The sequence below is a fragment of the Phragmites australis genome, chromosome 4 (genome assembly GCF_958298935.1).
Source record: "Phragmites australis chromosome 4, lpPhrAust1.1, whole genome shotgun sequence".
NCBI classification, from domain to species: domain Eukaryota; kingdom Viridiplantae; phylum Streptophyta; class Magnoliopsida; order Poales; family Poaceae; genus Phragmites; species Phragmites australis.
This window is the reverse complement of record NC_084924.1, coordinates 35863440-35934563: the sequence shown is the minus strand read 5'-3', so window position 1 is coordinate 35934563 and position 71124 is coordinate 35863440. Positions and strand designations below refer to the sequence as shown.

At 44.8% G+C, this 71124-nt stretch overlaps 4 protein-coding genes and 3 pseudogenes across 9 annotated transcripts; 4 read left to right on the top strand and 3 right to left on the bottom strand.

Annotated features, from left to right (window-relative positions):
- Positions 1 to 5806: 5806 nt before the first annotated feature.
- LOC133914754 (uncharacterized) lies at positions 5807 to 7550 on the bottom strand (annotated as a pseudogene).
- A 5767-nt stretch (positions 7551 to 13317) lies between these two features.
- On the top strand, positions 13318 to 17662 carry LOC133916260 (argininosuccinate lyase, chloroplastic). Its single transcript, XM_062359868.1, has 7 exons — positions 13318 to 13759; positions 14141 to 14404; positions 14884 to 15000; positions 15771 to 15919; positions 16449 to 16740; positions 16811 to 16975; positions 17246 to 17662. The coding sequence occupies exons 1-7, from the start codon at positions 13433 to 13435 to the stop codon at positions 17495 to 17497; spliced, it is 1566 nt and encodes a 521-aa protein (XP_062215852.1). The 5' UTR covers positions 13318 to 13432; the 3' UTR covers positions 17498 to 17662.
- Positions 17663 to 28892: 11230 nt separating this feature from the next.
- On the top strand, positions 28893 to 30368 carry LOC133916259 (outer envelope pore protein 16-2, chloroplastic). The gene is made up of 6 exons (XM_062359867.1): positions 28893 to 29155; positions 29302 to 29353; positions 29439 to 29501; positions 29600 to 29631; positions 29742 to 29775; positions 29899 to 30368. The coding sequence occupies exons 1-6, from the start codon at positions 29024 to 29026 to the stop codon at positions 30108 to 30110; spliced, it is 525 nt and encodes a 174-aa protein (XP_062215851.1). The 5' UTR covers positions 28893 to 29023; the 3' UTR covers positions 30111 to 30368.
- A 2142-nt stretch (positions 30369 to 32510) lies between these two features.
- Positions 32511 to 35770, top strand: LOC133916258 (peptide chain release factor PrfB2, chloroplastic-like; annotated as a pseudogene).
- Positions 35771 to 36129: 359 nt separating this feature from the next.
- LOC133914355 (probable glycosyltransferase 4) lies at positions 36130 to 37574 on the bottom strand. Its single transcript, XM_062357472.1, has one exon. The coding sequence runs from the start codon at positions 37444 to 37446 to the stop codon at positions 36130 to 36132; it is 1317 nt and encodes a 438-aa protein (XP_062213456.1). The 5' UTR covers positions 37447 to 37574.
- Positions 37575 to 41952: 4378 nt separating this feature from the next.
- LOC133916257 (probable glycosyltransferase 5) lies at positions 41953 to 43275 on the top strand (annotated as a pseudogene).
- Positions 43276 to 43617: 342 nt separating this feature from the next.
- LOC133916256 (uncharacterized) lies at positions 43618 to 59803 on the bottom strand. Of its 6 annotated transcripts, none has more exons than XM_062359861.1 (24): positions 59644 to 59799; positions 58283 to 58440; positions 57773 to 58151; positions 57097 to 57248; positions 56689 to 56925; positions 56127 to 56236; positions 55966 to 56043; positions 55772 to 55878; positions 54835 to 54929; positions 54631 to 54755; positions 54348 to 54538; positions 54110 to 54185; positions 53524 to 53692; positions 52716 to 52786; positions 51726 to 51806; positions 51578 to 51648; positions 49304 to 49400; positions 48870 to 48929; positions 47795 to 47849; positions 47311 to 47711; positions 45492 to 47225; positions 44671 to 45246; positions 44519 to 44577; positions 43618 to 44094 (listed from the first exon to the last, which is right to left on the bottom strand). In XM_062359861.1, the coding sequence occupies exons 2-24, from the start codon at positions 58299 to 58301 to the stop codon at positions 43899 to 43901; spliced, it is 5139 nt and encodes a 1712-aa protein (XP_062215845.1). In that variant the 5' UTR covers positions 58302 to 58440; positions 59644 to 59799; the 3' UTR covers positions 43618 to 43898. The 6 variants fall into 6 exon arrangements, with proteins under 6 accessions (XP_062215845.1, XP_062215844.1, XP_062215846.1 ...); XM_062359860.1 differs by lacking the exon at positions 59644 to 59799 and adding an exon at positions 59136 to 59541; XM_062359862.1 differs by lacking the exon at positions 58283 to 58440 and having other exon boundaries at positions 59644 to 59803.
- Positions 59804 to 71124: the final 11321 nt, after the last annotated feature.

Here is a 71124-nt window from a genome sequence, read left to right as displayed (position 1 = left end):
GCTTCAGGGCCCGCACAGTCTTGTCGAAAACCCGATTGACAAACCCCGCTACATCCGCCGCACTTAGCTACACCCCTTGCTTGAGGCGGTCCATGATTCCAGCCGCGTCCCTATGGATACCATAAATGATATCGGCCTATTGAAACAAACAAGAAATAAGATTTTTAGTTTATAGTCGTTCTTATGGGATTATATGATAAATTAATGAGATGTTAATTACACATACCGCTAATGCAGCGTATTCGTCCTAATGGCCCGGGTAGACCTCCGTAGTCAACACGATGTGTTGCTGGATAGTCTCTGGGGTATAGGTGATCCGTGTACGTGTACACGGGATGTACCACCGTAGGTACTCCTCGAAGCTCGGCTCATCGAAAGGATGAGCCTCCTCCACGACATCCTCAAGGGCATGGGACCATGCTGAGATGTACGACGCCAAGCGACCTGCCCAGAGGTTGCCATCCGGATGTCCCTTTCGAGTATACCTACAAGTCAACCACGTTAAACAGACTGTTAATGAGACAAATGCTATGGATTATTTACTTCATTTTAGTTACCGATGGACGTGGCCTAGAACCGTGCAAACGTTGATGAGGGGGAAAGCCTGGAAGCGTCCGAACTGCCTCATGACGTGGTGGGGTGAGTACTCCTCGACGTAGATGTCGAAGACGAGCGGCTTCTTTGTAAGCCAATACTCCTTGTCGCGGCTACACAACAGAGACAGACTGAAAGGCGCACAGGCTTGGATGAACAAGTAGCTATAGGGGGTCCAAACCATGTCGTCTGGACGAAGACAGTCGAACTGCGACCTAAAAAACTCATACACGCTATGGGCCTGCTCATGCGTCCAGTGCGGCTGTGGAGAAACATAATAAGAATTCAAAACTAAAACATGTGACAAGTAAAGCATTAATATATTGTGTATTTACCTGGTATCGACACCAGAGTGAGGCCATGGTGGGCCCGTCCTCCTCGGGCTCGCCGTACCATTCCTCAGGGTACGGGGACTGGTCCACAAGAGGCCGGCCTATCATGAACCGCTCGTAAGACCACAATTGCAGCAGTAGTGGGCACCCAACAAATGTAGCTAGTGGCTCATTCTTCATGCACGCATCGCACAAGGCCCGATACGTCGCAGCAAGGATAGCAGAGGCCCAGATCAACTGTGGGACATCATCAGGCTCCGTATCTACTATCCACCTCGCGTACGGAACAAGGATCCTCGACACCAGGTGGCCTTGGCTGCTGGTGAACATAACCCAACCAAACAACCAAAGCAGCTAGGTCTCCAAGTGCCTCGAGACCGAGTACAAACCAGCCTCCGAGTACATATATGCAGGCTACAAGTAATGCAAATGATGATGAGTAAAATATCTTAAAAATCGTAAAGTAATTGAGAAGATAAATTGGAAGATACCTGAAACTGTAGGATCCACTTCTTCATGGGCCCTCGCAGATCCGACAGGAACTCGGGCACGTAGGCGGGTGCGTCATCAGTCCGCTGAATAGGGGTGAACTGCTGATGCATGACGTTCATCTAGTCTGCATCCATCTCGATGACTCCAACAGCAGCTCTGGTTCAAGGTAAGTGAATGTGGGTCATGCAATAAATAAATAAATTGGCACATACATAGCTAATTACCGACATACCGATGCTTCCAACGATCGTCGATCGTAAGTAGCTCCTTAGGGCCACGTGGTTAGAAAACCCCTAACTCCGTCTGGTGAACGGCAGACAAGAAGCTGCAGTGCTTCTTGTCCACTGCAGGGTCAAAAAGCTCGAGGTTGGTGGGTGCGCTATATCTACATTGAAACCAAATATACATAAATATATTACAACATGTAGACAAGAATAATATATATTGAAACCAAATGTACATTGCAACTAAATACATGAATAATATAAACAGTCTGTTACATGACAATATAGACATAGTTACGTGAACATCATATAACATACACATGCACAAAGTTACATGAATATATTACAATATGTAGGTACACAATCAGGTACAAATGTAAGGTCTAAATGCAACATAGCTAACTAAGGCAAATACCTTACAAATATAACATCGAGACACGCTAAATACATTCACACTTAACTATCGTCATGCCCCCACCTACACAACAGGTACATTTTTCGGACAGTACTTATATGTGTGACCTGTTTCATTGCACTTGCTGCATCGCTTCACCCTTGGACCCGTCTTGGATTCATCCATATCGTTTCGAATCCGCCGAGTTTGTCCACATCCCGGTGTGTTCTTCATCCTTTCGAAGTCTGGCACATAGATTTGTGAGGGACCTGGATTATTTGTAAATGTATCAAAAATGTTGTAGCAATATAGCTCATGGTTCCATATGTTTAGTATCTGATCCTTCATAAAGTACTTAGAAACATATTGCCCGGGAACTATATTGTGCTCCCCACATGTAGCTATGACGTGTGTATACGGTCTATGTAGCAATTGTGGCTTCTGACACGTACAGATGCATGTTCCAATCCCAAGCACGCACTCTTGCACATGTCGCTCACGTTTGCCACCCTACGACTCTTATCACGGCACAGGACACTAAACATGTGCTCCGCAGTTCCCTCCTGATTGGCACGGTGCATATGTGCTTTCTTTGTGGCCTTCTCCATGTACTCACATAGCAGTTGCGTAGTGATCAATAAAATATCTGCATGTCCCATGCATAATATCTTTTACAATCCCAACAAATGGGAGGGACCACATATCCAGCATGGCCCAGTTGTAGACCTCAGCAAGATTAGTTGTCATTATCCCATACCTTGTCCCACCACTATCGTACATCAAAGCTCATTTTTCTTTTGGTTTATTTTGTATCCACTGCGAAAAGTTCCTGATAGCTGACCCTGACCTCTTTACTATCTGAGGAGTATCTATTGGGAGAAGTCCAAGAGCAATCGGTTCATCACATGTGGCTTCTAGCTCAGCTGTCTGCTTCATGGTTAGTTCTTCTAGTCTTGCCCATATGGCATTGAACTTTCTCTGCTGGTTTTGGCTGCACAATTTCTTGAAAAACTTCAACAAATCCTTGTTCTTAAATTGTCTGTAAAAGTTTGCACCCATATGCCTCATGCACCACCTGCTCTTCAAGTCGGGCCACTTTGCTGTAACACATCGTCGAACACTCCCATATTACATATCCAGCAATACCTGCAACAACCCCGCATGTCTATCATGAATCAAAAAATATTAGGCCGGTCCAGAACAATAGCATGCTTCACCCACTCAAGGAACCAATACCAGCTATCCCCGTTCTCACTCTACACAAAGGCAAACCCCAGTGGTAGGACTTGATTGTTCCTGTCGACCCCAATTGCAGACAATATCTGTCCTTTTATACTTCCCAGTGAGGAACGTCTCGTTCAAGCAAATGATGGGTCGACAATGCCTAAATGTTTTGATGGTTGCCGCAAATGCAAAAAAAGCATGCTGCAATACTCGCTTCCCGCTATACTTCACATCACTCGAAGGGTAATGCTTGATGTCATAGTAACTTCCAGAGTTTCTTACACATATTGTGGCTAATTGACGTGGTAGATTGTGATATGGATCTTCATATCTCCCAAACCTCATCTCAATAGCCTTCTGTTTCGCCCTCCATGCCTTGGCGTAATTTATTGTATACTGGAACATTTTCTCAATAGCACAAATTATTGATCGTGGCTCATACTTCAGGTTGTCCATAATCTCCCCGTACATAACATTGGCAACAAAAGCAGATGGCAGGTTCCAGTGGGAGAACTCTATTTTCTCAATGTGACAATTATGCTCCCTAACTATTGAGCAGTCCTAGTAGTCAACCTACTTCGCCCTGAATACGTGCACCCGCCAAGGACAATCAGGCACAAAACACTTGATGTCGTACTCCCTTTTACTCGACTTCACAACCTTGAACTACCTCCGAAGAGACAGCGACCAGAATTTAACTGCATCAATAATAGTCTCCTTACTATGGTACATAGTACCCTAGGACACCTCGTTCTCATGATATTCCCACGGTGTCCGATGAGTCTCACTGACCACTAGCTTCAACAATTCCTGATTCCTCCACTCTACAGGAACATGAGCATTTCCCTCCTCGTCAGATGAATCCTCATCGGCAATGGCTTCCTCTAGCTCTTGATCATCTATCTCCATCTCTTCAATTATGATAGGGATGTGCTCCCCCTCATCGGTTACACCCCTCGGTTGCATCTCACGCACATCCCCAACATCTTGCTTGTCCTCGACATTTGCCGGGTTTGATTCATCTACCACTATCTAACTTGTTCCCGCTACTGCTTCCGCAAACTTTATCTCTGTTGGATCCTTCTGTTACGCCTCAACTAACAAAACTAGAGGGAGACCACGGTCACATGATATATCAACATACTACCTCCAAGTAGATGTCGCATTGATCAGGATGAGCTCCACAAAGTACCCTTGATTAGCACGGCTTAGCACAGCTCTCAGCTTAAGATCATATTATTGGGGATCCAGTTGAAAATGGTGCATCAGCCACTTGCACATGACCACTATGGTCCTCTCATTGGTTCTACTAAGCCCCTTAACGACATGCTGAAACCCAGAGAGATCTACACTGCTAGGACCATAACTAATTTGACATTCACCATAATATATCTGAAAATATAATTTATCTGACATCCCTGGAAACATCCGAAAATATAACCAATGTTAATACCGGAAAACTATATTTCTGATTATCGAAACTCTAACAAAATTACCAACACCGATGATCACCTAACAATAAGTTTATTTAATATTGCCCCTAAGCAAACTAACCAAATTAAACTAATTAACCCTCTGTCTATTTAATAAAGTTTCCAATTAGCTATAATTATTACTTACATCATTATTCTGTAAAATCTAGATATTCGAAACTACCATACTCTAAATACTACTATGCATCTGATAGCTATCCTACCATGTCGTAATTAATATTTACAAAATACTACAAAATACATCATATTCTACATTTCTAAACCCTAGGTCGTATCTAATATCGCTATTGTTATACCGCTAAACCCTAGATCTAGTAGTACTTTAATTACTAATAAAAACATAAATATAAAAAAATTACTGAAAAACACGATCCAAAATCATAGATCGACAACAGTAGGACTTCGCTGCGCTGCATCTCTTTCCTCTCCTCTCCTCTTCCTCCTCTCCTCTCCTCTTCCTTTCTTTTTTTCCAGATTAAAATTAGTATTTTCATCAATTTTACAGTTTATACAGAGGAGAAGGGGACGGGATCGGTCCCTAACCGCTCCTTGAGAGGGCGGCAAGGGGGCTAAGAGGGCGGTAAGGGTGGCGGGTGCGGGGAGATCCCTACCTGCCCTTTGAGAGAGCGGTTAGGGCGACGAGGGCCCTACCCGCCCTCTAAGAAAACGGTAAGGGGTGGTAGTACCACTGTGACATCCTTACCGTTTATTTCTGCAAATCTTACCATTAAAAGTCTATTTATTTAAATATTTAATAGAAAAAATAAAAAAATAAAAAAACTCCTTAAGTAAAGGCTAGTATGAGCCTGCAAGCCCAAGAAGGATAGAACATTGAGCCCATTTATGCAGCTACACAACCAGCTTAAGTAGCACCAAGCTCTTGTACACTAGTAGTAGTAATATTTACACGTTGCTGGATACGAAGATAAGATACACGTCCTCCTTTGGCAGAATACATGTGAAATAAACAAGAGTAACTAACAAAAGATAGACAATAGGGAAGGCGAAATAGCGAGCAAGTTTGGCATCATCGCTGACCAGTCATGAAAAACTTCATTCGTGTTGTGATCTCACGATGAGAACGGGACAATTCGCGTTCCTGAGGCAGTAATCGCTGACACTTCCGAGCAGAGCCCTGCAAAACCAACGACCCGTCCCCACGTACGTAAGCGCCATTACGAAGTGCAAGCAAGCTATGCAAGTAATCAAGCAGGTGATCGATCTCACGGCGCGCGTATGTGTCCACGTGACAGGAATAGATCAATACGGAACGCTGAAGATTACCTCTTGAAGAAACCATAACCATGGCTCCTCATCACAAGAAGGTCGGCTCCGAGCTTCTCCGCCGTCTGGCAGATGACGCTCCTGGCGTCCCCGACCGCCACCTTCACCTCGACCTTCATCTCATGGTCACCCTCACCCATCTCCTGCAGCAAAACCACACTTCTCTCGATGGCCGGATCTAAACTTGGCTACTTGGCAGCTAGCTAGCTTTTGTCTATCCAGTCAAACACCTTGCTGAGCTGCTGTCTAGCGTGCAGAGCTTCTGCGCCTTCTCCACCACCGCGTCCGCCACCTCCGGCTGTAGCTGTGGATCGCGGCGGTCACCTCCCACGCGAACAGGTAGCCTACAGCGGCTTACAGCACGGAACGGAACTGTCAGCTCTCGTTGACAGAAACGGAGAAGGAGCAGAGAGAGTGTGCATGCACGTACCGGTGGCGTCGAGCACGGAGTAGGTGGGCGGGGCGGGGCGGGGTTTTCCTGACCGCGCCTGGGTTTGTGTCCTCGACTCCTCGCCGCACCGACGGATCCAAATCCTCTGCATTAAATCAGATTTAAGCAGAGAGTACTGTTTTGCACAGTAAAATGTGTCAGGTGCTACAGTACTCTACATTAATTAATTAGTTTTACTGTAACTACATTTCATCTCTATACTGTAAGAACTTTTGTACTGTAGCAGTCAATCCGAAGAGTTCACTTAGATCGGACGGCTGAGATTTCTCATCACTGTAGATTCTCTATAATAACTCCTTCACTGCAGAGGATCCCGATCGCGCGCCGACAGGATCTAGATTCTGGATTCTGTGTGTGCCTGTGTGCGTTTGGCTTGTTTAATCCGAGCCATGTTGTGCGGTCGAGGCCGGTGACCATTCGTTTCGACGCATATGTACAGCTCTCACGTCAGCCCAGATACGCTATGCTTGTCCTGCAGGTTGTACGAAACTATCGGACTTGCACAGCAAATGGCATCTCTTTAAGCTGCAGGCTGCAACGGTAAGGAATCATGCACTGAGCTGCATGCATCAACTACTTCTCACATCTTAGACATAGTAATAGGAGTTGACTGCTATTTTTTATTTAATTACATCTGTCAGGATTTAAACTTAAGACTTCTGAAGCTGCATGTATCAAACTGTTCATCTAAAAATCTAAACTAATAGAAAAATATAGATAACTTATTTATATTACAATAAATCCGACAACATGCGTGATGGTTGACGGCACTTGAGACGAGACGATCATGCAGCGATGATGCCACGCTGCAGCAATGTGGAAGTACCATCCGTGGAAGCTGTTCACAGTTCATGCTCATTTGGTCACCACAGCGTGGGCACAGCATCAACATTTTAATATGCAGTTTACAGCAATACAATAGTTAACACGGCATCTCTCTAATCTCAATTGAACGGCCCCAGCAGCAATGAACGTAATTAATCACCATCGTGGTGCCCAATCAAGCGCCACATTCCCAAACGAGCTCACCACACAGGAGGCACTTGCACTACAAACCGTCATGGCTGGCTACCTGCAATGGTCAACGATAGTGCCTTGCACGTAAACCATGAACGCGTAACAAAATCCGCCTCAAATTTACAACTCCACGAACACCACCAAGGGACGTACGCGACTCCGAGCTCCTGTTCCGAACGACCTATCCCCACATCCGTCCAGCCAGCAGCCATGTCGACGACCCCTCGCAGCCGATCGTTCCATCGCCGCACCCGGTGTAAGTGCGCCGGAGGCAACGGGGATCGCGCCACGACGTGCTGCTTCAACCCGCTGAGGTCCCTCTTCCGGTGCCCCGGTCACGGCCGAAGCAGCAGCCGGCGTCGGAGCCAGCGGACACCGTCCAGGGTCCGTGACGCGCCCGCGTTGGCTGGCGTCGCCCAGCAGCAAAGTCAGGAGGAGGAGCCGTCCTTCTTCGTGTACGCCATGCCGAACCAGGGTGGCGGTGGCGACGGCGCCAAACACAACAACAACAAGAAGCATAGAAAGCCGCACATCCCGTCCTTCGGCTCGTGCTTCCGCAGGAAGAAGAAGGAGCGGAAGGCCAAAGCCGCGGCGACTGTGAGCTCCCGGCGCCCGGCGCTCACGCCGGCGTCGTCGTTGCTGACGCATCCGCCACGCTCCCCGTCGCCGGAGAAGGCGCAAGCCGTGACCCCGTCCATGACGCAGCCACCTTCTCCTGCGCCTACCGAGAACGGCAGCATTAACTCGCCGGCGCCGCCAGGCCGGCAACCGGCCACACCGAGGCCGGGCAAGCAGTCGGCGGACTCGGAGCGGTCGCCGTTAGCGCCGCAGAGGCAGCTGCCGAAGCAGGTGGAGGGGCTGGAGATCGTCGAGGTCGCGACAGGCGAGAGACTGTCGACGCACGACCTCGAGCTCATCGAGATGGTTGGCAGCTCAACTGAAGGCTCTGCAGAGTCGTCAGTGAAGTCGTCACTGGAGTACGACAACGAGCCACCGGCGCCACCACCACCAACGCAACGGACAGTCATGGGGAGGGAGGCGGCTGTGAAGGCCACGGAGGTGCCGAGGTCGTGGCTTAACGGCAAATCGGTCGAGTCCCGGGCAGGGGAACGGTTCGCCGAGCCTCTTGTGGCGGTTGAGGCCGAGGAGCTGTGGGCGCACGACGTCGCGTGCAGCCGCGTCCACGCGGCCATGCTTGCCGAGACGGTAAGCACTTTGAGCTTAATTTGCAGAGTCTCAGACCCAATAGCTGCCAATAGTTTCGTGAATGGTGAATTGAGAAACACTTGGGCATGTGTGGAGGTGGATAATCACTCTAGAACTTGTAGGATTTAAGTCTTTTATAGGAGCTCCGATCCACGGTGATTCTTGGATTAGACGTGCTAAGAAAAAAGAAAAAATTTAGAAAATTTCATAATGAAGCAAAATATCAACTTTTAATTTTGTATATCCCGGCCAGTCATACCTATACTATGTACGACTTGGATTAATCACCAATGTTGCACACCGTTGCAATACACAGAGTCAAACTCGTGCAAATAAGGAGTACTCGGGCCGAGGCTACACCGTACTCTCCGACTGGGAAACCAAAAATTACAGCCATGCATGCATGAATGCACTTCAATGCTGAGTCAGGTAGTTTGTTCCCCAAAAAAAATCAATGCAAAGTCCGGCTAACTATCACATGCAAAAAAAGAAAAGGAAAGGAAAGGTAATTTGCAATATGGAAGAGAGACAAAATATCGTTAAGATGCTTACTATACAAAATATCATGTCGATAATAATAAGATGCTTGACGTTGTGAAATATTTGCTCTAGAGTATTACAATAGATGAAACATGCACAATGGAGCTACATTTTCTTGCCACGCAGAACGACAAACTAGGTGCTTATTCTGCTTTAATCCTAGATGAAAAGAAAAGGTATAAATCTCCACGTTGATAAAAAACAAAAAACAACAAGAACTATCCAAGCTAACCAGAAAGAAAAATATATGCACGTACCATACTGTTGAGCTTTCGTTTAACTAATGTTACGGCTCAAATGAATTTATAAACATAAAATAAATTGGATATGTAATTCTTGCAAATTCTAGAAACAGACCCCATGTCAAAAATGCAATAAATTGCATAACTATAAATCTTATTGGGGCACATCTTGCGAAATACTATTCCATGTCAACGATAGAAGACAAATCACGAAACAAAGACATGGATGCCAAGTCCAATAGAGTTGCGTTGGACATCAAAGCTGACGAGCATATTATAGGATCTGTTTGTTTCAGTTTTTGTTTCTGGATTATGTGCTCAAAAGCCAAAGCTATTAAACAGTATGATTCTGTAAGGCAATTCTTGGAATCCAAAGCTACATCTACCATTAAGTCACTTCTAATGTTTTGTTTCTTATGTAAGAAATTGAGGTTAAGAAATAAGCTTCCAATGCATGTTTTGTTTCTTATTTCTTAAGGTCTTCTAAAATAATTTATTGTCTTACAATCATCTAGGATTGCTCAAAGAACTATTTTCTTCCATAAAAAACAATTTTCATCTTTATTCTCTTTAAATAGCTTGCCACATCAACTTTTTACTTACATGGACATATAATTAATATCTAAGAAATCAACTATGTTAGAGCATTGAGAGAGGCCTTAGAGTCTATAATCTGGCCTAGAGATGCTTCCATGGACCGGGGATCAAAATCTCCATAAATTGTGAATTAGGAGAACTCTAAATAATATTTTCTAAATAATCTCAAATCCTCTTATTAATATTTAGAAAGAGAAACTTCACTAGAGCAAAGCTATAATAGATATAATTGAAATAGACACTCAATGTTAGATATTTCCTCTGTCTCAAAATAGATGACATTTTAGAATTAAGCATAAGTATTAAAGTAAAAGATAAAATGATCATCATACCCTCTTTTAATACCATTAATTGCATGAGAAATGAGAATTATATTGTGAAGTAAGTTACTTAACGTAGAGTTAAGACTAGAAAATTTGGGCTAAAGTTACCTCAAAATTGTAGAGTGTCATATATTTTGAACATTATGGAAGAGGCTAAACGCCATCTATTTTGAGACAAAGTGAGTACTATACTCAAATATCCAATGAACTTATAGCGATAAGTGCGATAGCTTCTCCATTGATTGTATCATATTTTCAATTAGAACAATACAATATGTTAGCTCAAATATTACAATTATAAGTTAAACAAAAAGTATGTATGTCTGGCTCATGCGAATGCATGGGTTGATGGACTAGTTTGTGCTAAATCCCAGGAATTTAGTTCTCAAAACACCCTACCCAAATAGGCCCTCAGTTGTCTCAGACTCCTAGATACCTAGGACATTAAAGCGCAAGGGGAGGAAAAGGAGACGAAGAAGTAGTTTATTTGTTCGCGCCTCCTATTTTGTAGTCATATGAAAATGACAGTTTTTAGTAGACGGCAAAATGGAGCATGCCTGCGTGGTTAGGGTTGAGGAAGGGGTTAGGGTTCGGGGTTCAGAGGTCTTCAGGCTTACAGGGATAGTCCGGTGGTGGTCAGACCGATAGTGGGTGGTGAGTTGGAGGGGAAGCAAAGACGCTGGCACCGATGCAGCAGGCTGTAGGTGGGCGATGGGTGGTAATAACGTCAGAGACAAAGGATGTGACGAAGGATGTAGGCAGGGTGAGGGAGTGAGATCCTCTATAACGCTGGAGAAGAAGAACCGACGTGGACGTCAAAGAAAGAAGAAATAAGAACATGATAAGATCAAGATACAATGGCCCATACTTACCACATAAAGTATAACACCTCCCATATTTGCCACCCTTGCAACCTCCAATCTGAAAACGGCCACATGAAAAAGCTGAACCAATTTTTTTACTGAAAAAGTCAAGTCAATCTGCCATTTAATTTCCCTAACATGAATGCCCGTAATCCTTGTGCCCGAAAAAAGAAACAACAGATGTGAAAACATAATCAAATGAACTGACCGAACTGCATACTGATATGTTGGTTGGTTGGATTGGGTTGGTTGATAACGTACGAGAGACCTAACGACGGTGGTAGTAGCAAGCTCCAGACGTGAGAACATGTCGATAATGGTCTCTAGTGGTGTGGCCAATTTGGCCACGACTGTGGGGCGGGTATCATATTTGTATCGACATTATTGAGCTTCTCCAACTTTTCTTCAATTAAAATAGAAATCTAAAGTCAAGTCACAATTATATTGTCTCTACGCGCTAACCGATAATAGGTCAAACTAGTATGATTCTCGGTCTCGTGTATAACAGCCATTTGTACTATCCTTATTTGGTACTTCAAACCATTGATACTATTTATATTTGGATACATATTAAGTCTTCACTGTATAAAACACGAATTTATTTTTACATCACACCTTCTTCTTACTCTTGTCCTAGCTAATAAAACCCCTAAAATTCAAATATTTTAACCATTTTTGTCATCTATTCTTGTTCTCCAGTCTCAATGCTTTGTTATCGGCTACGGATATGAGTCTATTTTACTAATAAAAATAAATAAATAAATTATGAGAGAAATTTTTGCCATCATTCTCTTTTCTCGAATCTCTTCTGAAATCAAACTGCGACATCGCTTCCGACGTATTCGTTCGAAAACACTGCTATGACACATCCACATCTCTATACCTTGAGTTTGTACTTGATTGCTGCGTCCAATATTTGTATTTTTATTGCAACACACATGCACTTAGATAGTACAAAAGTACTTAGGTGATTTGAAGTATCTCTATATCTAATTTTTCCTCAACCTTCTCTTCTCCGTCTCTAATGAGACTTCAAGCGGTTAGGGTTCAGAGATGGGCTTCTTTGGTGAACTCTGATGGGTTAGGAATTTGGGGATTCAAGGGTTGGGATTTCAAAATATCCTTGGGGGTTGGGATTTCAAAATATCCTTGGGCTTTAGAGGGTGTTGCAGGGGGAGGAGGCTAGACCAATGATGAAGACTATTTATTGACAGGGTGGCGAGATGGTGAGGGCACATTTAGCCGGGGTGGTGGAGGACAGCCGACGAGAAGGGTTGGGGTGGGGGTGTTAAAACGTGAGGGGTTAGTATGGAGGCTGCGACCGTGGATTCAATAATGGGAGACGTCAGGGATGTACACAGGAGGATAGGGCTGGGGCAAGCTCGCTGGCAGCGAGAGAGATCAATGAGAGGAAGGAGATTGGGGGGGGGGGGTGGAAGAAAAGATCGAGATAAGGAAGAAAGAGGTTGGTCATTGGATTGAGATAAGGTGTAGGATCTGATGGCTCAAAATTCGGGTAGATTGTGCCATAAATGAGTTTGCTATATTTTGCTCAAGGAAACTATTTGTCAGTTCCAGTTGCATCCAAACGGCTAGGGTGCAAATGGGTCGGATATTTTCTGACCAAATGATTGTGCGAAGCGGTTTGGATAGCATTTCAGAGTGAAAAACTAGATATCCAGGATTTTTCTTTTGATATCGGAATCGAAGTTAGATAGTTGAATCAGATATTAAATTCAAACGTAGGGAGACATATATCCGTCGGATATTCGAGAATAAAATTAAATATATCCGAAGAGTATTCGATGACTATACGAGTCTGTATTCCAAAACTTGTAACTTTTTCATAGGAAATCGGACAAAGATGATTCATATATAAAAATTATAACTCTCGAAGATATCTACAACTTTAAAGTTGAGATTTTTTTTATTTGAAGTTGTTAATATATTAAAATAATTAAAAGATAAGCAATATGCGCGTTCCGATTGCATTCCTGCAGGCCGGTATAGGACACACAAAAAAAAAACCCTAAAGCAAAACTCATCCCCACCCCCTCCACAGCACAATCGCCTAAACCCTCCACGGTTCCACTTACCACCCCGCCGCGCCGCCGCGTTAGAAGTCGAAACAGCAGTGCAACGACGCGTCGACGCCTATGGCCGTAACCTCCCAATCCCTAATCTTCCGGGCACCCGTCTCCGCCTCCGCCTCCCTCTCCTGCGGCCGCCTCGTTCCCCCCGCCCGCCGCGTCGCCGTCACCCTCCGGGGCCGTGGCGCCGCCTTCCCGGCCGTAGCGGCAGCCTCCGCCTCGATGGCGTCCTCGGAGAGCGAGGAGAAGGAGACCAAGCTGTGGGGCGGGAGGTTCGAGGAGGGCGTCACCGACGCCGTGGAGCGCTTCACGGAGTCCATCTCCTACGACTGGCAGCTCTACAAGTACGACATCATGGGCAGCAAGGCCCACGCCTCCATGCTCGCCGGTCAGGTATCTTATGCGCGCTCCACTGAATCACCTGCATCCTCGCTGTTAGTGGTAGTGGTTTGGTTGTGTGACCGCGTAGGTGTTCAACCAATTAGCTGCCCTATCTGGACGGAGATCCGGCGAAGCAATTTGGGGGTTTTGGTCTGGTCTGGGCTTAATCCGCTGCTATTACCACGCTCGCTATGTGTTCGAAATTGCTAGCTTTCTGTAGAGTTGCATTGAGGAGGATTAATCTGCCTGCGCTCAGGGGTTTACCAGTAGTGTTGTTCGTCATATTTTGGCGAAATGCTGGATCAAAGTGCACCTTAGGGTTTTTGCAGGATGTTACTTTACAACTAATGTTCACTATATTTGAGTAGGTGTGCTGAATCATTTGCAATGCAGGGTTTGATAACGGCTGGTGATAGGGACATCATTTTAGAGGGGCTCGATCAGATTGAGAGGCTGATTCAAGAAGGTAAGTTTGAGTGGAGAAAAGACCGGGAGGACGTTCATATGAACATTGAAGCTGCTCTGATTGAAAGGGTTGGTGAGCCGGCCAAGAAGCTGCATACCGCTAGGAGCCGCAATGACCAAATCGTGACAGATCTAAGACTATGGTCCCGTGATGCTATTGACAAGATTTTGATTCGTATCAAGCAGCTTCAGGTTTGCTCCTGAATTTACTCTGTGATGGGCATGGTGTGCTGCTATAATCATGTATACATTTCTTGGCTATCTATTACAGCTTTCTGGTTCGATACTCTTCAGCTTTAGGCTCTTTTAACACGACCATTCCAACAATTAAGAAAAGCTCGTTTGATTGAAATTTCGAAGCTTCTTTTCTATTGATCTATCCTGTAATGCGCATTTTGGGGCAGCAACTTTCGTACAGAACTTCTCCTGCTTAACCTTGCCTGATTCTTCATCTGAAAACTGATGCAAACGACTAGCTTGACATCTGCCAAGTCACAACTTCAAGAAAAGCTGATTGAGTACCTGATGGCTGATGTTGTGTATTCTCATAACTGCATGTGCGATTCCACTCTATCATTGCTAACACATGATTTCTTCTATTTTCCTATAACTGTGTTTCAGGGTGGAAGTTGTCCACTTTTCTAATATTAGAATAATTCTTAATGTTTCAGGTGTCTCTGGTTATGTTAGCTTCAAAATATGTTGATTTAATAGTCCCTGGTTATACTCATCTGCAAAGGGCACAGCCTGTTTTGCTGCCACATCTTCTCTTATCATATGTTGAACAGGTGATTTCCATTTCTTGCCTTTCTTGACACCTTGCATTATTAGTAATTTTATATTACTTTCTACCTTGGGAAGGCAAGGATTTCTAGTGTACGAATGTGCGTGATTCCCCAAGTTGCGCTTTGTGGTTATTGTGTAAACAAATCCTTAAATCACTTACCCACTCTGTACAGTGATTAAATTAGTGCACTCTTATCTTATCAAGGTAATTATAAAATGTGTTTAACGTTTAGGATTATTTGCTTGCATGGTATATCAGCTCTGTTTTTTTTTTATACTTTGAAAGTGAAAAATATGAGAAACTGTTGCACAGAAAAGAGAACATATTGTGTAGAAGCTGTCAGTTTGGTACCTTTGACTATTCTGTAGACATATCCCAATGCAGCACCAAAAGTTGAATATTTGCATACAGTGTTTCACATTATTTCAATTCCTTCCTTCACATGATTTAATACATACGCCTGAGACAAAAGTTTTGAACTTTGGAATATTAAGAAAGTGGACCATTTTAGGCGCCTTATCTTCTACAATTTGTCCTACAATCTATGACCTTCTGCACCAATAGCTGTATTCACCATTTTAGCTGGCATGCCAAACCTGCATGACTTCCGATGAAGCATTAATGTTACATAGCTTACAGTTTATACTGAAGCACTTGTGTGTCCCTGTGCAAGGGCGTACTAGTGCTCCAGATGCTTTACTTATAATCTTTTCAGAGAAACCATGGAACTTCTGATGAACTTGACCTTACTCTGATATGTACTATGCACAGTTGGAGCGTGATGCTGGACGGCTGGTCAACTGCAGGGAGCGAATGAATTTCTGCCCTCTTGGTGCTTGTGCTTTGGCCGGAACTGGACTTCCCATTGATAGGTTTAAAACTGCTAAAGATTTGAATTTTACGGCTCCGATGAAGAACAGGTATTGTCTATTGTCTTGATTTATTATTATCATTTCAAGGCTGTAAGCATTGCTTGATTTCTCTGCTATATCACTTGCTTGAACTGTGATCAAGCTAGAGTTATTTTGTCAAAAGGAATACCTAAAACTCTAGATACTCTACATCCGCTGAAATGAGTATCTATCATGACATGCAAGAACGTGTGAAATCCGTCAGGTGCTCAACATTATATGCCAGAGTACTTTGATGATTTGATCACACTGAAGTAAAGCTGAGTGAAAATGTCAGGCCTTATTACCTGGTCATATTTCTTGTCTGTACAAACACCTGAAATATTATACAGAAGCGTGAATTGTTTATTACTGGTTTCTATAGCTGGTATGTTGTTGTGAGCGTCTGTAACCTTCACTGGTACCACCACTAACCTAGAATTGTCGGTCATGCTCTTGTGAGTACTCACCAGTTAAGCTAGAAACACTGCTAAATCGTTCATTTTCACTTTTGATTAGTCCATCCTCACTTAAGCTGTCTTTTTTTTTTTGTCTACAGCATTGATGCAGTATCAGACCGTGACTTTGTATTGGAGTTCCTTGCTGCCAATTCAATTACTGCTGTTCATCTTTCCCGAATTGGTGAAGAATGGGTTTTATGGGCATCAGAGGAGTTTGGGTTCCTGACACCAAGTGACTCAGTTTCTACAGGAAGCAGCATTATGCCACAGAAGAAAAATCCGGATCCAATGGAGCTTGTTCGTGGGAAATCTGCTAGGGTTGTTGGAGATCTCATGACTGTCCTGACCCTCTGTAAAGGCCTTCCACAGGCCTACAACCGCGATCTTCAGGTGAGCCTGATTCTCGTAAGTATATCCATGCTTATATGAGTGCATATTCTCAAATTTTATTTCTGAGCAGGAAGACAAGGAACCGTTGTTTGATAGTGTGAAGGCCATATTAGGGATGCTTGAAGTATGCACGGAGTTTGCACAAAATATCTCTTTTAATTCGAAAAGAATACAAAGTTCCCTGCCTGCCGGTTATCTAGATGCAACAACGCTAGCGGATTATCTTGTGAAGAAGGTAAAATCATCCCTCTCATGACCATATTACTATGAGAAAATTCCTTACATGTCACTGAAAGTTCCTCACATACCATAGCTTTAGTGTTGACGTAACTCTGCACGGAGAGTTTTACATAGGCACATACCAGTTAGATAACAGCATTGGAACACGGTCATAGATCATATATTAGCAAACGGATACACAAACTAACACCATTTTGATTTTTATTAATGCTACATATACTTTAGTTGGATGGAAGGCTTATGTTTCTTTATTTTCGCTTTGCAGGGTGTTCCATTCAGAACTTCTCACGAGATAGTTGGAAGGTCTGTAGTTCTATGTGCCTCGAAGAACTGTCAACTAGCTGAACTTGACCTGGATGACCTAAAAGCTGTTCATCCTGTATTTGAGGGCGACGTCTACGAATATTTGGGAGTGGAAAACGCTGTAAACAAGTTCATATCGTATGGCTCCACTGGTTCAGAACAAGTAAAGAAGCAACTTGAGGATTGGCGTATCCAGCTCAGGATCAGTGCATGAAGATCTGTATGGACCAAGTAATAAGCTCGCAAATTGGTGCTTGCAGTTTTTGATGGTGTATCCAAATGTCGTGAACTTCCTTTTCTATGTATATTTCATTGTTCGAACATAAGAACGGGAATGATCGGTGCAATTATATTGAAATCCTTGAGTTTGTTCCTGACCCATTTTGCGCCTAGTTTTCGATGTCATGGGTCAGGACTCCATTCTGTGCTAAAAAGGATCCATCATCTAGCTAATCTGTGCCTTGGAAAGCTTCGATTATGATCGCAATCTTCCACCTGTATGTCTGTCGAGATTATTGGAGAAAAGGCGTAGCCTCCGCTATCTTAGCGTATCATAAAATCGCTTGGACAGAGCAGAACAAATAGTACAATGGTTTCTATTTGAATGGTAATCGTAAAAGTCAATTTGTATCAAAGCAGAACAAAGAATTTTTACCGTCCGTATGGACCTGATGCATATCCCACATTTTCTTCGAAGTGATAAAAGCAAGTAGTGTTCCCATACAAGAAAGTGAGATGCTATTTAATAGGCGCTTGTTCTTTTTTATGGTTTTCTGTCGACGAATCTTGATACGAAGGCTTAAGTTATTTCTTCAACCTCCTTACACACGGAGAGACGCAGCATTCACCTCGCGCTCTCCCGCCCGCTGATGCCATGCTAATCGATCCGATTTTAATGCCTTGCCACCGACACCGCCCCTCCGGTCTCCGATAGATCCCTTACCGTTGGATCCACCAATAGCACGCTAACTGGTCCGATTTCAACACCCCTACCACTGGCACAGCCCGCTACACCGGCGACATCATCTCCATCTCACCGCACCATTACACCGTCGTCCATCGCCGGTCCGGCTACCACCCCGTGCCTCCTCTAACCCGGTAGCCTCTTAAAGAATCGAAACCCTCCGTTGGAAGTAATAGCACTTTCAAATTTAATTTAATTTCTGATATAAAATGAATAAGAACGGATGTAGATAATTAATAACGACTATGTTTCAACTAGCTCCGACTAAATTCGACTAGCCTCGAATAGGATTCGACAAGTCTCAACATGCTTCTACTAGAGCATATCCTCGACAAGATATTCGACTAGGTACTTGACCAGGAGATGTACTCGACTAGGTACTCGAGTAGGATTTACATACGAACCCGATAGTGACGTGAGATGCAGACGGCCCCCGTGGTATCGATGCTCGATGTAGTAGATAATGATGAAGATGAAGTAGTCGATGTAGAGGCCACTGTGATGTCGATCCAATAGATGATGATAAAGAGTAGTCGAAGTAGATCACGATGATGTAGAGGAAGCAGAAAACCTATCAGAGAATGCTCTGCCCTCTCTTTTTCCTATGATTATGGAACTAAAGTCTGAGCGTTTCCCAAAAATCTTATTCGCCATCTCCTAGTGTAAGATCTCAAGGAAGTTCCGAAGACTTGCTCTCCCACTCGTCAGTGCATGCCAGCGTAGCGGGATGGAGTAGACTACGTGCGACAACGCAACAGAGAGAAATTAGCAAAACCCTATTGCGTGTTGTGTATCGCATCTCTCCTTTGTGTGGCGGCTGACAAATATATATAGATGAAGAGTCGTGCGGTTGAGACGCACCATGATCAGAGACGGTTATTTCGCCACGATCAGGGTCTTGACCAACGTGATTTCCATATATTTATCACTTTACCCATGTAGCAAAAAGAAAGAAACCACAAAAGGAGGTCGGACATGCACAAGCAATTGGACTTGATTTCGATGGACCATTTATGCAGGTGTCGTGCGCCCGCGCCCTCCGCCCACACCCCGGCCCTAGCCACGGTCTGGCGAGGCGAGCGAGCGCGCGCGTGTTCTTCTAGTCCTCTCATCCACACATGCTAAGTGGGTGGAGGAGAGAAACTCTTTTAGCGAGCGCGCACATGTGTTCTTCTAGTCCTCTCATCCACACATGCTAAGTGGGTGGAGGAGAGAAACTCTTTTAAGTTAGTTTTCATCCACTTCTATTAGCAAGGTGGGATTAAAGAATACACATCTTTGTCACATGGTTGAGCCTTTGAGATTTATTTGGAATTATACAAATATAATAGGCTAAGCCCATATATTCTAACAATCCACTACCATATCTCAAAGTCCCATGAATACTTGCCTTTTTTCTCAATACTGTTTGATATACCAATGTTTCAGTGAAGACTGTTAAGTTGAACATCCACCTAGAACATCAAGATATACTCATTCACAACTTGGACAATGGACAAAGTCTTGAATTGCAAGTCTTGTGCAAATAAGTTTTACTTGAAGTCATAACTGATACTAGGCTATCAGTAGGCTACCAAACGGGTGGAGCATATAAGTCATACTCCATGGTCTCTTCATGAGTTTATTAGAGATCACCCAAGTCTCATAGACTGCGACCAACAGTCAGGCTCATATAGGTGTGTTCTTTCAAGAATGCTCTGTAGACTAGCATCTTCGCTAATTAAAGTCAATAAAACATATTAAGGAGATAGCCAAACTGCCTTACAGATTTCAAGAGTCTTGCATCTTTACTCGAGTTTGTGTGGTACTCTCCTTCAGTTAACCAATAACTTGTTCTTTCTAAGTCCTAATTCACGGGATCTACGATCACATAGGCTAGGTTATACTGTATAACTCACATGGGTCTTATCCTATCTCTTTTGATGCATTATCTATCATATTTCGTGATAGTCCATTTGTAAATTGACCTACCAGATTTTTAGCCGTTTGGATATAATCCAATGCTGTCAACTCTAGAGTTTCTCAATTTCTGACAGATTTCAATCTTCTCTTTACATGTCTTAAGGATTTCATGTTATCCTTAGAATTGTTCACTTTGACAATAACCGTTTGATTATCACAGTTCATAAGGATAGCCGGTATCGGTTTTTCGATCACTGGCAAATCCATCAAGAGTTCACGCAGCCATTCTGCCTCAACAATGGTTGTGTCTAATGCTGCGAGTTCTGCTTCCATAGTCGACCTCGTTATGGTCTGTTTGCAAAACCTCCATAAAACAATAGCATCACCAAGAGTGAATACATATCCACTTGCAGTCTTTATCTCATCAATATCAGATATTGAATCACTATAACCCTCCAGTATAGATTGGTACTGTGAAGAACCATCCAAATAGTGTTTGAGCTAATCATTAGAGCAATCATTTTTCATAATCACGCCCACAATAATTAACCAGAATACCATTCCGGTAGTCCCAACATGTGTTTACTTCCAGGATCGGAACACACGCCTTTACAAAAAGCACATCATCACAAGACATAATAAAGAACGAGTAATTAAATTAAGTTATAAGTCTTTAAGTAGATTAAACTTTACAATAAAATACATAACTCGAACATTTGCTAGAGTAGCTACACAACGGAATAAGTTCATGACGACAAAAGATGGCAGTGCCATTTGCCCTAAGGTGCCACCCCAAAATAACAACACACGAGTAGAATGACACTACTGCAGCCTATCACCAGCATCAGCGGGCGTAAAGTAGCCAAAAACTAAATCTTTCTCACCTGAAAAGCAAGCAAAGTACGTGAGTACGAAGGTACTTAAAAAACTTAATCCATAATGGGCACTTATAAATAGATTGACTGCAAGTAGAATGCAATTTGGATAATTAGCAAGGACTTTGCCACAAGGTTAAGTGAATTTCATATGCAAGAGCAATTTTGACTCAAGTGTAAGCATCTACACCTAACCATAAATAACCTTCTATCCTGAGATCATTATCATACCATAATTATAACTTGAACCGTATCAAAACTTCAACGACATCACCATACATTTTCCAACATACCATCACAACCACAACCGAAACTCTACGGTTGATGCAAATGGACAGAAGCGTGCTCATAACCGAGAGTGCGGCAATTCGAATTGTTTTACACCCTGCAGGGGACACTCAATTACCCACATGACTTGAGGACCATACGGCTTGCGTGACCACATAGGTCCACACAAGGGGTACTCATGTCAACCTTTCCTAAATAAGCCATAACCGTTTGAACATGCGCCTCGACATGCGGGGTCATCTAGAATTACTCACAGAGCAAATTAGATACCCCATCCCAAGCCTATTATGCTGACAACACCCGAAACTAGCACGCTAAAAGATCACATCTACATAAGGTATTCGGCTCATCCGTCCCATATACGGATATGTGATAAGTACGGATAAGTGCTAAAGCCAACTGCAGCAACGGACAGTGCTTAATCTATTCAAGCGGGCCTATAACATCTGAGACTTCCTTCTCGAGTCATCTTTATTGCCCACCCAAATCTCGGCTCATCCTCACTAACTTACACCATCCTCCATCATTATTATCTTTGTGATATAAAGTAAGCCATAACCTTGCGAGCGATGACCGAACCACCGCTCGACTTCTATAGAGAACCTATACCATGCTAAACATAACACATTCTTTTTAAGTTAGACCATTATGTGACATGAACAACCCAGGTTACAAAGAATCAAGCGATAAACAATATCAAGAGAGGGTAATACAACAAATAGGATCTAACCCAAAACCCAACATAAGACTCATTGATATACAAATATACATAAATCATAACTTATCAATTGGCATAATATACGATCCAAAGTAATGATATGAAAATGCTTAGATACTTGCCTTATTGATCAGCTTCACAAGTAAGGGAAACAACTTCCGGATCACCCTCGATCATACCCGTGTTACCCTCCGGTCTTTCGTTCACTAAGAAGAACGCATGTAATGATGAGCATGAAAGAGATGCTATGAAAAAGTTATAAAATTTTAATAGGGATGTGGTACTAGGTAATTAACATAATGCAAAAAGAAACACTCGAATAGAAGCACATATGCTCATGGTATAAATGATTTATTTAAATCTGTCTGAAAAGGACCTTAGTTAAGCTAGCTATCAAGACTAAATGAGCTTCAATAATTTAAACAACACTCAAATTCCAAATTACATTTTTTTTCTAGATAGCACTAATCATAACATGAATTTTCCAAGTGGTTTCATACTTTCCGGACATGGTATTAATTAACGATGATTTAATTAAGCTAAAATGCATTTAACAAATTAATTAATTATAATAAAGTAATTAATGAGTTTCAACATTTTTAACGTGTAGCTCATACTCATATGAAGCTAACATAACTAGTTTAATGATTTTTGAAGTTCATATGAATTAACTATGAAATATACAAGCAATCAGCATAAAAAAGTCTAATGAACAGTACAATCCGAATACTCCGGGTAGAACTCGGACTCTTCAGGTTTTGGAGTCTCTGGGTGAACCTCCGGGTGGGGGTCCTTGGGTATTTTGAGCTAGGGTCGCCCGGAATCTCCGGGTTAGGCCGGAACCTCTGTGTTGGGCCGGATTGTCCAGGTTTTACTCCGAGGGAGGTGCTCGGTTAATTTTAAACCGAATTACCTGGAACCTTCGAGTGGTACCCAGATACTCCGGGTTCTGGCATACTTGAACTTCGCGGCGATTTTCCTCAGTCGATTCAACATGCATGTAACTACCTATCCCACCTAAACATGTATAAGCACTAATTTAGGGATTCTAAACTCAAAATGCTCACTAAACAATACTATTTTTAGGTAAACTCAACTGGGCTTACTCGGACTATTCGGGTTCCACCCGGACACTCCGGATTGTTCTAGAAAGCACTTCGCGAAGCAAAGTTTTAGATCGATTTGATTTGCATGTTAAAATCTAAACCGCATAAACATGCAATGGCACTAATACAATGGTTCTAAACCTAATTTACTAGCTCTACACACTCGATTCGCTAGCTATCTCATCCATTCTCCTCCCACCATATCCATTTCATCAAGAACGCAAGGTGTTTCGCACTACTCGATTTGCAGCTCTAAAACTCAAAATCTAACCAAGCAAAAACATGCATTCACAACAATAAAAACCTAGGAGAATCACCCAAAGACTTATGGATGTTGGTGGCCATCGGTTTGAGGAAGAATCGGAGGAAACAAGGCTTGGAGAAAAGATGAACAACTGCTGAAATTTCAGAAAAACAAGTGTGACGAAATTGCTTTGCAAATCCTTCAAATCTTCGTGCATGTGAGTGATTATTGGATGGATGGGAAGCTAGAGAGATGGTGAACACCAAGGCAACACATGCATACCTTGCTTTCAAGTGATTGAGGGAGATTTTGGGTGAAGGAGTGAGAGAGCTTGAGAGAGGGGAAGAGGGCAGCAGCCCTGCTGCTTGCTCGGGTGAGTGAGGGAGAGTGAGAGAGAGAGGGGTGCTGGTGTGCAGCCGAAGGGAAAAAGGAGGGGGTGGGCCAGCACAAGGTGGGCCCCACCTGCAAGTGAAAGAAGTTGTATACAGTTGCAAAGGAAATCCTAAGGGCATATGCACAACGACTAAAAACTAGATAAACCCATTTTAAATGCATTCACCGCCACCCTATGCGAGACTTAAACTAGTGAGAACTCCAATATCGGGTATATTTTTAACTCAAAGAAATTTTAAACAACCATTAGAATTAACAAACACTTATCAACGCTTAACAACTAAACATGATGCTTATGTTTCTTATGATGCATAAATATGCTTAAAGACATGATTAAGAAATTGGTACATGACAGGTACCTAGTATAGTAAAGTCCAAAATTCACAGTATCGAGCAAGTAGCGCATGACTCGACCAAGCACATGCCAATGATCATCACCCAGGTTAGAAGTAAACCGGCTCAATTTACTCACAACAAATGAGATGTCAGGCCTTGTAGCATTAGCTAGGTACATGAGTGATCCGATTATCTGAGAGTATCTCAGTTGATCCCTAATAATTCTTTTATTCTTTCGAAGTATTGAGCTAGGATCATAAGATGTTGGAGCGATCTTGCTCTCCATGTAGCCAAAGCGGCTTAAGATCTTTTCCACATAATGGGATTGTAAAAGTGTAATTCCATTCTCACATCTAATCAACTTAATGTTTCAGATCACATCAGCCTCTCTCAGATCTTTCATATTGAAATTTCTAGATATATATGATTTGAACTTATTAATCATATCAAGATTTGTTCCAAAAATCAAGATGTCATCAACATACATAAACAGAATAACTCTCTCACTCCCACCATGACAATAATACACACATCTATCAGCTTCATTAACAGCAAGGCATGCAGATGTTAATGTTCTATCGAACTTCTCATGCCATTGCTTAGGAGCTTGTTTGAGGCTATACAAAGATTTCAGCAACTTACATACCTTGTCCTCTAGACCTTCTACTACAAACCCATCAGGTTAATCGATATATATTTCCTCATCCAACTCTCTATTAAGGAAAGTTGTTTTAACATCTATATGATGAACGAGAAGACCATGTGAGGAAGCCAAGTATAGTAGTACTCTTATCGTGGTCAATCTAGCGATAGGTGAATAAGTATCAAACAAATATTCGCCTTCTTTTTGGATATAACACTTGGCCACAAGCCGAGCCTTATACTTTTCGATAGTACCATCAGACCTAAGCTTTTTCTTGAACACCCACTTACAACATACAGGTTTACAACCATAAGGTCGATCTGTAACTTCCCATGTCCCGTTGGCGAGAATGGAATTCATCTCGCTACGAACAACCTCCTTCTAGTAGTCTGTATTTGGATATGCATAAGCTTTTGAAATCGACTTGGGAGTGTCATCCATAATGTACACAATGAAATAATCACCAAAGAATTTTATTGTCCTTTGTCTCTTACTCCTTCTCAGAGCCTCGTTGTCATCCTTCTCAGGAACTAGCTCGAGTGGTTGCTCAGAATACTCGAGTGGTGTGATAGGTTCAGGAATTATTTCAGAGATTGGACTAGAAATGTTATGTATATCCTTCATATGAAATATGTTCTCAAAGAAGGTGGCATCTCTAGACTCTATAATTGTATCAATTAGCATGTCAGATACCTCAAATCTAACTACTAAAGACCTATAGGCAATGCTCTGATGAGCATATCCCAGAAAGACACAATTCATTGTCTTTGGCCCCAACTTGCACTATTTTTTATTGGTATATTGACTTTCGCAAAGCATCTCCAAGTGCGCAAACAAGAAAGTGATGATTTTCTCTCTTTCCATTCTTTATAATGGGGTTTTCTCCTTATTCTTAGTAGGAACTCTATTTAGAACAAGACCTCCTCCACCATGCCTTAGATAAACCCGCAATGTCTAACATGACATTAACCAAGTTAGTCAGAGTGTGGTTCTTTCTCTCGGCTAACTCGTATGATTGGGGCGAATAGGAAGGTGTTCTCTCATGAATAATTTCATGCCCTTACAGAATAAGTCAAAATCACTCGAGAAGTACTCTCCACCACGATCCGACCTAAGCCTTTTGATTTTCCTCCAATTAATTTTCAACTTCTGCCTTATAGATCTTAAATTAGTCTAGAGCCTCATCTTTAGATTTCAACAAATACATATAACAAAATCTAGATGCATCATCAATTAAAGTCATAAAATGTCTTTTTCCACTCTTCGTCAACACACCATTTATTTCACAAAGATTTGAATGTATGAGTTTTAGCGGTGCCAAATTTTCTCCTCAGCTATCTTGTGAGGCTTACGAGGTTGCTTAGATTGCACACAACTTTGGCACTTAGAACATTTAACAATGAAAAAAAATTGGAATTAAATTCAAGCTGGAATGCCAAGTCATACAACCAAAGTTTATATGATATAACCGTGAATATCAAACACTAGCCTTATCTCTATTAATATTGCCACAAATATGGTTCACAAAATTGATTGTAGAAATCAGAAAGAGAAAAACAGAACAAACCTTTGCACTCATAGCTTTTACCGATAAAAGTCCGTGCTTCAACAGAACTACTTTATTAGACTTGAGTACTATCTTAAACCCGTCTATATAGAGAAGGGGCCGCTAACTAGTTTTTGTTTATTGAAGGGATATGCTGCACGTTTCTCAGTTGTACGATCTTTCTCGAAGTAAACTTCAGATCTACCATGCCAATACCATGAATAGGAGCATGAGACCTATTTCCCATTAAGACAGAAAAAGAAGAGAACATTGAACTGTTAGCAGACACGTGAACATTAGCCCTGGTATCAATCCATCAATTGATAGACTGATTCACCGAAAGAACAGTAGGTAGATTATCATACTCACTAGTTCTATCCTTTAGTGTTGCCAATGGTCACGTTGACAGACTTGATATTCTTCCCTTGATTAACCTTTCTTCCTTTATGGTCTTAGCAATCTTTAGCCCAATGGCTAACCTCGTCGCACAGGAAACAAGGTTTATCATCTTTGTTTATCATCTTCTTTTTTGAGTTGGTGGTTTGTTTGACCTTGTTATTTTTCCCTTTATACTTATCATTAGAGGACGGTTGTACCACATTTACGCTAGACTATCTATCGCCTCCTTTGTTATGCACATCCTTAGCTCGAGCTTTCTCCTCAACATCAAGAGACGTGATCAGACTCTCAATAGAGATCTTGTGTCTCTTGTGTTTTAGAGCAATGGTAAAATTTCTTCACGAGCGAGGCAATTTGGAAATGATGCCGCCAGCCACAAACTTATCAGGTAAGGTACACTTTAGGAGCTCAAGTTCTTTTACAATGCACTGAATCTCATGATCCTGCTCGACTGCCGATCGATTATCAACCATCTTGTAGTTATGATATTACTTCATGATATACAGTTTACTGTTTGCATTTGACGCACCAAATTTTGCATTCAGTGCGTCCTACAACTCATTTACGTCCTTTATGTGCATGTATACATCGCAGAGACGATCAACAAGAGCGCTAAGAATACATCATATAAAGAGTTGTAAGTTTCCTCGAACTTCTTCTCCTTATTAGAGGAAAGAGTTCCTTCAGACATGCCAGATACAACCCAGTAGCAGTTCATAGCCGAAGCCACATAGTGGCTTTGATCTGCCATCTCTTAAAGTGCACACCAGTAAACTTGTCCGATCTCAGTGCATCAACAAAACCAGCCATTGTTAAATCAAAGTGCCTACAATAAGATTTTTGAATTATTAGAAGCAATATCACTTTTAGATTTAATTTAATTTAATTCTTGATATAAAATGAACAATAACGAATGCAAATAATCAATAACGACCGTGTTCTGACTAACTCCGACTAGCCTCGAGTAGGATTCGACAAGTCTCAACACGCTTTGCCTAGAGCATATCCTTGATAAGATATTCGACTAGGTACTCGACCAACAGATATACTCGACTAGGTACTCGAGTAGGATTTACATACGTACCTGATAGCGATGTGAGATGCAGACGCTCCCGTGGTGTCGATGTTCGATGCAGTAGATGATGATGAAGATGAAGTAGTCAATGCAGAGGCCACCATGATGTCGATCTAGTAGGCAATGACAAATACGAAGTAGTCGAAGTAGATCGCGATAATGTAGAGGAAACAGATAGTGAGCAGTCGCGACGAGAGCTTCTCAAAAACCTTATTCGCCCTCTCCTGGTGTAGGATCCCAAGGTCTACGGGTTCTGGAGACCTGCTCTCTCGTCCGTCGGTGCACGCTGGCTTAGCGGGATGGGGGTAGACTACGTGCGACGACGCAACAGAGAGAAATTGGTAAAACTCTAATTGCATGTGGTGTCCCGCATCTCTTCTTCGTGTGGCGACTGGTAGATATATATAGAGGGAGAGTTACGCAGGTGAGACGCATCACGATCGGGGATGGTTACATCGCCACGATCAAAGTCTTGACCAAAATGATTTTTATATATTTATTCGTTTGCCCACGTAGAAAAAGACAGAAACTGTAAAAAGAAGCCGAACTTGCGCAAGTAACTGGGCCCGATTTTAGCGGATCATTCACGTATTTGTCATGCGCACGCCCTTCACCCTCGCCGCGGCCCCGACCCCACGAGACGAACAAGCGTGCATGTGTTCTTCTAATACTTTCATTCACACACGCTAAATGAAAGAGAGAAATTTTTTAAATTGATCTCTATCCACTTTTATTAACAAAATAAGAGTAAAAAATACAAATCTCTATCACATAATTAGATCTTTAAAATTTATTTAAAAATATAAAAATATAATAGACTAAGTTCATACATTCTAACACCCTCGACTAAAGCAATCCTAGATTTCTAGGAAGTGTGTACAACAAATATTTGTTGTTGGTGTGTTGGAAGTAGCAAAACCGGCCAGCACACAGTTTGCCAGATCTCATGAACCAGGGGGGCGGGGGCCGCGCACGCTCTAGAAGAGTGCCACGATTTACAGCCCGCTACGGCACGTGTCCGTGGAGTGGGCGTACGTGTCACCTCCAGTTCTTCCCCAGAGGCCAGGACCAGTACGGAGGTGACCTGTTCTGTACTGACTGGTGCTGCCTCGGCCCTCCAGAGTTTACCGCCTCGGCCTTCTCTGCAGCGCCTGGCGTTTATCTACACACCTGTAGAGGTGTTAGCGCCTACCATCTTGTTGGGCACTTTGCAACAGCTGAACAGCGGAGGAGAACAGAGGAGCGAGGAAGATGAGCAGCGTGGAGACGCAGGCCCGGGCGTTCGTGGACGAGGTGCGCTGCGGCCTGGAGAAGAACTGGATGCTGGATCTCGGCCACCCCCTCCTCAACCGCATCGCCGAGAGCTTCGTCAAGGCTGCCGGGGTACGCACGCATCACGCTACTCGCTCTGTGCAGACACTTCCACTTCGATCAGTATCTCTTTGCTTCCAAGCCTCCCCGGCGCTGTGCCCGTGTGAGGTGAGCCGTTTTAACCAACTCGATTCCACTGCTTCTCCCGAATCCTGCAGATCGGCGCGGTCCAGGCGGCCGCGAGGGAATCATACTTCATGGCAATCGACGGTAACAAACCCTTCTTGTTGGTGCTGCTGCTTGTAGAACAAGCTCACGAAACGGGTGCTCTGTTTCGTTCTGTGACTGACTGCAGGCGAGGGAGGATCGGTGTCCGGCACCACCGGCTCAAGGAAACGGTCGTTCCCGGAACTTAATGGTAACGACTCTGATTTTTCAGCCGGTTATTAGTTTGCTGCTTAACAATGTAACCCTGTGGAAATGAGAGCATTAATCTTGTGTTGGCAATTTGAGCAGGGACTAACAGTAGCAAGTCAGTTGAGGCTATGGTAAGCCATCTACAAAATTAACAGAGTTCTAGTTCTGTACCGACCGTACCTTGCTGTCATTCTTGTTTGTGATCTTGCTTTTCTCTGCTGCCTCATTTTTCTTTTCTCAGGTGAAAAGCGTGAGCAAAGAGTCGTTGCAGTGGGGTAACAGTTCTACCAATCCGCTCTCCTGCTAGCACATGGAAGTTGAACAGATGAGTGCTTTGTTTGTAACGGCTTGGCTAGTTCTGACGCTGCTTTGCTGCTGCTTGATCCGATCTGATGCAGGGCTCGCGGCAGGGGTGCACTCCGGCCTGACCTACGGCCTCACGGAGGTGCGCGGGGCGCACGACTGGAGGAACAGCGCGGTGGCCGGCGCCATCACGGGCGCCGCGGTCGCACTGACGTCGGACTGCGCGTCGCGCGAGCAGGTCGTGCAGTGCGCCATCGCCGGGGCCGCGCTGTCCACGGCCGCCAACGTGCTCTCCGGCATATTCTGAACCACCGGAAACGTTTGTTCTGTCACGTAGATCGCCACTCTAGTTGTGAGTCTTATTTGGGCGCTCTATGGAAGGGTGGTGTACCGCCATGTTGCCATTGTTACGTTTTAGTGTAAGCAACTTGTACGGCAATTGGATCCTTGTATCCAACTATCCATGCTTTCAGCTTTCCTGTATGCGGACCGGAGGATTTTCTTGTTACATGCATCGTATCTGTTGCTGCAGCTATATATATTGAGCATTCATGACAATCATCAACTGATCGTGTTTAAAAGTCCATAGGCCGCTGTGAACATGAAACGAATCAGGTGCAAGTTAATTCTGTTCTAGTATCACCGTTCCGTAAGCCCGAGCTGAAGTCACGAAATTGTTTTGTGGTATCTTATCACCGGGAGCTTATCATGTAAATGGCCTAACGGGGTAAATTTGTCAATCGCATGTGTAGAAATCGTCTAACGCAAGTAAATTTTTTATTTTTTGTGAAACATTAGTACAATTTATAGGCGTATATATTTACATTATCATATGTACTTATATAAATCATCACATGTATTTATATAACGTCTACTAAAGAAAAAAATTAATGAAGTCACTAGTCAGATATACGGAGTTAGAAGATTAACAAAGTCACTAAAAACAGATACATCATTTATCATTATTGACGGATATATTATCTACCGGAGAGATATAAAAATCTTGATGGATAGAGATATAACTATCTTCATTAACCATCCAAAACAAGAGTTATAATATATGAGGATAAATTCGACCTCACTTGTGGGATAGGAAAAAGAAGACAAACTGAAATTCAACAGTGCGAAGGTTCTACGCACTATTACATGAACTTAGATACTGTTACAGGAGTAATTTGCGTCGTTTGTTTCTTGCAAGTGAGGTGTCTGCAACGACGGAAACCATGCTCTTAGCTACAGGTAAATATTTTCGGGAGAAATTTTTAAAACTGTGACGATTTTCGGGAGAATTCTTTCAAGAACGGATTTTTGTTCCCTTTAATACTATAACGATTTTTCTTTACGGTTTTTATCATTGAGGGATTTTCAAAGCTATTCTCTTCGGAACGAGATTCTCTCATTTCTCTTTACGAATTTTTTTAAATGAAACTATTAAAGATGAGAGAAAAATAAAAAAAAAATGAGAACGAGAAGAAGAATGAGAAAGTAAATGAAATGAACAGAATATGGTTAGGGGTAGTCTAACATGTGATAATTCCACCTCCGTTTCTACACTTTTACTCTTATTACCATCCGTGCAGTCTGACAACTTTCATTCGAAGATTTGAAGTTTCAAAATCTAAATTGGTGTTTCAAACCATTGAAATTTAAATTACAAATAAACTTTTAAACTTTCAACTGAAAACTTCGTCATTCTTTGAAAAAATCAGAATTTTCGAAGTTTCAGTAGGGAAAAAACATTCAACTAAGTATTTTAGGGAGCTCTTTGTTAAGATTTTTAAGCTTTCAACTATGAGGTGAGCTAGCAGTGGTTCTGACTTGGGACATAATTTGATCGATTGGATTACTTAAAGAGGCAGGCCCTCGTTGCGGACACGACATCGCGGAAGACATGGCACCGTGTGAGGACATTCGTAATGCATCTCATAGCGCAAAGGCTCAGAGCCTCATTTGTTGTGATCAGATCACCTAGCAATCTCATGGTCGCAGGTTTAGAGTGGAAGGAGTAGAATGTGGATAAGAGGACTTGCAAATTGGGAATCATTGGTATTGTTGGTGAAATGGTACCACATCCACCATCTTTACTTCGGCCGGTCTCAGCTAACTCTTTAGACAGGAAGCGATTCACAACGTTACTATTTCTATTGTGCTACTTTGGTCGCATGTATGGACTCGAAGAATGGCCAAGTATCAAGGAACCTGAAGGATGAACCCCTGGGAGGTCGAAGCTCATTGAAGGAGCCAACCAGGCTAAAAAATTTGATCGATGCAGAGCGAGGAGGCAGAAGCAACGAAGCCGACAGAAACGTAGCCTAAGAGTAGGAGATTCAACTGGCGAAGGACCGAGGATGGCGGCAACACGGAATTCTAGTTCTACCATAGGCTGTTGTGATCTCAACCAGAGCAAGCACAACAGGTATCCCTTGCCAACTCTTGGGCAGAGATACAAAGCATCTGCAACTGAGGCATACCTCAGTGGCTTGCAGGAAGAGAAAGATGGAATTAAGCACTACAGATTTTCTTGTGATCCACTTTCCCCAGAGGAACTAATGGCGTGGAAGGCAATTGCAATCTGATGGGCCATATGCCCAAGGTTCTGAATCGTGATTTCGATGGCACATTCTTCGTATCACTTCTCTTTCCACGATATATACACCTACGGAAAAGGAGTAACTACAATCCGAAGGCGGAATACCACGGTCCTCCAACAGTGGACGTGCCTTCCAAGCATCAAAACGTATTTGAAGAGACTAACCTTGCCCAGCTTTCCTCTCACCGGCGTCGTCCGGTCGAGGCCGCCGAAAATGGCTTCCCGCCTCCTAACCAATCAGCGGCGGCGCTCCTCTTGTCCCGCCCCTGCCACAGGACGCCAAACCCTACCGAGCGCCTCCTAGCCCATGGCGCCGCCTTGGCGTCCCTCCTGGGGCCCACTGGCGGCCTCCCCGCCACCGCCGACTCAACCCTCCTCCGCGACCCGGGGCGGTGGTTCTCCTCTTCGTCCACGGCGGCGGTGGCGGAGGCGCCGATGACGGCGGGCGGCCTGACGGTGGACTCGATCTCAGGCAAGGGGTGGACGATCCTTCCCGAGGCCGAGAGCGATTGGCCAGCCACGCCGCCGCCGTTGCGCAGTCCATCAAGCTCATCAAGAAGCGCCTCAAGGTCAAATATTCACACGATACCTCATGCTTTGTGTTTTTCCGTAGGACTAATTGGTGGATTGTCTAGTATGGTCGCGCCAGGATGTTCATCTTAGGTGCCTGATGCTCTCAGGCACATGAACGAACCTAGTGCGCATTGTGTGGCACAGGGTCAGGTGTCAGTGTGTGCTCGTGTGCACTTACCTGAAAGTTCCATTTTATCTGATCTTCGCGTGGTTTTGATTTGTGCAGTGGGGATGGATACTTGAGAGAACGAAGCAACTGGCTGTGGTGTTGGAGAGGTCAGACCTCTGGGATGATCCAGTTTTTGCTGGGAGGGTTAGCCGTGAGCACGGTGAGCTCATGGGCAAGCTTAAGTCAGTGAACCAATTTGAGCAGGAGTTGATTGAACACATTGAGATGTTAAGGCTTGCACGTGAAGAAAATGCTAATGAACTTGAGACGGTGAGTATAAAGCTTGAAACACAATTATATAGATCTTTGTTGCGTTCATGGTGCCAACAAGCTATTTCTTTTATCCGTTATTTTAATTGTCTTGTGCAGGAAAGTATGAGGGCTTTAGCTGATATGAGAAGAAGTGCAAAGGAGAAAGAACTCAATGCGTTGCTTTCTGGAGACAATGACTCCTGCTCTTGCTTCATTGAGGTTTATTTTTTTGTACCATCTTAAGAATTTTTAGAGTGAACTGCTCAATCTAGATCTCTTGTACTTGAAGCACTAGTGCTCTTTGTATGCTTTCCTGACAAGGTTTTTAGTGGGTGATTTGTTATGATGATGGTTTCGGGTTCAGGCAGGAGCTGAAGGCACCGAGAACATGGACTTGGCTGCAATGGTCATGAACATGTATAGATCGTGGGCTCAACAACATGGAAATACAGTCACTGTGGTAGAAGAAATGCCTGGTGAAGTAGCAGGAATCAAGGTTTAATTGTTTTCTCACTAGTACCCTCTGCTGAATTAACGACTTCATCACACAGACTATGCCATTTACATATTTTGCTGGAGACATATTCCATGTGGACATAAAGTTCACTCTCTTTCAAAGCAGCCTTTCTAATTTGAGGACTACATAGCAAACATTTGCTCATACTAAATAGCTGTTATTTCCAGAGGGCTACTATCAAAGTTGACGGTGAATATGCGTTTGGATATGCTAAAGCCGAAGTAGGAGTTCATAGATTAGTGCGAATTTCTCCATTTGACAGTGGGAAGCGGCGGCACACTTCCTTTGCTGCTGTTGCTGTAATACCTATGCTTGGGGATGTCTCAACCCAATACCAGATAAAGGACTCGGATCTTCGGATAGAACGTTTCCGTTCTGGTGGTCCTGGTGGCCAGCATGCCAATACTACAGAAAGTGCTGTTAGAATTGTGCACATTCCAACTGGGATAACTGCAACGTGTCAAAACGAAAGGTAAATTTGAGGTCTTTTTATTTTGATTCCAAACGATTAACCATTTCCCATTATGGCATCAAATTGTTAATTTGTGCAGCATAAGTTGCGACTGTTTATTTCCTTCTTAATTGATGGGTGGTTCTTGATCAAACAGAAACAACATTTTTGCTATTTTTATGCCTGCTTGTTTATAAGAATAAATGTTGCTAAGTCCTGCTTGAGATGTGCAGATCACAACACATGAACAAGGTATCAGCAATGGCAGTGCTCCAATGTCGTCTGGACCAGCTTGAGATTGCCCGCCAAGCACAGATGAATGCAGAGCACACACAATCACTCAATGAAATCAGCTGGGGCAACCAAATAAGATCTTCTGTCCTCCATGTAAGTTTTCCATTTGAGAGACTATCAGATTAAACGAGCAATACTGGCAATGATAAAACTGTGACCTCACAATTGTATTTTTTTATGTGGTCTGGGTTGCTACTTGCTAGTCTACGGAGTTCGTCTTCCTATTTCTATTTTGTTTGCATCCTCACCTCATGTTTTTTGAAAATCAAGAAGCAAGCTGCAAACTACTAATTACAGGACTTACATGGTTACATCATTAAGTACACATTTTTATCTACATTTTCAGTCATAAATTTTCTAGTAAAGTTAAAAATAAGAGAGGCAATCTTTTTAGTGTGCTTAGCTATCCAAATTGTGAAATGAGCTAGAGTATGGAATAAAGATGGGTGTTGCTAAGTGGAAACATCATAATTTCATAATTATTTCTGCAATTGGACTTGTATAGTACTTAACAGATATAAATAAATAATTCATTTCTTTGCTTTTAGCAGCCATACTGTATGGTCAAAGATCTTCGAACAAACTATGAAATATCCAACCCGGATTCGGTCCTGGAAGGAGACCTAGATGATTTCACTTTGAACTTTTTGTCTACATCGTTGGACGAAGCTGATGTAAGTTTCTGAACACAAACCATGCCTACCATTTTTCACGAGCATGAACCCATTGAGACGTGTGCCTCAAACACACCTACTTGAGGTGGTGCTTCAATCTGTACTATGACAAATACAACTCCAGATAAAACGGTGAAAAACTAAGGCGCGGAATAATAGAAGGTTGCAAGTGCAAAAATCAGAGCTAGTTGCCCAGGATGAATATTACAGCCTAGCTATGTAGTTAGAGCCTTAGAGAACGCAATGTAATGGAAATTTTGATTCATTATCAGCCTACAGTTTATTTTCTGTACTGTTTTTTCCGTTGGTGATAGATATATAGTCAATTTCTGGTGAACCCAGCACTTCTCTGTTGTGATGACAACCAACTTGATTGAGCTAGTCAATCAATAATTGATCATTTTCTTGAGGTCGTTGTCATAGAATACAGTTCTTTTTCCTGCAAGTTTTGTGGTATAAAATGACAAGGGGTACTATTAGTTATCTAGTCTCACGCTGTCAAATAATTTATTTTTTATTGTGAAGAAAACTGTCAAACAATTTGACACGTCAGGTTCATAAGGTGCACCTATATTTGCTCATGCATGCATGCAGCTTATGTGCTATTAAAAAGAATAGATTTCATAACAAAAGTGGCACAATTGGTGCTTACATCAAGAGATAAATTCTGTGTGTAAAATAAAAAAAAACCACATGTTACAGCTGCGCACATTCACATTGAAACCTGTTACTCCGTACATACATACAGCGGCAATTTTCCCGGTACGGAGGTGTTTAGGTATTTAGGTGAATCAAATCCTACTCAACTACATGGGCTTGGCAGCCCTGAACGTCGGGTGCAAGAGCCGGGCGAGCTCCTCGTCGTCCGCGTCCAGCGGTCCGCCGGTCTCATTCCGGACGCGCCGCACGACGGTGGTGTTGAGCGACTCGTGCTCGAACCCGTACAGCCTCAGTATCTGGTCGTCGGCGAAGCTGAACGCCCGTTCCATGCCGCGCCGGCACCGCGCTTCGTCGTAGCTCGCGTACTGCCCCCCGCACGGCTTGCACCCGACGAAGTGCGTCACCAGAGGCCACCGGCCGTCGCCGAGCCCCGGCGCCCACTTGCGCCGCATCTCCTCGTACCTGTCCACGATCCCCACCCAGTAGCCGTGCAGGCTGTAAGAACTCTCGAGGAATGTCTTCTCGCCCCACCTCCCGCGCTGTGTAACGAGCAGGTAGACGAGCGCCGACTGGTCGTCGGCTTCGTACGGGGGCCGGTCGGAGAGCGTCTCGGCGAGGACCTTCCCGTAGCTGTCCCGCACGGGGCCACGCGGCCCCATGCGCGACCACGCGTCCAGCAGGTCGAGCGACCACTGGCAGTTGCGGATGACGAAGCTGCCGGCGTTGATGCCGAGCCAGCTCTTGGCGGCATACACCTTCTCGTCCCAGCCGTGGAGCAAGAGGTTGTGGCGCGCGTACTTGCCCCACGGCGGCTCGAACAGCATGTCGGTGAACACCACGTCGGAGTCCACCCACCAGAGGAGCTCGGCCTCCGGGTGCGCGAGCATCAGCGTGCGCAACAGCGGCAGCTTGGTCCAGAACCCCGACAGCTCGGCGTCGAGAACCGCGTTGCTGTAGAAGACGTCGAAGCCGTGCACGCGGCAGTAGTCCACCTTGTTCTTGAACGCGCGGAGAAGCAAGTGATCGCCGTACGTGTCCCCGCACCGGCCCGGCGAGGACCCGGTGACCACGAGCACCCGTGGCCTCCCCGGAGCGACGAAGGCCGGGAACTGCGGGTGGTGGCGGAGCCATTTGGCCCGGCGGTCGTCGTAGTTCGACACGGCCAGACCGAGCGAATACGGCCGGTCCGTCAGCTGGCGCAGCGGCGGGAGCCGTTGCTCCTGGTCTCTGTCGACCCCCGCAGCCGGAGAAGGTGACATTGACGGTGGCGGCTCGTTCGTGGGCGCGCTAGAGGGAGCGTCGCCGTCGCGGCGGCCGTACTCGATGCGGATGCGGGGGAGCGCCAAGTTGGGCGACGTGAACAAGAAGAGCGCGCATGGCGCGACAAGGAAGAGGACGACGGGGATGATCGGGACGGGGAGCAGCCGTTGCTGCCGGGCTCGCCGGTCGGCTTGCGCCGACATTGTCGACGGTGCACGTACCTCTCGAAGCACCTCCGCTGGAGATGCCTAGTAATTGAGACACATGGACGCGTTGGGTTTTGGAAGTTTCGTTGTTTTGGTCGTCGATACAATGCGCGCCGGCTGCCATCGGAGTCCTTGCTAATGTCTGCCAAATATACTGATCGGTTGGCTATTTGGCTGCCATATATGTTTAATTGTTCATTCGGAAAAAAATATATGTTTAATTGTTATTTTCAATTGACGGTGCTTTACGTAATATTAATTGCTCTAAGTAATTTCTGCGTGCCTAGCCAGCAAATACCGCTGGCAGCCTGCCTGTCACAATCCAGCATTTTCTTTTTTTGCAACCTCGTCATCAAATTCGTTTCTACGTGTGATCATTGCTAACTGTAGACAAAAGCAAGACACAATTACGGATGCACGCATTCCTTCTTCGAGTAGATTGAAAAATTAAGATGTATGAGTGTATCCTGCTAGCAATTGGTCGACAGCGGGGTCGCATACGATCACCACGTGTCGCCGTAGCACGTGTGCCGGCCGGCAACAGAATTACGTATTATTGGAGCAAGCTCTTGACTTGAGACAAAGTCTAGGGACCAGACATACAACAAGTGGGGTTTTCACACACTCGAATACCATTTATTATGGTGGATCCACTTGTCATGTTTTTTTTTTTATGACTCATCCACTTGTCTCATCCTTTCTTCCTCATGGGGCACATCATGTGCCTGTATATCTCCATTGTCGTATCTAACCTTGCAGTTTGGTGCTTGCGATGAGTAGAGTCCTTTGGGTGGTGCTCTAGCTGGTCCACGCTGTACATGGGGACCTTCATGGCGACGCACACGGCCATCCCAAGCGTGACGCCCGCAACGATGAGGCCAAAGGGAACATGCACAGATGATTGCACGAGGGCCTCCAAATATGAGCTCACCCTACGTTCCCTACCTCCTCATCCGAGGTCGCCCCACCGCCTAGAGCTTATCTGCGTCGACCCTAAGGTGGCCTCCCGCCCCGAGCTCACCCAACAAGGAGAGTGGGTGCACCTCCTCCGACAGACCTTCGGCCCTGCCCATGTCGCATCCCCTTCGAAGGGCTCCGTCATCCCCGCAACCACCTTCCTAGTGCTGTTGCTGTCAAGGCCAGTCCTGAGTCATGACATACGGTGGACCTAGGGTGAAATAGAAATTAGAGGCCCATGATTTAAGAGCATCTCTAGCCAGCTTGCAACCGGCTCCCTATAGCTAAATATATCGATACAAGAGGAAAAACTGGCTCTAGCTGGCTCAGTATCAGGCTCGCCAAAAATTAGGGCTCGCTATCGTCTCCCCAAGCTTGCCACATCCAAGGAGGTGGATAACACTCGCCATTGACAATTGTATGCCCCCCTCCCCTGTGAAATCTCCCTCGCGCCATCTTGAGCTAATCCCCTGCCTCCCGCAAGCTCTGATTTGATAGTCGCTTCACCTTCCGCGAGCTCATCGAGCCACTGTTGTATGTTTGGTGTTGTGGCCTAAGTCTCATTCCCTCCCTTGAGACCGACTGCCGAGTCCAGACGCAATGCCAACGACAGTCCCTCCTCCTTTGGTCCACTCGACTGGAGTGGAGACCCATCACCATCCCATCCGGATTCATTTCCTTGGTGAGTCATCCTAGATTAAATCAACTTGCATGGATTCCCTCTATTCCAAAGGATGATTCTGCCCTCAAATTAGATACAGGTCTTTATTTTTCTCCAATAAATTAGCTGGGGATTTGGTTCAATCTGCCCTCAAATTCATCCATTCATTCATCTGAGGAGCTGACCCTAGGTTGGTTGGTAGAACTCCAAGGGTGGAGCGAACAGGTCAAGAATCAATCCCTGTTCCATGTAGGCCTTCAAAGAAGGCCAGGATGCTTGCCCCTTTTTTAAATCCATCCATTCTTTGTTGGATTTGGTTCTTCATAGCAGGATCAAGCGGAAGGCGCATAGACGAAGGGGTGAGGGCTCGGGCTACAGGCACATTAGGGCACCAATCAAACACCATTATGGTAAATCTCAGGTACGACTCTTCCAGGGGTGGGATGCATCGATCATTGGATTGGATCGACCTTTGCTTTGATTTTGTTGAGCATCAAAACATCCATGTTTTTTTTCAGTGTTCAGTGAGGATGTCGTGGGAGATGTTTGGCTAAGGCTAGTGGTTTTCTGACACACTGTTGCTTAATGCTTAGGTACTCTCTGATGTTCTCATGGTTCGCGATGAATGTTGGCTTAGGCATGCTTCGCGATGTTGGCTTAGGCACTCTCTGATGTTGGTCAGCAGGCACTCTGATGTTGGCTTAGGCATGCTTCGCGATGAATCGTTGTTTGGCCACGTAAATATCTATTCTGCAGTTCCGATGCCTGGATGTACGAGGAGAGACCATCTAGACCAAGTTTCGAGCTTCCGGCCAAACTTCTAGTAAATTTACTGTAATATTACTGTGATTACAAAGACCTAGTAAATTTTCTGCTAAAAAAATCCAGTAAGATTTTCTCTGTCAAAAGTTCACTTAGGCAAAGTTGGACCATACGCTGCCTCGAATCAGATCGGATAGCTACCCTACTCATCAGCCCATTTTCATGAAGGAAGGAAGAAATATACCGTCCATCGCAAATATAGCTGTAGAAAATATAACTGTTATAAAATATAATCGCAGGAAATATTTTTTTAGTTATAAAATATTAATAAAATAGTCTAGCGTCTGGTCTGTGCGTCGGCTTCGCGTCGAGGGCGCCTTACCCCGCGTCTCCTCCGACCTCTTCTCGACTCCTGCGCCTTCGAGCGTTTGGCGCGCGAATCTTCTTATCGCTGTCTGGTCGGCCGCTGGGCTGGATGTGCAGCCGCGTGTGGTTTTGAACACCGTCGGGCTCCCTAGTGTCGATGTTGTTGGCCTTATGTCACACAGTGCTCTAGGCTTTCAGACGTCGACCGCGTGCTTGAGGTGGTGGTAGGGAGTCGGAGGCGGTGGCACAGTGTACCGCTTTGGCCGGGGTCGGTGGGGCCTGGCTACCTAGTCGGGGTTTAGGAAGTGGTCGTGTCTGATGGGCTGTTGTGCGCTACGCTCGATCGCCGCGCTCGTTGCGTGGCGTGCTGTCATGTGCTGCCGCCTTGGCGGCGGTGCTCGTTGTTTGCCATGCTGCTGTGGTGCCTCCACGGCTTCCCGTGTGCTCCCTTGGCTTTTCATCCGTGCTGATCCCGGTCCTAGCATTTGGCGTTGCTCCTCCCCTTGTCCGGTCTCCTCCTCTTCTACAAGTTTCGGCCCGTGGGGAGCTTCGTGGTGCTGGTGGACCATGGGGCAGCGCTGCTGCTTGGGGGTGCTACTGCGCGGGACGCATGTGCCTCTTTTCATGCAGGTTTCCAGGGTAAGGAATTACAAGCGAAAGCTCTGCCTAGCTTGCTGGTGCCAATGTTGTTGACACGCTCAGGCGCCATTCCCTCCCTGGATGCGACATTTTCGTGGCTCCTGCACCCTAGATGCTTCTCTAGGTGAAAACCCTGTTCGGATGTTCAGATGGGTTACAATGGCATCGATGTCATTACCTTCCTGAAGGCGTCGCTTCGAGAATCCCCTGATTTCTTCTGTAGGGTTACCTCTACGTCCTCATCTCATGGTGGCTCTCCATTTTATTTAGCGCTTCTCGTCAGCAATTGGCTCCAATACGTGCTCCTCTGAAGCGACGCGCTGCCGACTTATGGTGTCAGAGAGGTGCGGCGTGGGAGCAAGGCTCCGCTAACTGAGTTGTGTTTGTGGCGACGTGGAGTAGGGCTCCACCAGCCGAGTTGTGGTGGCGTGGGAGCAGGGCTCTGCCATCCGTATCGTGGGAGAGGTAGGCGTTGGGTTGGTTAATGCGCGAGTTGAGTTGGGGTATGAGTTGACTGTTGTCTGGTTGCGTCTTTGGTGTGGGCGTTGTTTTGTTTTTTAGATCTATTGTTGTCTCGGGTAGTCCGTCGGTTCCTTTTTATCGTGCATTTGTGAGATTTTCGGACCCGATTTTCTTTATAAACTGAGTCAATTCTCTTTTTCTTAAAAAAATGGGCAATGCTCTTGTCGTCCTTTAAAAGAAGATGCAACTCCCGCCATCTAACATCTAGCAACAATGACAGAACACAACTTGCCCAAGCTAGCCGCCGACCGGCGAGCCAGCAACCGATGTTACTACCACCACTGTGCCCCCACAAGCCGAAATTTCAGTTCCACGATTACACGCAAGCAGCACAACTCGCGTGTAACCGATCGAGCGGCCCGTCGAGCCCACTAATAACTCGAAATAAACTTTTCTTGATAGTTTTTTCTGATTTTTTTTCTTGCAAATTTTTTTCTCGAAAGTTTTTCCTCAAAAGTTGAGCAAAGAGTTTTAAGAGAGAAAAAATTTAGAAAACTTTTTTAAAAAATGAAAAAGGGGAGGAAAAAAGTTTTCGAAAAAAGAAAGATGGAGATGTGTGGGTGGTTCGTGTGGACGGCTGCTCGCGCGTACTGATTAGTAGTGTCCCCGACAAGCCCCACCACCGCAGCCGTCTTCCTCCTCGCCGTCGGCGTGCTGTTCCTCATCCTCGGCACGACTAAGTCCTACCTCAAAGTCCCGCGCATCCGCGTCGTGTTCAACGAACCCGTCCACAAAGACGTCCCGGCACCGCCGCCTTTGGCGGCAATGATACGAGCGACGAGGACAGCGGCCTCCCGCCGCCTCGGCAGCTGACGGACCCGCCCTACTCGCTGGGCCGCACCGTCCTGGACTACGACGCGCGCCGGTCCGCGTGGCTCGCCGCGCACCCAGAGTTCCCCATGCGCGTGCCGCCAGGCCGGCCGCGGGTGCTGGTCGTGACAGGTTCCGCGCCGGCTCAGTGCCCCGACTCGGACGGCGACCACCTGCTGCTGCGGGCGTTCAACAACAAGGCCGACTACTGCCGCGTGCACGGCCTCGAAGTGTTCTACAACACGGCGTTCCTCGACGCCGAGATGTCCTGGTTCTGGGCGAAGCTGCCGCTGCTGCGGACGCTGATGCTGACGCACCCGGATGCAGAGCTCCTCTGGTGGGTGGACTCCGACGCGGTGTTCACGGACATGCTGTTCGAGCTGCCGTGGGAGAGGTACGAGCCCTACAACCTCGTGGTCCACGGCTGGGCCGCCAAGGCATCAACACCGGCAGCTTCCTCATCCGGAACTGCCAGTGGTCTCTCGACCTCTTCGACGCGTGGGCGCCCATGGGGCCGCGTCCCCGTGCGCGACAGGTACGTCGAGCTCTTCGCCGAGGAGCTCTCCTGGCGCCCGCCGTTCGAGGCCCACGACCAGTCGGCGCTCGTGTACCTGCTCGTGACGCAGCGGGGGAGGTGGGGCGACAAGACGTTCCTGGAGAGCACCTACGAGCTCAACGGGTTCTGGGAGAGGATCGTGGACAGGCACGAAGAGCTGCTGCGGAAGGGGCGGCCCGGCGGGATCGGCGACGACCGGTGGCCGCTTGTGACACACTTCGTCGGGTGCAAGCCGTGCCGGCGGTACGCGGACAGCTACCCGGCGGAGCGGTGACGGCGCGGCATGGAGCGCGCGCTCAACTTCGCCTACGACCAGATACTGAGGCTGTATGGGTTCGAGCACGAGTCGCTCAACGGCACCGCCGTGCGTCGCGCCAGGGACGAAACCGGTGAGCCGCTGGACGCTGACGACGAGGAGCTCGGCCGGCTGATGCACCCCATGTTCCGGGCCGTCAAGCCCGCGTAGGCGACTACTGCCGCGCTCCATGCCGCGGCAGAGATATTTACCGATTAGTACATTCTCGCTTTTTTGTTTTTCTTTTCACTTTTTTGTTCATTCTCGCTTATTCTTCTCAGACGAACCCAGGTCCCACAGACATTTACCGATTCGTACACATTCATTCGCAAAGGCAGTCATAAGACTTTAACTTCAATACTCCAATATAGAAAAGATATCACAGGCCTTGTATAAAATGCGTGCCAGCAGAAACATTTGCTACTTACTAACTTTCGATATGGATACAATGTGTCTTATCAATTTCGACTAAACACTGACGATGATACACTTTGTATCTCATTTTTATTCCTGATGCACTGGAGTCTATACACAAAGAATAACCTGGAAGGTCATGTCCTCTACGATCTCGACACACTAACATCTTCTGTAACAAGGCCCTCAAAAGTATTTTTCTGTCCAATAGAATGAATCATTTTGTCTTGACAACAGAGGATCAAATGGTCAGAGGTGTTAGTTAAGATCGCTTGTATCCGCAAACGAGGGATCAAACAGTTTAAGCGGCTGAGCTACATCTGAAATTCTTTCCAACCTGAGAACTACTTTAGTTAATTCCTCTAACAAAATTATGCCTCAGTAGCACCACGTAGAATCATCTCAATGGCTGAGGCAAAACTTCTGCTAACATAGAAGGATATCAATTAGGCATCGAGCAACATCCCCTACAGTGACGAAAAGGTTTGTTCGATCCACTCAGCGAGCTTGCGAATCTTTTTGGTCATTTCAGTGCTCTTTGAAAAGTAAGACTGGGCATTTGCAGTCACCACAGTGGCATCATGTCGGACAGCCTCCAGAGTTCTGTAGTAATTATTATCTAGTCTTGTCTTGATCACCTCAATCGAAAATTGGACAGGAAACCTAGGGCAAAAATTGTGTAGACAAGATCACAAGAATCATTTAAGATGAGCTTCGAGTTTTTTGTTGCTCAGTACAAAAGTTGCAAATCTCTCCTATAGAGGATCTCCTAATATTCTAGATAATCATTCTATGAGAATATATAAATGAAATAATAAAACAGTTGCATGCAAACATACCACCTGGAGAAAACAAGCATGCAGACGTTGGCTTGGATATTTTTTACAAAACTTTTAGTAAAACAAGTATTGCCTTGCAAGTCATAAAATTCAATGAAACATGCGTCTATCATGGATTATTTATTTATTTATTTTTACCCAAACGGCAGGAGCTCTGCCTGAAATTTATTACACTATAGCCATAACTCACTTTTGTCAAACCGAAAAAAATATGAATACACAATACCAGAAGCGAATACAAGAATTACCTGTTTACGAAATCGGACTTTTCTGCAACCTTATCCAACTTTAAAACACCATAACGATCCTGATAAAACATAAAGAAAGATCATTAAAGATTAAAAAAATAACAGCAAAAGGAGTAGCAAGAGTGTAATAATTGATAATCAATTAACTTCACCTGATTTCTATGAGACATTTCCTGCAAATTTTGCACTTGCGATAGCAATTTATTTCTAATCCTGAGATCAATATGTGGATGTTTCCATGGAGCCCATAAATTGCCAACATCATGAAGTTCCCAGGGGCTATGCGGGTGATCTGAACCATCATTCTTATACTGGATGACATATTTCTCCCATGGACTCTCCGGAAAATCAGGTGATTTAGGTTTCACTGACAACACCCGTCCCTCCCACCAAGTTCCCCCTTCCACTCCCTCATCCCTCCACCAAACTTTGCACTTATCTCTGTGGGTCCAATTCCGCTCAATAGCAGCGTCATACCTTGTTTTTTCCACAAGAAAATCTGGGAAGTTAACTAGCTCAGGCAAGGTGATAACAAATTTTCTACCAAATCCACTAGAAGTGCCATCAACAAATTCAACAGTTAATTTACAGCAGCTTTCACCAGATCCTCTGAAAGTAGTGTAATCAAGACCCTGAATTTTGCAAAGTTCTACAGCTTTAAGGCCTTTGATCCGATTCCATGGGCAGTAATCTGGTGAACGCCCTACTTCAAGATATTCTTCATGACCCTACAAAAATAGCAAGCCCAGAGACGAAAATGATAACAAACACAATATAAATACTATCCGGGTGACTATGGTTCATGTGTTTGTATTTCATTCACTTTATATATGCTTTCTTCTACAATCAACTAGTTATCCTACATCTCTTTACATACACTTTCTTCCACTTTTTTGCAGCCAAAAGTTGATTGTGCTGTAGTCATCCCCATACTTTTTGTACGGAATATAACAAATATGAAAAATAACATTACCTGTCCCAAGTACAGAACCTCGTCGCCAAGTTGAGGAATATAACGGTAGCTATCTTCATGCTCACGCAACATCAACCACGAATACTTTACGGATACCTGGTGCCTTTTCCCCGATAGATATGTATCAGGAAAGTTGCAACTATCTCTTTTGTTCCTAGCAGACCTTAAACCAACAGTTTTTGAGGTTGATCTCCACATTACTTCACGCACATCTGTGACAATTCGTCTTCCACTAGTTGATGCTTCATGGGAACAATAAGAATCTTTCACTTGAGAAGTATCATCCCCTGTCGTACCATCACCGGAGTATGCATATGACCTCCTTGCACTTCTTCGCAATCTACCGCTAGCAGCTGTAACAGGACTATGTTCTGGAGGTTGGTACCCACCACCATCGTTGGAAATAGAAGTGCTATCCTCGTTTGTATATTCATCTGAATCCAATTTTTTCCTGTTATTTGGCTTTGACCTCTTGTACACTGCAGTGTATGACTTTGCAGAATCCAATTTTTTTGAATCATGCAAACCAGTGCTTTTATCTGTACATTCTGGAAAGCTTCTGGACACATTGAGGAAATCAGCACTCCTATGTTGATTGGCAGAATCCTCATCATGCTGCACAGAATCTTTAACATGCTCAGAGTTTGTGATATTTTCTACTGCAGTAGTTCTTGATTTGTCTGATAAATTTGCTCCATCTGCAGAGCCTCTTGACCTGAACTTCAGTTTCAAGGATTTAGACTGAGAAGTATTGCGGACTTGTTCCATGTTATTCTCTCCATCTGCACGAGTATTATTGTTGTTAGTTATCTTTTCTTTATCTGGCAAATTATCTACGCTGTACTCATCAATACTGTGGTTTTCCTGAATTTTATCCAGATTTATTGCGAGTTGGATTTCTTGTACATTCTGCTCAACACGTCCCTGGATGTCATCACTGTATTCATGACGCATCTCCTGACTACCTGACTCATCAACATCCTGTGAAACAGCATTATTTGAAGTGGACCACATGCCTCCTGCTGAATCACTGAACTTGCAACGCTTTGATGATCGCATCTTAACCTCACCCCATTTGATTGAGTTGTTACTGTGAATAGCACAAACATCTTGCAGATCAGAGGTCTCAGTTTGCACTCCATCTGTCGTAAATTCAGCCTTGCAAGCAGAGGAATGTCCAGGCTCGATAGTTAGTTCTGGCTCAACTGATTCATGATTAGCTGGAGCAAGTGACATCACTGCTTTATCCTGAGCGGAGCGTTCTGCTTTTCCACTTCCCGAAGGAAATTCAATTTTTAAATCACGTCGTGGTATCCTGAGGACTAATTTTCTATTAGTTCCAGAATTTCCCTTAGTTTCAGTGAACCAAGAAGGTTGTGTAACATCTTCGGAGTCATAATGGCAGTTAATCTCTCTGCCAATTCTTAGCTGGCCGTTCCATTCTAACTGTTCAGCTTCAGTGCTATCCGTGTTCAATTCACTGTCTGAGAAACTGCCCTCTGAGTCATCTTCATCCTCTTCTGTTGAAGCTCCCATCTTTGACAAAAAATTGCGTGCATTGCGAGCAGCACGTCTTTGCGGTCGCAATCCCCTAGATTTAGGGGATCTTTTCCTTTTGCTAGATCGACCATTCCTAGACTTCCTACATCTATGTGGCCTTGAAACTGTAGCAACATCATGCTCATCCAAATTTATTTTCTTAACTCGCCGACCAGATGAAGTAACAAGGTCAGGCTGTAGATGTAATAAAAGGAAAATAAGTCAAAAGCTTAGAAGGCAACATAAAGGAATATCGGATGATCTTGACTGTGCCACTTACATCAGATTTTTTCTTCTTTCTTCTCGATCTGCGGAGATGAGCAGCACTAGTAGGATCATCAGCATCAATCTCTGCAATCGAGTATGAAGCACCTGAGGAATCAACACTCAAAATCTCCTGTTCTCCTTCACTAGAATACTCATCCATGCCATTGTACTCAGAATCAGTATCATCAGAGATAACTTCGTTTTCTGGTTCAAGCTCAACGAAGTCTGTTATCTCTAGAAGTGGTTCCCACCTATCCGGATCAATAATTGGGATGGTTTGGTATTCTCCAGTGGTTGCATTGTAAGTGGGGCCAACAGCAAAATTCACAGAGGGAGGTCGCCACTCAATACCAAGGGTACCTAACCGGCGTTTCTGGTACATACTCTGAAAGGGCTCTGGATATGGTATCATACCTGCAATTACCAAATAACCATCACCAAATTGCAATTGACTAGTAAAATAACTAGAGTAGAAAGCTTGATAGGAAGTTACATACTAGAATCACACAAAAGGTCTTGCATATTTCTCCTATACGGTATAAGCTGTGTTTCCTGCATACAGAAGCCACATAAGGAAAAGCTGTGTGGCTCATGATGGACTTTGAGAGAGAAAATGAGCTCTACAAAGGAATGTATGAGCAGGGTTCAGTTTCCCCTTTTCGGGAAATACCAGCCCAAGCCGGTTTCCAGTAGTTTGAGGACAACTGTGTCCTTTTTTGTGTTTTATCATGTTTTAACCTTTCCTTAGTCTTGTAGTGCTTACATTGTTTTGAAAGATCATTAAAAACCTTCAAAACCATACATCAACACAAATTGAACCCTTTGTATGACTCCTGAAACAGCTGACACACAAAAGTTCATGACCTTGATATAACGAGAAGCATCGATACATGACAGCTACTCAACATGTGATCATAATGATAAAGTGACTTTCAACAAAGATTATTAAGACTGCAAGGCGCCAGGAAGCCTCCTGGGTGCCTTGGGATGGCATATTAAACCACATGCAGCAGCACTTAAATTGGAAAATGACCGCCATGCAGCAGAATTAGAGGGGAAAAGGCAAAAGAGATAGAGAAAGGAAAAGATAGCCAGGCTGAGCCCACCAGACTGCCCCAGTGACCCCCATCTCATCTCTATGATGTCTTGACCTCTCAATCCTAAAACCCTTAACAACCTCTCAGCCCTCTACCTCTCTTGCTGTGCTATCTTGCCGCTTTCTCTCTCTTCTCCCTCTTCCTCTATCATGCTGGATGAGCTCACGGCGGGGCTGCTGCCGATAATGGTGAGCCGTGAGTGCAGCAGCAATGTTGAAGAAAGCGTGAGGCTAGGAATTTTCTTAAAACCAACATTATATTGACGAAAATATCATTTTTTAATCAGATTTTCTGAGTGTAATGAATAAAACTACCCATTTTAGAAACAAATCGTAGGAACCAGTTACATGATAACTCTGAATTGCAGCAGTTAATCACACAAACTGAATAACATTGCACACTTCAATGAAACAAAATAACTCAAATCAGCTAGTGCAAAATTAAACAAAAAATTATTCATAACTTCCGAACAAACCTGATCAATAACATTTCCAGTTGTATCTCGGATAAGGGGCCGATAGTCTCCAAGGAAGAACTGTTGCAGAACATGGGTAGTGAGCATACCAAATGCATAGAAGTTAGGAACTTCCCCAAATGCAGGGGTTTAGTGCAAGCATATTTGAGTACAGTCATGCAAACTCTCAACATGAGCTGCTGGATGAGCTTTTAAACGAAATTTATGGAGACTAAAAAGCACATGGGTGGATAATTCTGTCCAATACCCCAACGGCTCAACCAGATTATGGGGTTATACATGGTCAAACTAAATGTAAACATCCAATCAATCTGCTCCACATCAAACAGTTCACACCATCACTGAGATGGTGGCAGTTTGCATAGTTGCACCCAGCATTAGCTTGCAGTAGGCAATCCCCTAATAACATGATAGTTCAATAACAACCTGTATACCTGATCATATTTCGCGTCCTTCTGGGACTCTCCTTGCCCCGTACCAATAATGAATATTTGCCCAATTTCGTCGGTTAGAATAAGTGATGTACCATCCCTACATAACCATCCAGCATAACATTAAGAGAACATGGCATAAATAAATTAACTCAGATTCGTTAGCAATACAAAAGTAATTGATCAACGGTGCAAATTTTCAGTTTGACATGATCATGATGTATGAATGTTAATAGTCCAAAATTCCACAGAAATAAGTAATTCAAGTTTTAAAAAAGGGTGACTCGTATCCTAATCCTATTAGAACTTGGAGAGATCTGCATGTGCTACAAGGATATTTATCCTAATCTTACTACGAATAGGATTCCTACTTCACTTTGGAGGAGGATATGTGGAGCCTATATAAATCCAAGGCAGTGAGGCCATTGGAACTCAACCCAAGGCAATCTCATCCAAAGCAAGTAGAAGCAAATAGGAGCGCTCAAGAGGTTTAGAGGCTCGGTTATTCTTCAGCGCTAGATTCTTGTATAGGGGATTACTAAGAGGTCCCTAAAGGTTCTAGAGGTTTGTCAGAGCGATCCATTGCAATCTTGAAGTTATGCTCAAAGAATTTGCGGTTGGACTTGCCATATCTTGAACCTCATGTTGTGATTGCTTCATTATGCTATTTTGGCCCTCTCTACGAGATTCATATACTTCATTCTTGATAGGAAATGTGCAACTCCATGTCAAATCTCACGTTATCAAATCCAAATCCATGGGCTATTGCGCATAAGTGGTATCAAAGCCAAGGCTAGACTGGTATGATTTGGAAAAGATTAGAAAAGCAACAAGTGGCACAAAATAAAGACCGATGCATGTGGAATCAAGTAGAGAGCGTGTGGCAATGTCTGGTAAAGGGTGTTCATGCTCAACAAGGGTTGATTGATGCTTTTGAAGGGGTCAAACTAGAAAAGACATCTCATAAAGAATGGACGGTGATGGAGCAAAAGGCCACAAGTTCCTTCTATGTCTCTGCAACAAGTACTCGGTTATCAAGGAAGTCTCACCGAACAAATGATGGAGTGATTTAGGTATCACAAAGTCGGTGACAGAACTGATGGGTTATGAGGTGGCGGCTGTATAGGTTGTGCATGGAGGTCGGAGAGGAAGGCACACGATTTGTTGACCATCTCAATGTTTTCAACAAACTTGTAGCACAGTTGGTTAGTATGGACAAGAAAATTGAGGAGAATGATAACATCGTCAAATTGGCTCCGTCTTCACCCTCATCCATCATGGGAGCAATTGGTGATGAATATTCTCGTAGGAGGGACCACTCTCAACTTCAATGAAGCATTATTTATTGGAGGCGGAGTTCGTGACGAGGGCACCGAATTCTTCATTGGATCATAGATTCATAGGTGTTGCGAGAAAAAACAAGATTCACAGCCAAAAAAAGAAAAGCAATAAAAGTTGTGGGAGGTTGAGGAAAAATTGCACTGTTGAGGGAAAAATATCAAGATTGTGTTTCCATGTGAACCTACAGCAGATGGTTTCAATGTAATTGTGTAGCTACAAAAGAACTTTTGCAAGTACAAGTGAATATTGACTAATCAAAATCAACTGTTGTGCAAACGAGAGAGAACTCACTCAGAGAGAGAGAGAGAGAGAACTTAATTATTTTAAATGAGACCATCACGGTCATGACCAACAAAATAAATTTTGGTTTGTGAGTATGAAACCACACTATTTAAAGATCCAAAAGTGTGACTAAACTGTGACAAGGTAAAAGATTAGTTTAGGGTCAAATGTTAGTGGAGCAGTTGCATGAAAAGAGAACAAGCAACTACAGTGACATAAAAAAACACCATGGGCCAATTTGGCCATGTTCAGGGTCCTAGTGATGGGTTTGATCCCCATGGATAGTCCAGTTGCATGAAAGTTGCATATAAACATTGGGGAATCAATTATACAAAAAAGGGTTAACCCTTTTAGACAACGCAAGGACACAGGCTTAACTATCAGTATGGGCTGGAATACTTTGTTGACAAGTTAACAATTCATTGGCAGATGATCTGTGTTATAATCATAAAAAAGACATCTACGATGACTAGAGGATCACAGCCTTCAGCAGTTATTTGACTGTTAAGAAACTTGATCAAAACAAGCAATAATCCACTAGGTATTCTTAATATATGTTAAAAGATACCTAGTATACACAAAATTTGTTCAATGGACATAAGAGGATTTGAAAACGAAAAAAAAAATTGTGGGAGAGTCTACATTGACACTTACGGAGAGAACTTCCCATCAACTAGCTTAAAATGCCCAGTTTCATATATCTGTACAGGTTTTCCTTCCCATATCTGGTATAGAAATAATATATTAGATTTTCAGGAATGGAAATTGTGAGAAAAAGAAAGGCATCAGGTTAGGAACATACATCCCAGATGATTGTCATTCCATCATACCCAGCACTCATAGCGATACGAGGGTTGAATGGATGGACATCAAGAACAAATGTCTGTTAAGAGTGAAGTTGATTAAATTTAACAGGACAACATTTCTTCATGCAAGGGTCTCAAATTTTGAGAAAATAGAAGTTGAATAACAAGGTGCCGATGACATATGAAATATAATAGAGATATAGCACAACAGATGTTTGATTCATTAAAGCAGATCCGTACACATAATAACTGAAATGGGACATGGAATTCATGCAACTTGGACAGAACTACACCAGCTAGACCTCAAATGCTCACCAAAAATCAACAATGATACAGGTTAGACAACAAACTTCACGTTATCACGTAGCAAGTGAAAAAAACGCTTATTTATTTGAGATAATGCAACATAGATCATTCTCTACAAACATACTTTGTTGCTAAAACAAACATCAGTGCCATGGATGGACAGTGAAAGGGATGTGAAATGGAGTGAGTAAACATAAATCAGAACACCATTAAGGTCAAGGATGACACAATAGACACTAAGTGTAAGACCTAGCACATGAGAAACAAAATAATGATTTCAGTTATTTAAGGATTAAGAGAAAAACAATTTGTTATCAAATGCAAACAATAAGCAGCTGAACCTTATGCTGTCACAGGTTTTGCAGAAAAAGAAAAAAACACTTATATAAGTTTAACTCTCCGAAGTTGTCATTTGAAAGTTTTTCTGTTCCGTTTATGTCTTATCATCATTAATCCGTACTCTTGGCAGCACACCTAGGACGAAAATATAAGAAGATACTTTATAGTGCTTCAATAGTAACATGATGAACTTCCTTCAAAAAGGAAAAACGAAATAGCATGATGAATAGCACACTAACAGACTAAGTAATGAGTTACCACTTACCAAACTAAATGTCAACACACAATATATCATTAAGAAAATGGAAAAGTGATGCATAGAATACATGAAATATGTTTACCGATTCCTTATGGCCAATCAATGAATGCACCAAGCTACCATCAGAAGCATTCCATACACAAATTCTGCAGTCTGCAGAAAATATAACACATCTAAGGTAAATGAATGCAAATGATAACATTTATAAATTAACTATGTAACAAGTTGAATTTGTGTCGCTTCTAAAATCAAAACTCGAAACCATCTGTAGGTGTATGCTCTGGAAATGGGGAATGGAGTGGAGCCACAGAGACTTCTACTCATTAAGTAATATAGCAATTTCGATCAACTACAGCAATCAAAGAGATTCATGTTATTCGTAACCACGATTCCATGCTTCAACTATAGCAATCACTAAATAATGTCCTTACGGAAAACTATAGTTCAACAGGGTGCTGAAAAAATTTCATTAGTTGCCAATAGCATTACTGTGTCTTGCCCCTAAATGGATACAGAGCAAATCTAGCCATAAAGAGCTCGTGGATTTGGAACGGCTGCAAGCAAGAATATGAATCCACTCCTAATATTGCTGGGCAAATGGTTGATGATCAGACAAACTAGAAAGGCATAAGTTAGGGGCAATCATGCAATCCACTTTTGTTTGGGCACGAAATCAACATGAAAAAAAATCTTCTCATGGATTGGACCTTCCTACTTAATTAAGAAACTATTAAATGGTTAGCTTGAAGATATAGAAAATTTTCTGAATACCAGGATGGCAATTAAACAATTTTAAATGGCAATACATGCAAATATTTCTGAAATAAATATGAGAAAAGGGTATCAATACGATCGCAGTGAAAACGTATTGAACAATAGATCAAAGATACCCATGATAGCAGCAAGCACGAAACGGTTGTCCAGACTCCAAACAATCATATTGACACCACGAGGAGTTGGTTGATATCTTTGACGAGGACCGCCTCGAGGCGGTTGAGGAGCCATTGGAGGCGGAGGAACTTTAAGATGGTAAGCACGTGTCCAGCGTCCAACCTTTCCCTGGATCAATGCAGGAACAAGTTATACATAAAAAATAGTTTGAATGGAAACATAGCATTAAAAAAGACACTGATGGTTAGCTACAGTTGCACAAGTACACATGGAAGTACTGCTGACGAGCCAGTAAACTTGCCTTAATCATTATACTGGGTACATGATTACAGTTGGCTGCAGCAGCAGGTATTTTATATACTGGCCCATGCTACACCCTCTAGTTATTCAACACTTGACACAATGAAGAAATGTAATATGGACACGGACACTGAATCAGAAAATATGATGGGCAACTTTTGAGGAGCAATTCATAATACTGTAGCAGTGGCCAGAATGGGCAGTTTCGAAGGTCACCATATAAATATTTATGCACAATAAGATTCTCAGGAACAAATCATAGAGTTCTAGGCCCCGTCAGCTTACATGTGACCTCCGAGATCGCGGAACCCATATAATTGCACTGCCATCACGAGAGCAGGTAACAATATTATGTGTGAACCTAGCAAAAAAAAGAGACGAACTTAGCTAATGTAGGGTTGTTGAAGACCAAAATGACACCATTTGGACATGGGTTAACAACTACAACTGACTGGAGCTAAAGAAACTACATAAGGACATTTAGAAGGAGTAACCAAACCATAAGTACAAACAAAATACTGACCAGGAATTTCTTAGCTTAAGGCTACTTTCTTCCTTAGTGGTATGACTGGAATCAGACGAAAAAGATCTAGAAGCCACAGCACATCCACTAAACTGCACATAGTTTACATCATTTTCATGCCCAGATAATAGATCCATCTCATGATTCGGTTGGTCATGTTCCTCAGAAGAACTCTTGCAAGCATTCCACACCTGAAATCAACATTTCTGATGAAGGACAATTCACCTATTGATTGTAAAATCAGAAGTTCAAAAGTGAAGGTAGATAACATGAAAAAACATACCCTTGCAAATGTGTCTGAGCTGCCAGTGACAAACACAGTTCCATTAGCATTGAATGCGCAACATAAGATTTGGTGATTTGTTTGCTGAACTTGAGCAGCGCTAGAAGATGCATCACCACTCTTCCCTGGCATCAAACACCACATGGATTGGATTATTCAGTACTAAGCACTACCAATGCAGTAGACATGCTTCAATTAACTAACCAGGGGCAGCATCTGGAGGTTTTGGTATATATATTCGTAGGGGTTCTTGAGAGTATCTAGCATCCCAAATCCTGCATGTCCCATCATCTGATGATCTGCAAAAAAATATTATGTGACAGCTTGAGAGCATAGAACTGAAAATAGCAAGCAAAACCCTACTGAAAAACTCTAAAGGTACATACAGAGCAAACCAATGATGAAGTTATATTGTATCACAAACAATATAGAAGAAACAAACACATTTTCATGCACCTTACATGCATAATAATTAATAAACAATCAACATTTCAAATGATAATGAAAAATCGGTGCAGGGGATCTACAATGTGCAAACAAAAATTGCATTATAAACACATAACACATAAGCAGTGTACCATTTCATTTATTTCAGAAAAAAAAATATAACTATCCATGAAGCAGTTGGCATAATTCACACAAGTTTATAGCCTTAAGAGCATAAAGAATGTAAGATCACATAAACAAAAGCCCACTCGCATACTGTGAAACAAAACAACCAACTTCCCCATACTAGATATTGTTTTATTATATATATCGCCAGTAATATGGGTAAACATGTGACAAATCAGTTTTGGCAAAAGGGCTTATTGGAACATGTTTCACCACTTCCATTCTAGTGTGTTCTTTACTGCACATAGAGAGTTGAGTAAAAATGAGATATTCCCCCTCAAATTGGTTCAGATCCTTTAACTTGAACAAACTAAGCCTTAGCGTTTCTTCAGACAAGTATCAACTTCAGACAGTTAAAGCAGATGGAACACAGTTTCTATACCGTAGGCTGGTACCAAGTTCATGGCTTCATGGCAGGTCATTTTCAGTTCTACAGCAGTTGCCATTCAATTTGCATGTAGCGACAAGAACCGACATAATGGTAAAGATTATATTATCGGGAAAAATAAGAAAAGAAAGGAGCACTCACGACAACAGCTGGAAGGCAGCACCTGGCCTTGGACTAAATGCAATAGCAGTAACTGCACCTGTATGCCCCTTGAGCACTGCGATTGGCATTCCATCAGGCATACGCCACTGCATTGGTAACAACAGTCATTAAGAGTAAAAGAAGAAATAATATTATCATAGTTACTTAGGAAGAATGAAAACCACCAAACTTACCACCCTAATAACAAAATCATTAGATGAAGATGCTACCACAGCATTATTGGAACTCACTGCAAGATCAGTAATATCACCCTTGATTTGGAAAATGAAACAGAACCAATGGGGGTAAGTTATCAATGGAAGGTTACATATATGCCACAGTAAGGAAAACTTACTTCATGACCCCGGCAGCTAGCCAGACAGAATGTTGTTTCCATCGCCCAAATTTTAACAAGGCGATCATCAGAACCAGTAATAACATAACGCCCCACACGATCAAAAGTAGCTGCAGAAACAGGAAGAGTGTGAAAGCAATGCAGCAGATAACCACAAAATATGTCCTGAAGACAAACTAAGATGATTTGGGGAACCAAAGGACAAGGCAGCAGCAAAATTTGTTGAAGATATAGTAGGGAAAAAATAAGGTCCTGGGGAACAGAATAAATGGCATACATTTAGAAATTTGTTAACTGAATGAACCCAAACATATATAAATCATCTACAGGAATTTTTTAAACAAGGACAGGCCTTAACGTTAAATTGGAATATGTGTGATATATCCACAGAAGTACAAACGTTCAATCACCCTGTGTTTGCACAGGGAGTATTTGGACCCAAATCCTTAGGATTTAGTTTTAAAATATCCACAACCAACAGCTCCCCCCCCCCCCTCCCATCAGCACCCCCTTAGTTTCCTTGAGCATATGTAGTTTCAGAGAACAAGAAAGTTCAACAGACCACAATACACAGCATTTTGATGTCCCCTCAATCTCTTTATAATTTGCATCTTTTCAACAAGGGTAGATGGCTTCGCGATGGCATAGCACGATGCACGTACAGACGGAGCTCGACAATGCTTAGTAAAACCACCAATCTCTCTCAAACTTAGGCCATGAACTTGATCAGTCTGTATGTGCGGCCAACGGAGATAACTCGGCAGCCTGGGAGTTTCCTTATCTTGCCTGCCCCTATCAGCTGAAAGATTCAAGATAGCATAAATACATTGCAACATCAACAGAGGGAAAACAAAGAGTATAAGTCGAACTACCAAAACGGAAAACACAAAATCGCACATACAAAAGTATTATAAATAGCTCAAGAGAAGAAAACAAAAAACTTAGGCATAGAAGAGCATGATATACATACATGCAAGAAGTGAAAAGGAGTTGGAGCCAAGAAGTGTTGGGACATCAGCAGCATTTGGAGAACCTCCTCCAACCAAGCTGTGCGGGTGGCAGGAAGTAGCCATCAGTTGTTTTAAAAGCTTTACCAAGTGGTCTTTACCAATGTGGGGGTACCTAGAAAATAATAAGCATAAAACTAGTAAGCAAAATGCTCAATGTCATGCGATCATTTCCCTAAAAAAAATGCCATTCGATCGTTAAGAGAACAAAAGCAGATTGAAAAATAACTGTTCTGCCAAGGTTGGGGGCTCATTTTGTTTATCTGCAAACCGTTATGCCAAATATTATATGGCATCAACTTTCAAAATCATAAAGTTCAATCAGGTCTTAACTAGTCACAAGCTATGCTAAACACTGATACCAATTACAAACTTTGGAAGAAGTTTGGGCTGCAGGCTCCACAAGCGGCAACAAATGGATTTATATAATGAGTTATGCGCTATATACAAGATTTATTTCCCAATTCTATTCTAAACAACTAGGAAGCATCTCCAGTTGTCCATTAAATACAGAATCAACTATGGGGAGATTCTCAACTCCACAAATGCTTAGTAGTTAGTGTCAAAGAAAAAGGTTATGAATGACAATGAATTATAACAGAAGCAAATTGATTAGACAACAGAATAATGTATGTGTACCTCTCGACTAACTTTAGGTAACCTAAAGGGACTGATATGCCATCATCATTTTCTTCACCACTATAGAAACCACCACGTGAATACCAAGCATGGTATCTTCTAGGTAGCAGTTGATGCTCCAGGAGTTCATTGCACATTTCTCCAAAGGTTCGTTTAAATGGACCAAGAGATAAAAAATGCATAATGAGAAAGTAAATTTCTCTCATATCAATATGAACATCAGCCATGGATGCAACATCAGCTGACATCACTGAATTCACAGGATTAACCTTCTCAAGTTCCTGACCCTGACTTGGGAAATCCAAGGGTGCCATACTAATGGAGGCCGCATTACCAGAAGGGTGCTTTCCAAAAGACATGCCGACTACACCGCCTGGATCTGGAAATAATAAAGCATAAGTATACACACTAAATTACTAAACAAGACATTGAAGAAATGAAATGTGGAGAAAATTAGACTATCTCAGAAGTAAATAAGTAATGGAGAAAGGTATATAGTAAAGTACATACATAAAAAGTTAGGAGACATGGTAGCTAGCTGGTGGCCATGTGATCAGTGTTCCCATAGGCGCTAGGCGATAGTCGGGTGGCAGACCAGCTCCTAGCACCTAATCAGTGATTAGGCAGGATGGTGTCACCTAGCGCCTAGGCGGCCACATTGGGCAACACTGCATGCAATGCATGTGGAGAAAATGAATATTTTCTTGGACGCATCTCAATTAACTTCTCTACTGAAGTGATATGTCTGAACAGAATCACGGTGCATTGTATACCAACTACACAAAATTATGGTTTCTCTGGGGGTATAGCTCTTCGGTTCACAAATCCAGTACACAGTTACTTTGAAAATCCAGTGCAGACAACTAGCTAATCAATAAAATTATCAAGAACCTAGATTCTCCCATCAACGAACACACTCCAAACCACTTTGTTGTCCAAAAATATTTAATCTCCCGTCACTAAACCCTAGAATCCACAGCATTCACAAACCAACCAGATTCAATATTCAGACCAGTCAGCCGTGGGCATCCAGCAATGCCCCCACGATTATCACTCCATAGAGTCCATCTCCAAAATTACCACAAGGGCAAAAAACCAAGATAAAAGCACAAGTCCTCAACCCTAGCAACAAACTCCGCGGAATTCGACCCAGTTATCCAAAACCAGGAGCTCTAAGACATTTTCAAGGGATGCCACAACCGTAACCGTCACATTCTCTGCGCGCAATTGGATGCATCAACAGGCTCGAATCAATCTAGTTAAGGAATTCGCAAAACCCATACAACGGAGGCCAAAAGCCGCGTGAGGTGGCCCGTAATTCGAGGGAGGGGGTGAAGGGGGCAAGACAGAGACAGAGAGCCACCTCCTAGTCGGCGAGCCCTCGAGCGACGCGGCTGCGGCGGCGCAGAGGCATGCCCAAGACAGGGGGGGCGCCTTGGCGGCGCGCTTGTAGCCGGAAGAGAGCGCCTCCAGCGCGGCGGGAGGTCGGAGGCCACGGTACGGTCGCCCCCTGCGAGCCTAGGCACAGAGGTGGGGAAGGAGGCTAGAGAGAGAAGAGACGGGGGCTGTTGCTTCGCGGGTGTGATCCGAATAGGCCCATAGGGCCATAGGGGTGTGGCCTCGCGGGCTAATGGGTTTTCACGTAACGGGCTAGTGGGTTAGCGGGGCTCGTCCGTGCGGTTGTATTATAGATCGGCAGCACAGCGGCGAGCGGCGCACCGGAATCCAACCACGGCGACCCGCCTGGAACGAATTCGCACAAGCCAAATCGGAGGGCACGGCACTTCCTGGCGAAGAACAGACCAGCAGGACCATGCGATGATGAGATGAAACCAAGGGAACAGAGAGAGGAGAGGAAAGCAAACGCCTACCGCCGGCCGACGCCGCCCGCTGGAGCCGCTCTCGTATAGCCGACCACCGGCGGAGCGGCCGGAGAGCACGAGAAGCGGCGGAACGGCGACGCCCAGAGAGCGACGAAGCGGAGCGAGAACGACCCAAGTCGAGAGCCCGCTCGGTCGAGAATGGGTAGGGAGGGCACGGGCCAGCAGAAGGAACGCTCTCACCGGGCCGAAAGAGCTCAACCGGCCCACAAAGGGGATACAGGACGCAGAAACCGGAAAGTCCATGGCTTTAAGCTTCCTCTAAAAAAAGTCCATGGCTTTGATTAACCCCGGTTACATCCTCCCCTAAGAAAAAAAACCGGTTACATCCCTAAAGACGAATCAACCACAGTACACTTTACTATCTTAATTAAGTCTATAAATACATTCTTACTACTCCGTCTCTTTTGATGTTGTTTTAGCCTTCAACGCACAGAATAAGATTACAATAAATTATTTCATGCATGACATATTTATCTCTCTCGATTTCTCTAACATTCAATCAGTCACATAAACTACCAATCCATCATATTTCCTGAATTGAAAATTTACTTTTCAATTGCTTTTAATATAAGCACTTTAGTAAAAATACTACTTTGAAAACATAGAATGACATTTATTTAAAAATAAAATCAAATTCCTAAAACGACGTCTATTTGAGAACGGATATAGTATTTAATTAAACCATCTTTATTTAGATTTATTTTTTATATGCATTCCTTCTAAAACACTAGTATGTTCAACTACTACCTTAATTAAGGTCCTATTTATTTCAGCTTCTTACTGATTTCTGTTTCTTAGAAGGTAAAGTTGAAACAAACATGATGTCTTATTATTATCTTTTAAAAAGCTGAAGAGCTGACTTCTGATAAAATGAACTATAAACTGATAAGTTAGCTGAGAGTAGCTTCAATTTTTGGTGTGCTAAGAATTTAAATTTTTCTCATAAAAACCAATAGCCAAAAGGCACAAACAGCTTTCAGCAAAAATCATTTTTTTAGTAAAAATCCATAATTTTTTGCTGTGCTAAACAAAACCTAAGTCTATAAATATGTTGATGAGTCATATTCTGGTTTTTTTTATAACTGTTAGCTGCATAGATAGTAAAGGTTTATGGTTAAAAAAGATAGTAAAGGTTTATGGTTAAAAAAGATAGTAAAGTTTTATGACCTAAATAAAGATGATATAAAATCATTTGTAAACAAAATGGTAAGTGCAGGCCACTTTTCTCCAAGATGAAAAGTTGCAAGTAAGATAAGAGTAGTTGACTTATGTACCCACTACGAAGGATCAAACCAAAATTGGCATGGCGGACTGAAACGCTGAACGGATCAGATGGGTAGCGAGTCATAATTTTGTTAAGGTGAGTTTTTTAAAACCTTTTTTACAGAACCTAAGATTAAGTGGCAATAGCCAAGAAACCTGGAGTTCTGTGAAACTTTATGACCAGAGAACTTAAGAGAGTGCTGCTATAAAAAAATGAAAGCATGTGCTTTCTGAAAGTGCTGGTGAAAAAAAAAAGTCTTTCAGGAACAAATACGATGAGAGCTTCTTTTAAAGAGGAGATCCAAGTTTTGAGAAAAATTGAAGAGGAAGAAAAACTCATACGTTTTTTATCAAAAGATTAGTCTCCCAGATCTGATGGCCACAGATCTATATTTATAGTGTCATATTAGATGTAAGTATACAAATATATCACTTGCGGAGATAGTGACACATGTTATCACTGTCAGTGACACAGGAACCGGGGTCCACGAGTCCCGAGGCCAGAACAGCAGAGTGCCACGTGGCGTATTCCCACGGGGGTATCTCCCCCGAGGTACGAGAAGACCAAGTTTCCGGAGAGGGTGCTCGAGGCCACGAACAGTGATCCCCGAATACCCGAGTTCCCCGATGACTCGAGAAGACCAAGTACCGGGAAGAGAGTGCTCGGGGCTGCGAACAGTGACCCCGAGCACCCAAGTTCCCCGATGATAAAGAGAAGCCAAGTTCCAGGAGAGAGTGCTCGGAGCCGCCGAACAGTGGCCCCTGAGCACTCGGTTCCCCGAGGACCCGAATAGCTAAGTCCGGGAGAGAGTGCTCGGGGCAGTGAACAGTAGCCCCTGAGCACTCGGTTCCTCGAGGACCAAGAGGGGGCATATCCGGGAGAGAGTGCTCGGGGCTACGAGCAGTAGCCCCCGAGCACTCACAGTTCCCTGAGGGCCCGAGGTCCTTCGCCGGTGGTCCCCGCAAAGGCCCAGCGGTGAGGTGTCAACTAGTGAGAGGTCCGATGCTGCATTTAAGAGGGCGTGTGGCCTGTCACTTCCAACTGCTCCCCCCACGCTTGCTGTCAGCCCCTGCCACGGCCTGGCAAGGAGGCGTGGGGACATTTAATGCGCGGGTCCCATCGCGCGTCATCCGGCGCGCCTCGGGATAACGTCGCAGAGCTCGAGGCGCCCCGCCTGCCGCCCTGCTATGTCAGGCCTGCTCTGACCGGGCCGGCGCGCCGGGCTGCTCGGTGGCTGCCCAGTGGGCCCTCCCTGCGGCGCCCGTCGAAAAACGATATGATGTCGAACAAGACCAAACGGGGGTGCGTTTTCAACCCTCCCCGTCACCTCGCGCAGCAGCCCATGACAGTTGCTTTCCATTTATGGCGCCTTGGAACTCGCGTCATCCTTTCTGGGCATGCTACCGCTCCGGTGGGTATATAAGCGGGGCGGGCTCCCCGGAGAAAGACGGTGGAAGCTAAGTTGGAGTTCAGTTTGACTGGCTCAGATCGAGACGTTCGAAATCAAGACGACCGAAGCACAGAAGATAGACCAACCGAAGAACAAGGAGCACGAAGCTCTATACTTAGACAAATATTCTTTTAACCCAGCAGATCCTCAGAGAGATATTCTCAGAGCATTTATAACATACACACAAGAGTAGGGTGTTACGCTCAATGCGGCTCGAACCTGCCTAAAAATCCCCTGAGCATTTACTACTTCCTGCATCCGATCATTCCACCTCCACCTGCATCTCATTTACTCCCATTTATTTCACCTACGAAGCGGATTCAGAATCATCTCCCCGGCCGAATCTCAAAGGGGATCCCTCCGGATCCCCGCTTGAGGAGTTCACCCTCCGACAGCTGGCGCACCAGGTAGGGGTGTTGCATCCCTGAATTCGTTTTGTTCTCTACAGAAAAGATGGCAGGTGGATATTGCCTCCAACGCACCGGCTCCAGCTCCAGCGAAGAAGTGGAGCCCATCACTCAGGAGGCCCCAGTTCCTGCTGCTCCTCAACAGCAGCAGCCACGGTCCGCCCGTACGACGCTCCCCTCTCATGGGGATAATGGCGCTGGGCCCAGCAGGGCCGCCGCCGCCGTTGCAGGTGCACCGCCTAACCCTCAGCAAGCAGCAGACGCTCCTATCGTGAGATCCACGTTCGGACAGCGCCGGGCACCGTTACGGCGCAGGCTCGCCTTTGGCGACACCAGTTCTGGGAGCGCGCTGCTTGCGGCGCAAGCGCACCTTAGGCACCCGCCTGTCCAGGCGGCGGGGGAAACCCTAGAAGGCTGCTGGCTTCAGGAGGTAGCCGCCCTGTTGGGCACAGCTCACCGGCAGGTGCTGGCCGAAAGCTCTCGTGCCACCTCCCACCACGGCACAACCAAGGTCGGTCCATCCTCTAGTGGCGGTCGAACTGGCTGGGGGGGCCTCCAGGCGGAGTGCCGCCCCCCTGGCCACAACCGGAGCTCAGAACCTCCGCTTGCACCTAAACGAGCGGAGAGCCGCTGAAGATGCGCGTGTCACCCTCCCGATGAAGGACTTCGGCGCACCACGCTCGAGCTCGTCGCTCCGGTGGGCTAAGTCTACCTGGGTGGACTCCACAGACTCGCGCTTGCTGACCGCCTCCTCCCGAGCAAGGACCAGCTGCTCCCGAGCGAGCAGCTCCGCGGCCCGCTCTGTGAGGCCTGGTCGCGCTCGGTCGCCTGCCGCTCCATGCTAGTGGCCTTCTCCTGCGCGACGACGGCCTCTTCGTGTACCTCCTCCAATGCCTCTCGCTCCTCGGCCACCGCGCGCATCGAGCTCTCGTGGGTTGCGCGGGCCGAGGCGATACGGGCCTCCAGGAGCTTGCCGACCGCTTCCAGCCGCTCGATAATCTCCCGGGCGCTCCCGAGCACATCCGGGAGGGGTTCCGGAGCTTGGCTGGACGGTGGCCGGGCGCTGGGTCCCCTGTGAGCCCTCTCTGCAGAGGCGCTCGGGGTCCCCAACGACTGCCACGCTGGCGCTACCCTCGCCGCAACCACCTCCACAGCGGCCGCTTGCTCCGCCCTCGGAGTGCTCGGGGCGGGCTCGGACGGCGCCAGCTGCTCGGGTGTGGCCGCCGCCCTCGTCTCAGGGCAAGGCGGCACCTGCCGCTCCTATTCCGTCGATGCGCTCGGCTTTGGCGTGGGCATGCTCGTCCTAGGAGCGGGAGCCGACCTCGGCACCTCTGGCAGCCTCTGGCCTCCGGTGGGGTCTTGGGGCGACCTGAAAATGAAAAAGGTTAGTACCCCAATCTAATATACGGGCAAACACGCTCAGGACAAGGGAAGAACTTACGTGGACTTCGGTCCACGGTACTGCCACCAGGACTCAGGGATTCTAAAGTCCGGGCCCTGTGGCTTTGGCCCGGGGTCCGCCTTCCTCCTCTTCAGCGGGGGGCTATGAACCTCAGGCTGTTGAGGGGCCGCCATGGGGCCTGCCTCCGGTGGCGGGTCGTCCCGGGCGCCCTCTGTTGTGCCGTCGGCCCAGCCCTGGTCCTCGGGCACCTGCGCCCTGGACCTGGCCTCTGTCCCAGACCCCGCACCCGATGATTGGCCACTCCAGCCTCCCTCCTTCGTGCCGCCCGCCGGCGGCCGTTGTCGTGGAGGCAACGGCGACGACGAGGATGACGGCTGGGGCATGAACGACCGGGGGCATTTCCCTTTGTCCCCCGAGGCCGCCGCTCCGCTACCGGCGACGCCTCTGTAACACCCAAAATTCAATTTTTTGCAATAATTTAAAACTTTCTTAGATTTAACTTAGGTGTTGCAACTTAGCTCAATAGGAAATTAATTTCTAAAATTAACATGGCCTAGGATAATTGTTTGATTGCATTCATGCCGTTGTAGATGCAATAAGGTTTTATTGGGTGGAAAAAGTTTGCAAAATTTTGCTAGGTTTCGCCGCTTTAAAACCCCCATTGGAAAATTTGATGAATTCATTTGGAAAAAGAATTTCTAAAAGGAAAAATGCCCTCGGGCCGATTCTTTCTCCCTCGGCCCATTTTTCCCTCCCCTTCTCCTTCTCTCATGGGCCGTCTTCTCTTCCCCCGCGTCGGCCCATCGGCCGAGCCGGCCTACAGCCGCCCCCCAGCCGGCCTCTTCCGCCGACCCCCCCCCCTCTGTTTCACCGTGCTGAACCCTTTTTTTTACTTTAGTCTTCGCTTCTTTGGTGTCACAGGACACCGGGCGACGCTTCCCGACGCTCCTCGGTGTCTCTCCCGCCGCCGAGCACCTTCGCACCGAGCTCCAAGGCCGCCGCCCGTTCTTCCCCGTCGCCGGCCATCAACCGGATTACCTCCGCCTCTGTGAAGCCTCGGTATGCACTCCTCGTGAGCTCCTCCTCCGTTTGAAAGTCTTTCCGTCGCATTTCGTGGCCGTTTGCGTGATTCCGGTGCGGTTCCGGCCATTCCGCCGCCGTGTCTGCGCCACCGGTCCGAGCTCCCTCTGTTTCCCACCTTCGGATCCGTGATGGATGGCCCAGATTAGATGCTCCAATACCCCTTCGCCTAGCCAATTCCGTTGCGACACATGTGTTATGTAATCCCAGTTGGCAAAGAACCGCCACCTCATCGCCCTGCAAGCCGTCCACCTCAGCCTTTTTGCCCGCGTAGCGATGCCACATCATCATCCATATACCCAGTCAGTTTTATATTTGTTTTAATTCGGGAAAAGTGGTATTTTTTGCACTTTAGCCCCTAGACTTCTCTGTAACCTCATAAAAGCTATGTACTTTTATAGAAACCCCTGGATTTGTTTTATAAATAGGATTTTCAGTATAAAAACAATTCGGTAATTCTCTGAAATTCAAGTAATTTGCAGAATAGCCCCTATATCTTCACAAGCTCATAACTTTTTGCTCGTAGCTCCGATTTAGGCGATCTTTGCGCTCATATTCTCGTAGCGACGTGTAGAATCTGTTTATAGGGTTTTTCTCTAGTTTTAGGAATGTTTGGTGTACTGTTCTCATGTTAGATTGTGTGCTCGTGTAGACGATTCAGTCCAGGAGTTCGGCAACTTTCAAGAGGAAGATTTTGAGGGACCTGTGCAACACTTCGACGAAGGCAAGTGTCTTGACCATGTTGCAAACCCAGTTTTACATCAAGTAGTCTTTCTCAAAATATGCATGATGCTTTACAAAAATGGGTAGTATAGCAAATACTAGTGTTGGATATAGATGCTTTATCCATACAAGATCATCATGTTTTTGCTTAGCCATGCTTTAGATGAACATGTAGCGTGTAGGATGATGAATCTTGAGTTATGAACTAAAAATTGATATAGGAAGAATATCATGGAAAATTAATGTTGTTAAGGGAGTTAACAACGGAGATAATTGGGGTTCTGGGCAAGAAAGGGCTACTTTTCCCGACATGGTTGGTTGTTTGGTGGTTGGGTAGTATACCCTTATGGGGTTATTGGAGGTCTTGCCCAGACCATTCTAAGGACCGGTTCGTGGAGCGAACACCCATGGCAAACAAGGCAACCACGAGACCAATATGGTACGGCTTGGCCTAGTAATTAGATGTTCTCCCAGGGTTGTATGAGCCAATCGAATGTGTAGATAAGGAAGGGTTACTTCCCGATTCTACCCGGCACAAGAGGGGGCCTCTGGGGTGAAGGGTTACTCCACTTATGTACGACGGTGAAACCTCAGTGGGCAAGTGCATTCTGGGAGACTCTCTGGAAAAGCCTCGTAGTGATCTCTTGGCGCACACCCCGGAAGTGTGTAAGGTACCATCAGGTGCCGGCAACAGAGAAGATCACGACTCGTGGGTAAAGTGCACAAACTCTGCAGAGTGTCAAACTGAATATTCAGCCGTGCTCACGGTTATGAGCAGCCTGGACCCTCGCATGATTAGTCGGGGTGGGTGTTTTTCTTGGTCTGGGAATTGGGTTGAATTCCCGGAGGTTAAAGAAAATCTTTGGTACATCTTTTCTCGGTTAAAATAAAAATTTGTTTCCGTAGTTCAGGGCTAAAAACCAGCTTTTATGCAAATGAAATCCTAGATTAGGAAAACCTTGTCTCAAGCCACCATATTAGATTCATTTGTTTTCCCCCACTTGTTGAGTATTGGAAATACTCACGCTTGCTGTTTCAGAAGGTGACGCATTTGAAGATTTTGCTGAGGATGACTTCCCCGAGGATGATGCCGAGTTCTAGGCTTGTGGAACCTCTCGGTCGGCTGCCTGTTGGTTTGGAGCTGCGCCGTTCCCTTTTTCCGCTGTGGTGTTCTTTTCTTTAGACCCGTGGGTGGTCATTTTATAATATTTTAGCGTTGTAATAAGAAACACTGTGTCTGTTACACTAATGAAGTCGCTATATGTATGAATAACTGATCCTGGCATATATATAGTTTACATCTGGTTTTGGTCTTTACACCGGGTGTGACAGAAGTGGTATCAGAGCCGTGTTGACCGTAGGTCGCAAGCCTAGCTAGAAATGGTCGCGTAATAAGGATTAATTTATAAAAAAAATTATATTTGCAAAATCTTCATTTACCCTTGAGCTTCATTTTACTGCTTTATTAAAAATGTTTTCTGATTCTCTCTTGTTTCCAAACTGTAGATGGCTCGTGTCAAGCAGACTGCCCGCAAGACCACCGGCGGCTATGTTCCTCCCCGTGCCCCGGCCACCTTTGCACCCAACGCCTCTGCTGGACCTAGCCGTGGAATCACCATCCCTAAGAACGGAAGCAAGAAGCTGTACCATTCCAAGGGATTCGAAGCAGGAAAGGCACCAATGATACTGGTGGAAATGCTGCAGCGTCTAGGGTACACCAAGGCGCCTGTCTACCACGGTCTTCGCCAGATTTATCCAGGACGTGAGGAGTGGACAGTGGAGGTGTGCCTCTACGGTTCTCCGGAAGGCGACGACAATTATGAGATCGTGGGCATCCACAAAGCCATGGCCGTCCGTGCAAGCTTCGAGGCGGGGATCCGAGACGCAGCAAGGCAGGCACTGGCTCGTGTCTGTGAGCGCCACAGGAGCGCTCTGAGGGGGACCTCCTATGACTACTTCCCTCGTCGAGAGCGTGGAAGCCGGGACATCAAGGTGAAGGCAACCACCCACGAGCACAGCGGTGTGGCTCGGGAGCAGGTGCTGCTGGCCACCACACTGCACGAAGACTTGGATGAAGCCTTGGACGAACTTCAGGACACCCGCAAGCGCCTTCGTGATGCCGAAGCACAGATCAGGGAGCTGCAGAAGAGCCTCAATGGGTTGTCCAGCTCTTCCGACTCAGAGGACCAGTCCGTTCGCTCGCCCTCTCCCAAGAGGCCGCGCCGCAGCGATCCTTCCAGTGAGGAGTCTTCGAAGGACGGCGACCAGTCAACTGCCAAACCATCTGCCGGGTCGCATGCTTAGGAGAGTACCTGAAGCCAGTTTAATAAGTCGTCTAGACCGTTTGTGTTGTCTAGTCCTGGTGTCGTCGTGTCTGTTTTGTGATCATGTTATGAGTTGGATCTTTTTGTGATTGTCGATGTAAGGTGGATGCTCTTTCTCCACATTGCATCAGTTATCTTATAATAATAGTTGGGAGTCTTTTTGCTCTTGTTCTTCATGTCTCGGTCATATCTTGTCGTCTTGGCTTTTTCCTCCGTTCCCCGCTCATACCTTGGCAACCAGCAGATGGTGAACACCAGGAGAAACACCCGCGCCAGCAACAACGAAGTCAACAGCAACCAGCAACTGCCTCCTCCTCCTCCATCACCTCAATTCAACATGGAGCAAATGATGGCCATGCAAACGCAAATCCTTCAAGGACTAGCTCAAACTATGGCAAATATGCAGCAGGCCCCCGTGCGCATGCAAGCCCCTCCTCCTCCGCCGCAGAATAAGTTAGGAGAGTTTATGAGAACCAAGCCCCCAGTATTCTCACAGGCTATGGAACCAAAGGATGCCGATGACTGGTTGAACGCCACGGAGAAGAAGCTCCTAATAGCTCAGTGCAACGACAGGGAAAAGATCTTGTTTGCTTCACACCAACTTTCCGGGCCCGCGGCTGATTGGTGGGACGCATACGTCAATGCCCATGAAGACGCACAAACCATCACATGGGCGGAGTTTCAGACCAGTTTCCGCACTCACCATATACCAGCTGGGGCAATGAAACTCAAAAAGAAGGAATTTCATGAGCTTAAGCAGAGAGCTATGTCTGTAAGTGAGTATGTGGCAAAGTTCACACAACTATCAAGGTATGCCCCCGAGGATGTCGATACAGCTGAGAAAAAGCAGGAACACTTCCTAGAGGGCCTGAATGATGGTATCCAATATGCATTGCTTCCCCAAGATTTCGCAAGCTTCCAGGCTATGGTAAATAAAGCCCTGGTGGTGGAACACAAACGCCGCCAGATGGAGCATAAGAGAAAGATGTCTTCTCAAGGCCAAGGCTCAAGCAGTCGCTCCCGACCCCGCTATAACCCACCTCAACAAGGACCCATGTTCCGCCAACAGAACCAGCACCAGAACCAGAACAAGCTATAGATGCAAGCTCAGCGCTCAAATTTCCAAGCCCCTCGTCAGACCCAACCCCCGATGCCTCAACAGAAGTTTGGTGATCAGGCACCTTCCACCGGAAAGGCATGTTTCGTCTGTGGTGAAGTAGGGCACTATGCCAATAAATGCCCAAGGAAGAAACCCAACAACTCTCCCGTGCAGTATGGCAATGGGAATGCTCCAAAGCAGGGACAACATCAAGCTCCGGGCCGCAATGGGAACCCGGCACCAGCTCCAACCAACCGGGCTCAACAGAATTACGCGCGTGGGCGAATCAACCATGTCACTACTAAAGAAGTCCAAGGGGCGCAAGATGTGGTGCTTGGTATGTTCCTTGTCAACTCAAACCCAGCATCAGTTTTATTTGATTCAGGAGCATCACATTCATTCATCACTGCAAGATATGTTGCAAAGTATAATCTGCCAATTGTAAATATGAAGCAGCAAATGATTATTAGCTCTCCTGGAGGAGAGATGAGGGCAAAATATATATGCTCAAAGCTAAGCCTTTGTATAAGGGGGGTAGATTTCTTAGCCAACCTTATAGTTCTGGAATCCAATGGGATTGATGTCATACTGGGAATGGACTGGCTGGCGAAATATAAGGGAATCATAGACTGCGCCAGAAGAGCAGTTCAACTGACTAAGCAAGAAGGCACGCGGGTCGAGTTTGTTGCAGCTATACCCTCGACAGAGGAAGGCTCACTAAATCAAATGAAGGGTATTCCTATCGAAGAGATCAGTGTGGTGAATGAATTCCCGGACGTATTTCCCGATGATCTTCCAGGTATGCCGCCAGATCGTGAAATAGAATTTGTGATTGAATTAGTGCCAGGAATTGCACCTATATATAAGAGACCATATAGAATGGATGCCAATCAGTTGGCAGAGCTCAAGGAGCAAATACAAGAGCTGTTAGACAAAGGGTTTATCCGCCCTAGTTCTTCACCCTGGGGAGCTCCGGTCATCTTTGTACCCAAGAAAGATGGAACGCAAAGGATGTGTATTGACTATCGGGCTCTCAATGAAGTAACTATCAAGAACAAATACCCACTGCCTCACATTGATGGTCTGTTTGATCAGTTGAAAGGGGCGTGTATTTTCTCCAAGATTGATCTTTGGTCCGGATACCACCAGTTGAAAATTTGCGCTTCGGATATTCCAAAGACCGCGTTCGTCACCCGATATGGCCTTTATGAGTTCACGGTAATGTCTTTTGGCTTGACAAATGCACCAGCATACTTCATGTACCTAATGAATAAAGTCTTCATGGAGTTTCTGGACAAGTTCGTCGTAATGTTTATTGATGATATCCTGGTCTTCTCCAAGGACAAGGAAGAACACAAGGAACACTTAAGGATGGTATTACAGAAACTCAGGGAGAACCAACTTTATGCCAAATTGAGTAAGTGTGAGTTCTGGTTGACGGAAGTACCCTTCCTTGGTCATATTATTTCATCGGGAGGTATGTCCGTAGATCCGTCCAAAGTAAGGGATGTACTAAACTGGAAAACCCCGCAGAATGTTTCGGAGATCCGCAGTTTCTTGGGTTTAGCAGGGTATTACCGCCGATTTATAGAAGGTTTTTCCAAGATAGCGAAACCAATGACAGAACTACTAGGAAAAGGAGCAGAATTCAAATGGACAGCCGCTCGAGAAGCCAGTTTCAACGAATTGAAGAAAAAGTTGACCACCGCGCCAGTTCTTA

Bases quoted from the DNA above. Each gene is read 5' to 3' on its own strand.
- LOC133916260 (XM_062359868.1), top strand. From the start codon at position 13,433: ATGGCCGTAACCTCCCAATCCCTAATCTTCCGGGCACCCGTCTCCGCC. The intron at 14,405-14,883 runs GTTTGCTCCTGA...TTAATGTTTCAG, and splicing joins TTCGTATCAAGCAGCTTCAG to GTGTCTCTGGTTATGTTAGC. The intron at 15,001-15,770 runs GTGATTTCCATT...TACTATGCACAG, and splicing joins TCTTATCATATGTTGAACAG to TTGGAGCGTGATGCTGGACG.
- LOC133916259 (XM_062359867.1), top strand. From the start codon at position 29,024: ATGAGCAGCGTGGAGACGCAGGCCCGGGCGTTCGTGGACGAGGTGCGC. The intron at 29,354-29,438 runs GTAACAAACCCT...GACTGACTGCAG, and splicing joins ATACTTCATGGCAATCGACG to GCGAGGGAGGATCGGTGTCC. The intron at 29,776-29,898 runs GTAACAGTTCTA...GATCTGATGCAG, and splicing joins CAAAGAGTCGTTGCAGTGGG to GGCTCGCGGCAGGGGTGCAC.
- LOC133914355 (XM_062357472.1), bottom strand. From the start codon at position 37,446: ATGTCGGCGCAAGCCGACCGGCGAGCCCGGCAGCAACGGCTGCTCCCC.
- LOC133916256 (XM_062359861.1), bottom strand. The intron at 57,249-57,772 runs GTACACATACAT...ATTATTTTCTAG, and splicing joins TACCTAAAGTTAGTCGAGAG to GTACCCCCACATTGGTAAAG. The intron at 53,693-54,109 runs GTAAGCTGACGG...GCATTGATCCAG, and splicing joins CGCGATCTCGGAGGTCACAT to GGAAAGGTTGGACGCTGGAC.